Source organism: Dermacentor andersoni, chromosome 1, assembly GCF_023375885.2.
Source record: "Dermacentor andersoni chromosome 1, qqDerAnde1_hic_scaffold, whole genome shotgun sequence".
In the NCBI taxonomy this organism is placed as follows: domain Eukaryota; kingdom Metazoa; phylum Arthropoda; class Arachnida; order Ixodida; family Ixodidae; genus Dermacentor; species Dermacentor andersoni.
Window position 1 is genome coordinate 283,594,615 of NC_092814.1, and position 60,948 is coordinate 283,655,562.

General features: G+C 47.3%; 1 protein-coding gene across 5 annotated transcripts; it reads left to right on the plus strand.

Moving 5' to 3' along the window:
- Window positions 1-1,817: 1,817 nt before the first annotated feature.
- Window positions 1,818-60,460, plus strand: LOC126547736 (uncharacterized). 5 transcript variants are annotated; one of them, XM_050195704.2, is made up of 7 exons: window positions 1,818-1,961; window positions 4,013-4,208; window positions 37,660-37,746; window positions 40,386-41,087; window positions 51,364-51,591; window positions 60,132-60,223; window positions 60,332-60,460. In XM_050195704.2, the coding sequence occupies exons 1-7, from the start codon at window positions 1,954-1,956 to the stop codon at window positions 60,366-60,368; spliced, it is 1,350 nt and encodes a 449-aa protein (XP_050051661.1). In that variant the 5' UTR covers window positions 1,818-1,953; the 3' UTR covers window positions 60,369-60,460. The 5 variants fall into 5 exon arrangements, with proteins under 5 accessions (XP_050051661.1, XP_050051658.1, XP_054919189.1 ...); XM_050195701.3 differs by lacking the exon at window positions 1,818-1,961 and adding an exon at window positions 37,128-37,336 and having other exon boundaries at window positions 4,059-4,208; XM_055063214.2 differs by lacking the exons at window positions 1,818-1,961; window positions 4,013-4,208 and adding exons at window positions 31,442-31,745; window positions 37,128-37,336.
- Window positions 60,461-60,948: the final 488 nt, after the last annotated feature.

Genomic DNA, 60,948 nt, shown 5'->3' on the forward strand with positions numbered 1-60,948 from the left:
CTTTTCTGTTTCTGGCTGGGGTCGTCGCCACGTGCACTGGAGGAAGCGCGCTCCACATAATAACACACGCGTTGCGCCTGTGTATGCGCACGGTCGCGCTGCGCGATCGAAGACGGCTTAGCGGCAGCCACTGTAGTCTTAGCAGCCCGAAACCTTCCTGATGCCTTCGAACGACCCCCTTGTCCGGCTTCCTCCGAGTCGCTATAAGGGCTCGCATATAGAGTCGCCGCAGAACGCACGCACCTGTCGATGTCGCCGGCGGTGGTCTTTCCTGCGTTGACCCAGACGTGCGGTCGGGCGCCGCGCAGAATGGTCGGTGCAGTTTCCGCTCATACTATTCGGTAACCCGATTACGTGCGCAAACTTTGTGACCAATTATCCATCCATTTTCCAGGTCAGTTGTACTCTTATACGGTTGTATATTCCGATTCATAATATCGTTCTTAATTATTCCTATCACGCTGCCGATTGTCACGTAAAATTGACATATCGCACTGAATTTCTTCACTTCCGTTTGGTTGAACGATGCAGACTGTAGTTGTTTCTACCACTCTATAAAGAAGTAAGCGTAGAACTATAGTGAGAATAAATTGGCCATGGCAAATCCAACAGCCAAACTCTAGTAAATTGTGCACCGTTCACGAAAGATAATTATTGTACAGTCGCTGGGAATTATTGGAAACTGTACTACCTCACGGTAATACTATTCAACCCGTGAAGTTTGCTCTAGAATACAATGTCTAGCCCAGCAGCTTAAGCTGCACGTTTTTGCATACAGTTTCTCCTTCGATCTTGCCACTGTATTTAATACTTCCCGGATAAACACTGAAACAACAAAGATAAACTTGAGCTGCCGACGTTTATATCTTCATTTTAATAAACCTGAAATAATAGCGTTTAGCAGTAACCTTGGGCGTCTAGGTTGCTACTCACTTAAAGAACCGAAGGAAACACGCGCAGTCACGTTCTTTACTCTGAAAATGTGTGCAGCATGGACCTGTTCCACACACTCAAGTGGATCATGTTGGTGATGATGTCGACGCTCTATTTTCTTTGGATTCTGCAATTCCTGAGCCCTTCTTTTTACGAGCGCTACAAGAAATTCTACTGATATTCGTAAGTACGTAGTGCTCTCCCTGTTGTTGTAGTTGCTATCATTTTGCTCTCGAACCAAAACTTTCATCACCAGGAAATGACTTCATATCATACCGTCTCTCTCTCGTTCTGTCTTTTGTTATCAGTAACCTCATTGAAAGAATAGCAATCTTACTAAAGGTCCGTGTTGTTGTGCACGTTGATTCTGTCCTCGCATGGCACATTCTCTTAAAACAACAGACGTTTATACACGCTGTCACTGTATCAGCTAACTCAGGCGAAGACGCTAATGTGAACATGGGGCCAAGGCTGCGTACCGCATTCTGGCGCCCCTGCATACACACTGCGCAGTGTGCGTGCCCCACCGACGTACCCTCGAGTTTGGCTAGTGGGTGGCAGCATGCTTGCACTCTGGCCACCCCGCGCCTACAGCCAGACGCGAAAAATCCGCGCTACTCCTCGCCAGTGATCGGCTCTCCATTGTGGACCGATTCTTTGAACGACTTGCTCGCTATAGGGAGTCGCTCCAGAGCTTTGCTCACTTCGCGGACCTTTATTAAAGGAACACGGATTGGGCAAAGCTCGTAAATTGCTCGCCGCCGGGGAACGCCTGCCGGCTGCTCCCTCCCGCATTATCGCCACCGTTGCGCGAGGTTCACCGAAAACACGCTATCTTATCGTCCGCCGCGAAGAATTCCCCCTGCCGGCAAGGTAGTTCTCTATACAGCGCCGCAGCGTTGCAGCGACGACGACTGCCCGGGCCGTGCGCGCGATCGCTGCGCCGGGACTTGGCAGGTCGGCGGTGCACGGCTATCACAGCGGCGCAGCCAGCGGTGCGGCGGCGGCGGACGCGCGCCGATGCTCGGGTATGTCATTGTCTCTTCTGCCGTCGCTTGCAGGCAGCATTGTTCACCCGCGGCCGGCATTTGCGCGGGGTCTCCTCGTGCCTGCCTCGTCCGAGCTTCTTCGCACGCCTAGCAGTACCGTTGGGAGCGGGGCACACTCATTCCACTCGCCTATTGGCCCCTGTCCGTCGTGAATTTTATTCGCACTTTGACATGTCGCGACATCAATATGAAGCTACGAGATCCGTATCTTCATGCCGACCAAAAAAAAAAATATTTTTCTTTTTGCGAGAACGAATATCTAAATGTCGGCAGCGCGCAGTGCAGCGCTATGCCGTTCGATAGGATAATTCCTCATTCCTGTGCCCAAGCTTAACTGGCGAGCGTGTGTGTCATGCAGGCTTGCTGACCTCAGAAGTCAGGCCTTGCGTAACTGTCACAGTTTGAGGCCATTCAGCAGCTGGTTCATGATTCCCCGCGGTTCGTGCTTCGCGCCGTAGACCTCGTGTTGCGCGTGCGTGCCTAGAGCCGCGGGCAGAAGTACTGACAAGAGCAAAGCCTGCGCGAGGGACTGAATAAATTTACCATTTGTTTGCCATCACTTCGCCAGGGCGTGCTTCCTCAGCAAATGAGAGCAAAAAAGGAAGCTTCTGGGCTTAGCGTGTAAACTATGCATACGTGTACAAAGGTTACGAGGGAAAAGAAACGAAAAACGCCTCCGTGTACCAGCTGCTCGTGGATTTCCTATATCGGTTGCTATTGCTTCGTTGTTTCTCCACCCATAACATTCTTTGAAATGGCAAAGTTTTTGCGTTCACTTGGTATTAATATGTACTCGAGCTTTCACACCAACACAGATTTGTCGTCGCTTTATTGAACAATTATGTGCAGAAGTAGCGGGAAACGATAAAATTGCTGCCAGAAGTGTGCGCGTGCATTTTACGGATTTGTACGATCGTGATTTGATGAGCGCTCCCGCGTCATAAATGATATGATGACAGGCGCTACCGATTTTTTGCAAGTTGTTGTAATCGGGGCGCTATCAGTGAGCGGGGACAATATTATAGTCTGACATCTGACAGGCTAGCACAAAACACTATCAGTTGTTTCTAGCGCACAGACTGTTATGCGATCGTAAGGGTCATCCTGCCCGACTTCCTTTCATGCTGTGTGTTTGTTTTTAACGGCCTACTCTTTGTGATCATGTTCTGCGCTATTGGCGATTGTTGCAGCAGGCAGCTAGTGGCGAAAAAAATGTATAAGTTGATTTTTTCTTTGTTTTTTTTACCATTTATCTCGTTCATGTGATTGGCTTTCCCTGTTTTAACTTCACTACGGGATCGAAGTGTCTTGTTTTTGTCAATAAACTGCCGTTTTTCTAAAAACATTGTCTAAAATTTGTGCAGTTCGTGTAATGTATGGTCGTAGAGATAAGTCCGAAAGTTAATCTGAGCTTATCTCGCGTGTTTAATTGCATGACATCGTCGAATCGTGTTCGCAGCGATCTGCATGAGGTGATCTACGAGGAGCTTGAAATTATCACTGCTTATTTATCGTGGTGATTCATCAGCGACCATTGCTCAAGTATACGCCTGGATGTTCAAATCTCTCTCGCCAAATCGCAAATGCCGTAGAACACATTCACGCCAAGAGCAGCAGCCCGTGTGACTTCCCCCGAAACAAATGCCGAATTTAAAGTTCTCTGTATAAAGGCGACCTTTTGGTGGAGTGTCTTGGCGTCCGCATTTTCCAATGCAACTCCAGGAAACCCTCGCCAAGAGCCCAGGTGCTTTTCACTCGCGGCTTTGAGAGACCCTGCAAGGTCCCCTTGATGACTGTATGTTCTCAGGCTGGCCTGTGATGATGTAGTAAAGGACATGTCTAGGGCATTAAACTCAACAGCACCGCTGCCAGCGGGTACACATATTGCGCGTTAGCCTCACCAGGATCACGGTCTAAATACGCGTATATCACTTAGCCCGAGGTGTCTTGGCCGAGGAGAGGCGAAAGTGCCGCGCTCGAGGTAATGTTCCCTCTGCCGGCATCGCCTTCCTTTCTTTCTTGCATGTCAGCTTCGATGCGATTTCACTCGCGGCGCAAGAGGTGGCGGAGGAGGCAGTCGGGCAGCAGCGCGAGCCCGGGGCGAGCGTGATATCGGTGGTCCGGAAGGAAATCCGACTAGCCGTCTTCGGTCACCAACAGCGACAATGGCCGACGTGCGTCATCCGCAGCCGGTCACTCTGCCCGATCAAGTCGCCAACGACAAGTGTAAGTTTCCCCCTCGTGTGGCTTGACTCACTGTTATTTTTTCTCCCTTTTGACATATTGCACGGCACAATTTTTTTTAAAAGAAACGATGGTATTCGGGAGCGGGGGGCTCGTGTCAAGCGCATTATATAATGCTCGTACGACACTGGTCGCTACCCGTTTTTCTCGCCCAAGCCCGACATGTTTGACGCAGTATGCAGGTTGCAGTTTTCTGCTGTCCCACATTTTCTTGGGCAACAATATGCACCTGCCTTAGGGAAGATGCTTTGTACACGCGCTGTACGTCTTCGAAGACCGTACTGAGTAGCGTACTGTTGTCCATTTGCGCGTGCTCAGCACGGCGTGCGAACCACGAGCAGACGACGGACGCCATCACCTGCGCATGCACGACCCAGGCAAACTGGTGATACTGCGGACGTTCGATTGTCGGGCTTGAGCTTGCTGTATGTGCTTCCAGTTTTTGCTGCTCTGCCTCAGTTTCCTTGTGGCAGTGCGAAACTCGTCTTCCTCATTTCGGTCTGCGCGCCTTATTCTCGCGAATGTTACGATGGGCAAGGCAACTTGCTCCTTCCTTCCTGTTTTCTTTCTTTGCACATTATCTACAACTAAGGCTGTCGCGGGCTCTTACCATTGGACACGGCTGCCCTAAGGAGTTAAGCAACATCACCCAAAATATTTACGTTTATATTTATGCATTCAAAAATGAGGTTCGAACGATTCGGTGCAAAATAAAGAAAAGGACGTACAAAAAGCAGATTTAAGTTAACTAACGTTTAGAGCGACGCCCGGTATTCGTCTCTCTCTCACGCACGCACGCACACACGCACACACGCACACACAGGCACGCGCGAGAAAATGCGGAAATGTCGGAGTGTGTCTCCAGCTAAAGTTGGCCAATTTTGCGTACAAAAGACCTGATTAAGCAGAGAATAACTAAACAAGTCTTGGAACAAGAAGAGAGCCCAGGGGCTCGATTTTTGTTGATCACAATCATATGTAGCCATTAGATAATGAAGCACGGAAAACATAGAATTCATTTGTAGTTCTTAATTGAAGCGTAGAAATGTTAAGCTAGAGGGAAATTAAAGTGGGCGAAAAAACAACTCGCCACTAGTGGGACCCGAACCCACAACCTCATCATTACGGTTGGATTGCACTATACAAGTTGTGCTAGCGGATTCGAACAATTAAATTAAATTAATAAGAATGTTTAAAAAGAAAAAAAACTCGAGGGCACCCAATCACTTCTTATGAGCTGTGAATGCGAAAGCATTGATGTCCATTTGAACGCCGCTGAGCGACCCTTCGAGTCATGAACTCCTCGCGGTCAAGCGAGCGCGTTGAGACGGTTGGCCAACGGCTCCTAGATGGCATAAGGCCGGTGAGCTTCGATCCGTGACGTCATGTTACCTGGCCCGACCGCCATAGAATCTAATGGGGACCTTCCCGAGTAAGCCGCGGTGATTTTGACGGCGCCGCTTTCGCCACGCCGAGCTTGGCAAAGGAAATTTCGGTCAAGCAGCATGCTGGCATAGAGTTCGTGCACAGGCCTGCTACCTAGGAGGCGCTGGTTCAGCCCAGTGGGTGAGACACTCGGCTTCTGAGCGTGGGGTCATGGGTTCGAAACCCACTACCGCCAGCGTTTTTCATTTCAAAGTTATTGTTTTTTTATGGATTAATTTCATTATAGCGATTACCGAGGCGAAATTAGAACCCAGGCGAGAGCTTGGGCGGCCAAGGAACGTGCGGATATCAAAGGCTTCCGCCAGCGAGGGTGATTTGGCGCAACGCCTCCTAGAGTGGCGACGCGGCGATGCCTTCTCCCCTCATGCAAAACTTGGCACGCCATCGGGGCAGCATGTGTTCCCTTTCGCCCGTTTTGCTCCGTCGAGGCGCGCACGTGACGCGGCGTTGCAGCCAGTGGGAATTAAGGTGCCGTTTCGCTCAATGGGCCATCTGATGCTGTGGCATCAACAAGTTGTTAATATTAGAATTAATGGCGTGACGTTCTTCAGCGAAGCTGTATATGTGTAGCCGATTCGCCCGTCCGTCCGTCTGTCGGTCGCCTGACGCCGAAAACTCCTAGGTGCCATCCTATGCGTAGGCGCGAAAAAGAGAGTGAGAGAAAAAGAGGCGCATGATTAGTCGACACCACCTAGATAGCGCGAGGCCTGTTTACTCCGATCCATGACGTCACCCTACCTGGCCCGAAATTTCCATTGACAAGGCTAACGTGATGAAAGCGGTGACGTAAAAATCACTGCTGCTCTCAGGAGTATTCCCCATAGATCCTATGGTAGTCGGGCCAGGTAGCATAGATTCAGGTAGTGATGGATTGTAGTGAAAAGGCCTTGTACTATCTAGGTGGTGTTGGATTAGCTGCTCCACTACTGAGGTCGTTACTCCTCGTCGCAGCCTAGCGCGCGTGCAGCAGTTTCTCTCCGGCTCCGCAATGGGTAGGCCACACGTCATAGGCACTTCTCAGGAACAGGCAGCTCTCGATCAGCAACGCCACGACCAGAACCGGAAACGAGCTCGTCCACGCCGTGCCGATCCTGCAGCCTACCAAGCCGTCGTTTATTGAACCGTCGGAATTAACCCAGTGATAAACACCGGGGCCGCACGTTTCAGCTTCGCTGGTTAACCATCTGTACGGAGTGTTTGGGCGGTGATCTTTTTAATATTCGAATTAATGACCTGACGGTTCAAAGGCTCTTATTGCATGCTAACACATATCATTCCGTCATTTTCAGCGCGCTATGTACAGCGTAATTTTTTTTCGGCATCTTACGCGTAGAGTTTTCGAAATACGAATAATTCCGCGTAATATATTACTAACTAGCCCACGTGCCGTGACGCAGCGGTTCCTAAGTTATTTGAAAGAACTCGATCCGCCCATTGTCTGAATCAGAAACCACTAAAAACATACTTACCTAACCTACCAAAGAGTTCTCGACACACAATTACTAGAGGGAACCCTGGCGCTGTGGTCGTCCTGCTACCATTAGAAAGATGGTTAGTACTTGGATTTGTCCAATCTTCCAGTTTGTGGATTCAAACTTTCTTGTCGCGTCATTTATTACGCTTTATATTTCAGTTTCCAAGCACTTATAGTTTTCTAAGCAAAGCAAGGTAATTAGTCTCTGCGCACATGCGTGATTATTGCCAATTGTTGCATTTATAACTGAATACTTTGTTGAAATCAGTCAATTCGCATAATCACAGGAGGCGTTTGAAGCCAGAAGTTTAGGCAAATCCGTGTACTGCCCATAATTTCTATAGCTTGCTGAAAACCAGAGGTGTGCACGGGCACGGGCCGGCCCGAAGACCCGTGTCCGGCCTCGGCAGGTCGGTGAACACTTAGTACAGGGCCCGGGCCGGGCTCAGGCCGATAGGCACATCTCATCGGTCGGGCAGGGCCGCAGGCGCGTAGCCTGGATCTTTCATAGAGGGGGGGGGCTAAGGCTTCATTATTTTCTGTTAAGTTTCCAGTGCTTGGTGCATAATACTATTACTTTGAGCAGGCCGTTGGTCTGCCTGAAGGCGTGTGCCATCATGTGGTTGTCTGGGGCGGGCGTTTTAAGGATGTGCGCCTTTGTTCACAGGCGACGTATCAGGCATACAAAGGAGCAGGATATCTGCCGGAAAAATTTCGGGGAAGGGGGGTTAAGCCTGGTCCAGCACCTGCTCAGTGCCGCGCAATGCGGGTTGGTCGAGTTGCAGTACAGAAATGGAAGAGACAGCTGACGAAGCAGGAATGCCGATGGTGTCGCGAAGGCGCCAGCAAGTGACATGACATGTAAGCCGACGCCGTATGTGATTTGGGCACGCTGCTTGCTATCAGGTGCGAGGTGAGCAGCAAATGTACGGTAAGAAGCACGCCCGCACCACATATGGCGTAGTCTGCTATATCACATCGCTTACCTTCGGCGGCCCGATACATGCCTGTTTTGTAGAACAAAACTTTACGTCCAATAGTTGTCAGAGCCACTGTACTTCCGTCCTAAGTCTACGGTGTCGACGATTACGATGGTGAAAATGTATTAAATATTTCACCGACGATTACGATATTCTCTAATGCGAAATTTGAACGCAGCTCTATACGTGTTTTCATTTAGCGATAAATTGGCTGTCACGAACAATCTATCCCGTGCGGCACGTTGCAAACGGAGCGAAGCGTTGCAAAAAAAGTAACACTAAAGCACAGCGATATAGCGGCGAGCAGAGTCGGCGATCGTCGAAAATCTGATCTGCGGGTCAAGTGCATCGGCTTTTATAATGACTCGTTGAAGGTTCGAGTGTAATCGCTGGGACTCGCGTGGCGTTGCGTTGCGTTGCGCATTCGCGTTGCGCATACAATCAGATTACAAATACCATGATGCCATCGCGTAGTCTCCCGCGGCACTCTGCTTTCCTCCTCACTCTTTCGCTGTACTCTCCTCCTCCGCTTTCCGCCTCATGCTTTCACTTTAGCATCCTCCTCCGTTTTCCTCCTCGTGCTCTCTTCTTTCATCTCCCGCTGCGCTTCGCGTTCGCTTTCATCTTTAACTGTGCTCGTTCGGTCGGTTACGATGGGAGTCTTGCGCTGGAGTTTGAGGTATAGTAGCGGCGCCTGGTGGCGGCGCGGGAAACGACAACTGGGTCGTACCAGCTTGGGTCGTATTGAGCCCTGGCTGTGGCGAAGCACGTTTCTAGGCCCAGTTTTGCGTCGATTCGCACTTTTTTCTGCCCTGTTGCGAGTGCGAAAAGGCTCGTCACTTCTCACAGACCATGCCGACCACGCTGCGAGCTCGCCGCAGCCTATAGTTTAACGAAAACGGACTCTCCGTGTGCCGTGGGACGTAATGCTGGGAGCAGAAGGAATCGGTCCGGAGAGACCTAGCCCAGCCACGAAAAGGCGTCACCGTCATTACTTCTGCGTTGTGGGCTGCCATGAACAAGAAGGCCTGAATCCCAACATCAAATTCTACCGTTTTCCTTCAAGGCCTCGCGAAGTGGAGTTTACGGGCGCGCTGCATAGCTGCAGTTCGTCGCGCTGAGTAAGCGAAACTTCGCGCCATGCTGACTGTTTCGCCTGTCTTGAAGCTTGCTTGATTATCTGCGTTCTAAATTTCGGTCTTTTGCACCTACAGTCCCGACAGCAGACCGACATAGCAGCAGGCATGGCTGGTAATTCACGATTCTAGACCCGGCCACAGCGACAATTAACGATTCGACCGATGCGAAGTGGTGAAGTGACCAGGTGTGTGCAAATGACCACAAATGGCCGGGCTGATTCGGTGACAATTCACTACCCCACTACGAGCAGCACAGGTTAGACAGTTAAATGTGCTCATACTTGACCTCAAGCCAGCATGTTGAGGCAGCGCAGCAATGTAGTATTGATTACAGCAGATCGATGTTCGAGCGCTGTCATTAAAAGTTACATCAAGCGAGCAGCGCACGAGCTCGCGCTGCAGCGCGATTCGCACGTATACGTGCGAGCTTATATGCATTGCATCAGTTATTTATCAATTGCTAAAGGGACAGATGGCCGCTACCACAGTGCAGGTATAACTACTTGTCTGGCGGCATGCAGTCAACAAAGATTGCGGAAGGCCTGCCGTTTCGCGGCATGTCGAAAGACCGCTGCCGTCGCGGCGCGTACGATCGTGCGCTCGAGCAGTTCGTACATCGCGGCGCGTACCGTCGTGTGCTCGAGCAGTTCCGTACACATGATGTCTGCTTATCGCTGCTGTGGATTCATTTATAGCAAGCATTTCCTCGCGTTTGTGCGCCTGAATCGGGCAGCGTGCAAACCTTACGTGAAGTTCCACTTCGTACGCGACTCGCTTCACTTGCGATTGACACCGCGCTAAAACTTCGCCGCTTAATTCTAAAACGGCGTACACGTATTCGGCACTGCATAATTTCTTGCCTTTACGCAGCGTGCCACCCCTGAAAAAAATATTCGGCGCCCGATATTCGCTGCAGGCCGTGATAAAACACAACCGAAAGTGGCGGGTCCATATTGTAAACGTGCTTTCCGAAGCAGACGACAGAGCTTGGTACGACCCATTTTTGGACGGAGGGCGCTTTTTAGCACCTTTTTCGCAGCGCCCTCTGGGCAATGCAAGAGCCCCATGGGCAACGCCGACGCTCACCGCAGGAACTGGCGCCAAAGAGCTGCGCTCTAATACGTTTTCATTCTCTGTTACCGTGTTGATCTGCCGTTGATCAAGCCGAGCCCGGGTAGCCTGTCCTCGGTCCATCTTCTGCATGGGCTGACCCGCCTTTTCCGAGTTTCGGACGCTCGTGCCGCCAAACTCCGGTCCATGCAGATCTCAAGGCTGAAGTGCTTTGCTTGCAGCTCTTATAGACACTAGCGCCCAAGTTTCTTCTGGTGATTTGCGCAGGAAACTATCTATGACTGGGAAGTGGCAAGCTGTCGGCATTGGTGTTGAGCTTCCGCTGATCGCGAGCTGCGTGTTCCGCGTGATGTCGCAGCCTATACGCAACGAGCACTTGTTCGCCGCTACTGTGAACTCAACAGCACAGGAAAAGTGTTGATTCAGCCTTGCTCGTTCTTATATGGCGAAAGACGTCCCAGCGTACATATGAATTAGTGAGCTGACCCTAATATACGCTCTAATTCGGTTGGTGTAATACTAATAATAATAATAAACACGCTAGGTGGTATGGGTTTTTGCTGCACGGGAACTTTCCTAGACTCGGTTCACAAACCGTGGCATGAATTATTACCGCGACCGTTTTCTCTAGTTCGAATTGCGATCCTCTGGTACCTTAGCTTTAGTGTAACGAATCCACAAAGCAAAAAGGAGTATAGCTGGTGTCGCCGGAGGAACCAAAGCCTCATTCTATACATTCAGTTAGAATGAGAGGACTCTTCACAAGCTCTCCAAGCTCAACCGTAAGCGCAAAAAAGAAATAATAAAATATATGCAGATCTCACGCACTGCGAGAATCGATGTAAGCGAAGCTTTCGGTGCTGCCTGCCTTCGTTGACGGTATTTAGCTGTGACGTTGACGGCATACGCAGTCGTGATGTGATGTTAAATGTTACCATGCCTACACCACTTGTGTTTGTCCACGTAGCACACAGAACACAGAGAGACGTGTCGTTCATTCATTCACTCATTTCTTTACTGAAGTGAGCCCAAATGAGCAGTGCTTTCTGACGACGCATGTTTTTCTCCCGTGTCATGTTAGGTGAACTGCCACGAGCGCAGAGGGCACGTAAGGTTAATCACCCGTTTCCTGACTGCGTCGGAACAGTATCCGTTTGTACGCATTGCTTACCTCCTCTCTCTATACTTCCTACGTAACATTCTCCCTACCTCGTCCCTGGACTATCGTTATTGTTGCGCGTGAGCACAGAGGCCAGCGCGGCAGCTCCTGTAATGCTTTTGCAGGGGCGCGCGTCTAATTACGGCGTCCCGAGGGCATTGGGAAGCTCCCCCATTTAACCTCTGAAGGCATTGTGGCGTCCCCTAGGGCGCGTCAGAGGGAATTGTGGCCCCGTTCTACCGAAACGTCGTTGACGTCTCCTATCTCGTCTCCCGCACCCATGCCGTGAGCTCTCAGCCAACCCCCGACGCGGTGTGCGAGGCAACAGCAGTGTCAGTGTAAAAGTCGGAAGAAGAGGCAAAGAAAAGCTTCGCTTTAATATGTCACATAAAGATTGATGGATATAGGAGAGATAGGTAGGTCGACCAGGTTGCTACAAGTTCGCTGCCCGGCATTAGGAGAGGTCGAAGGGGAACAAAACGCAATATGGAAGTGGCAAGAGGTGACAAGCGTACTTACACGACAGCAGAGACGTGTAGTAGGAAAGTAGCGTTCGTGCGATAGATGCTGGAGTGCAGGGTAAGTAAGTATGCTTTATTTTCCACAAAACAAAATGCAGTACTGCGGAGGGAAAATGGGGAAAAAATTCGGCTGATGCACTTAAGACTGTTTACGTATGTGAATGCGAAAGCATTATAGTCGTTTTGGTGAAATGTTTTCTTTTTCTTTCCTGCGCGTTCCTTCTATCGCCTGCGTTTTAACTGCGCCTCGGTAAGGCCAAATGAAAACGCTCGAAGCGTCTCGGTGCGCTCGCTTGCCTGCGAGGAATTCATAATTCGATGGTCCGCTCGGCGTAGTTGAATTGGACATTCGTGCTTTTTATTTCATTCACTCCTTTTATACACTCATGATGTGGCGCCACCTCCCCCCCTCCCCCCTTTGTACGTCTGCACTGTCACGTGCCCAACGACGCAAGCGCAATGCCATACGTTGTCAGCCAGACGCTACGTGACGTGCGTAATGACGCCCGCACTAGGAAGATTAGGCGCGCATTTAGTCAATCAGAACCGTGGAGCCGCCATGGCGTCGGGCAAGACGAGCAAGCGAGCAAGGCCCGGGTTTGGTTCCCGCCCAGACCGTAATTTAGTCAACATTCTTTTCGAAGACATTAGTTTACTCTGTTTACAGGAGCCTCCCTGAGAAATTCGATGTCAATCCGAGTATTTTTTGACGTTTTCTTACTCTTTGGCGTCGCCCATTTTTGGTGCCATCATTCGGTCACGCCGCCGACTACAACGCTGGATTTTCGCCCAATGGAGCATATAATACTTTCACATTAAAAAAGCTGCTCGTGGCAGCTCGACCAGCCCCTAATACACGTAAAACAAACGGAGCAGTAGCGCGGAAATAGTTTTTTTTTTCGAGCACTATAATATACCATACATAAACATCACAGAGGAGAAAAATAATACAAATTGGGATGCATAAAAACACAGCACAACATCTCAATGCACTTTCTAACATTAGGTTATAGCGTACGAGTCGCATTCGAGAGAAAAAGAAAACAAGAATATCAGGAGGAGAACAAGACAATATCAATTTCATTAACAGTAAGATCGTTTAGTAACCGATGTAGCCTAGTGCGAGATTTTGGTTCGTGCCAATACTCTGGCTTTCTTGCATTGTAGGGAGCTTTGTGTTGCTTCAAGTTAGCCATATAAGTAATGCAGCTTACACTTCCTTCTGCTCATTTTTATACGCTAGTACTAAACGACGCTTTAGCAGCGTCTTTATTTTCGGTGTCTTGAGTTTATGCAACAATGATGCTGAAGGGAAATCATATGGTTTATATCCTATAAAATATGATATATTTATATTAATTATATAAATATTATAATGAAATACTATGATTATATATAAATAATATTAAATATTAATTATATTATATTGCCACGACCTTGATACAACTGACAACAGCCACTCGGTGCAATTCGGTGCAACATGCTAGGCATGTTGGTTGCCCCCCTAAGGAAGACGACGACAAAGGTGCCAGGACAGCTTCATAAAAAGATCTATAGCGTCGGCCGAAGTCTTTTGTGGTTTTGTCTGTGATAATATCATATCGTTTAATCATATAGAAGTCGTACCGCAGACAAGACAACAATAATTTAAATGTCTCAGAAGAAAGTGAATTATGTACTGAGCATTTAATAGAACGAGGAAGGTAGTTTAAAGAATAAAGGATTCCAATTATTTGTGAAAGCTTGCTAGCAAAAAAATCTATGTGGCTATACCAGGTCACGATATGATTAAAAAATACCCCTAAAAATTTTACCGAATTTTCAAGTTCAACTTTAGCGTTCTTCATTATTAAATCTTCCTCGAATATAATTTGCATGTTCTTAGCGTGAAATATTACCACTTTGGTCTTTTCCGAATTAATAGTAAAACCGTTATCAAGTGACCATATGTGCAGTTTATTCAATAACTGCATTAGCTATCGCAATCAATTCCGTAGAGCGGCTAGGTGAAAAGAATAACGTAGTTTCATTGGCATAGACTGCAGAGCGCGTATCAACATCAATGTTTACGACATCGTTAACAAAAATAATAAAAAAGGGGCCTAAAATACTAGGGGTACACCTACATTTACCGACCGAACTTGAGAATTTGTATGAACTGCTGTCTATGACCGAAATATATGACCTAATCAAGTCAAGTGCAATGCCACATATACCATAGCAGTTTAACTTACTAAGGAAGATATAATGATTCATAAAATGAAATGCTTTTGAGAAGTTGAGAAATACTCCCAATGTTAGCGAACGCTGGTCAAAATTTTTCAGAATAAGTTCTTTTTTGTTCAAGGAAAGCAAGCTGTGTTGGCATATTTGTGCGAGAAGCGTACTGATGTTTAGTTATCGAATTGTGCTTGTCCAGAAAGTCAGATATTCTGCAAATTATAATTTTTTCAGCACATTTTGTAAATTTAGGGAGTATAGATACGGGTTTAATAATTAGATAGTGCAGTTTTGTGTCTTTCTTTAAACAGTACAACCACTTTTGCCATGTGCATTCTATACGGTAACATACCTGTAGAAAAGGAGATATTTAAATTTAAATTATGGGGTTTTACGTGCCAAAACCACTTTCTGATTATGAGGCACGCCGTAGTGGAGGACTCCGGAAATTTCGACCACTTGGGGTTCTTTAACGTGCACCTCAATTTAAGTACACGGGTGTTTTCGCATTTCGCCCCCACCGAAATGCGGCCGCCGTGGCCGGGATTCGATCCCGCGACCTCGTGCTCAGCAGCCCAACACCATAGCCACTGCGCAACCACGGCGGGTAGAAAGGGGGATATTGTAGATATGGGTTTCACATGCTTGATTTCAATGTTATCAAAATCACAGGCATTGCTGCTACTTAGTGCGGAAAACATTAAAGTTCTGGATTGGTTGTGGGTCGCCAAAGAAGTGAATGCGCACAGTTCGCTGTAATGGAGCGGCATGCGTCGCCATTCACATTGTGTTTAGGTAGATTAGCAAAATAATTAGTAAAACAGTCGGCCAACTTCTCGTCAGGTATGTCTACTCCATCAGAAATTATACGCAACCCAACCCTGCCGATGGATTGGGCACTCTGTTCAGTACAGAATTAAGCCAGTGCGGTATCTTATTACTATCATGGCTGCAAAATGCGAATGTTTTTATTTATGACATGCAGTTTTCGCAGCACTTAATTATTTAATTAAACCATTTGAAAATGATTTTAACACTCGTCAGTCATCAGGGTTCCGGGATAAGATGAATTTGTTTAATAACCTTCCCTTTTACATTTTAAACAATTCAATCGTTACCCAGGGTTTACGTATTCTTGATGGAGGAGATAGTTAGGATAAGAAGGAAAAATGTATCATAATAAGGAATGAACGTTTCCAGAAAGGCGTCGTGAGCGCGATCAGAACTTGTAGGAGCAATAACACTATCCCAGGCCACGTGACGTAAGTCATCGCGAAAACTTACAAGCCGGTCTTCTGTAATAATTTGTGAGAAGCAAATTCCTTGTGGTGCCCTTTTAACTTTACGTTTAACAGTGAAGAATACAGGCATGTGATCACTCAAGATGTATGAAATAGTACCACATTTAAAACTATTATATCCGTGGTTAATAATAAACATGTGAAGTCACATGGACGTATCGCAGGTAATGCTGGTAGGAGCATTGATAGCGTTGAAACACCCATAAGATTTCAACAGTAATTCAATATAACGTGTTACATTGCAGCCAACAAGCTTATATATATTTAAATCGCCACCACAAATTAATTTGCACTAAGATTCGACAATATATTTTAAAAATTTCTCGAAATACAGACAGAACTCGTGCAGATTACCTCGCGGTGGTATGTAGACAATAGAATAAACAGTGCGAGCATGTGAAACAGACAATACCTCTTAGTCATTGTTAACACAAGAAGAGTCTTGAACACAGTATGCATTAAATGAATCACACACAAGTAAGCTAACCCCGCCACCGCGCGAATTCATTCTTGACTCTGTATAACGCTCATACTTTGGCAGACGCCATGGGATCGTACAATCATTGTACCACGTTTCAGAACGCATTATGGAATGAAAATGGAAGTTTAGGCTGCTGTTATGATCGACCTGTCAAGTGAGAGAAACGTTCAGGCGTCCGTTCCCATGACGAGATAATTGCCCTGTTCCCAGAAAAAGCGTCCCCCCTTTACACCCTGAGCACACACAGAGGGAAGGACGAAGAGGATAAGACACGAAGGGGAAGAGCTCGTCGACTTCTCAACCTGCCAAAGGCACTGGTACTTTCACAAGTTGCCCAAGTTTTCCAAGAAGACCTCGACGACCACAAGATCGTAAGGGGTTATATAATGCCGCCCCCGTGTTAATCAGAACCGCTCGAGACTCGGATAGAGTCACAACCATGTACCATAGAAGTGAACACATCCTTTTCTATGTTTTTTATCATCACAATGCCCGCCTCTGTTGTCATTTCCTTATTGTTGCGGTGAAGACCCATCTCACCCGGTCGAGATCGTATCAGCTGGTTTGGCAGCAATGGGATATTCCACCCTTCGTCCTGGCTTCAGCGGAATGGTGAGCGCTTGACTTTCTTTGAGAGTTTGCCAGGTTTTAGCGCGTGTGTTTTCTAAAACGACAAATTAGTTTCTGCGCGTGCAGGCTCCTGTTGAAAGCTTACTCACGTCACAGCAGAGTAAGAAAGTCCTTGTTCGGAATTGACCATGGATTTAAGCAAACGGAGAAAGCCAGAGTTGTTATTACTATGTGAAGAGCTGGGAATTGAGGTCGGGAGATGTCGGAGAAAGCCGCAGCTTGTTGAGGCGATTGAGAAGTGCGGGGCTCTTGAGGACGAAATTTCAGAAGCATGGGAAGAGATAGAGAAACGAGCTGAGAAAGCTGAACAAAACTCTGCAGAGGAAAGGCAAAGAGCTGAGAAACAAAAGCAGAAAGCTGAACAAAACACGCTAGAAGAAAGACAGAGGCAGAGATCTTACCAAAAGGAAGCTGCAGAAATAAGGGAATGACAGGAACAGAGAGCTGACGAACTAAAGCTAAAAGAAGCATACGTGCAGCAGAATCTGGCCAGGCAATCGGCAAATAACATCTCAATAAATGAAAGACGTTCAGGTGAAGCAGGAGTAAAAGTAATGGGTCTCATGCCGTCGCACAAGGAAACGATGACATAGGGTTGCTTCTCGTTACTTTTGAACGGACCTGCAAGGAAAAATGGGTTGGCACTAGAGAGTTGGCAACAGCAGATTCTGACCGTTCTTCCTGGCGAAGCAACTGAAATAATTGCAAGGCTAACGAGAGACGACGCAGATGACTATCAGAAAGTAAAAGCTGCGTTGCGAAGGAAATATCGGCTCTCAGCGGACGCTTTCCGTCGTCGTTTTCGGAAGGCAGCTAGAACGCCGGGCGAGTCTTTTCAAGATTTCACTTATACGCTGAAAGCCAATTTAATTGAATGGATAAAAGGGGAAGATGCGTTCGGTTGTCACGACACGGTTGTTTAGTTAATCTGCATGGAGCAATTCTATGGATCCTTGAGCGAAGAGATGCGCCTGTGGATTCAAGGTAGGTCGGGCGAAAAGGGCTTGGAACGTGCTGCAGTGCTAGCAGATGAATTCGCTGCACGTCGCGAATCCGAGAAAACCTGCTTCAGGCGATTCACTAAATTCAGCAAAGAGGAAAACAGGCGCCACATTCACCACGAAAAAACTGGAGGTGGGACAAAAGACGTGCAGCCCGATAATTCAGGAGAGGACAGGAGAGGATTTGAGGCTAGAAAACCGGTAATCTGTTTCCGTGGCCAGTAGCCTAGACACCTTGCCATCGGCTGTCGGAAGCCTAGAATTGTTTTTTCTTTCGTGAATGACGACGATGCCAACTTGGCCCTTTTAGAACCCTACCTTCGCGAACTAGTAGTGAATGGTATGTCATGTAAGGTACTTAGAGACTCAGCTGGCGGCAATGGACATTGTCCACCCTGCGTTTGTGAAACCTGAGGCTTTCACAGGGGAATATGCGTGAATCCAGCAGGTTGTCGAGGAGAATAGTGTTTGCTTGCCCATAGCTAGCGTGAACATTGAAGGGCCGTTTGGATTATTGCTGACTGAAGCAGCAGTATCGCCAAATCTATCGAAACATTATCCCTATTTATTTTCAAATAAATCGGAAATGCTGTTGAACAAGGGCCCGAGTTTTGGCGACCATACGGTCCAAGCTCTCACGCGTTCCAAGGCTCGAGAGATCACGGCGGAGATAAATCACGGCAAGAAAGCCAAAAATATGCCTGGCGACATAGACACTCAGGAAGCACAGCACATTGCTGGTGAAATCAGTGGGAAAGGCGCTAGCAAGGAGGCATCCTGGTCAGTGAGAATACCGCAGCAAGGGCTAGCAGAGGAATTAGAGAATAATTTGGCACTGACACATTCGGAAAGCTCTTTAGACCTACTGAAGGTTGTTAAAGAAGGAATCGCGACAGAAGAAGAGAGCAATTATGTCGCGAAAGTAGAAACAAGGACTATCCCGGAGGAAGTTCCTTGCCGAGATGAGGCTTGTTTAAGCAGCCCTAAAAAGGTCAAGGGGGCAATGAAAAACTCCCTCATACCTCCGCACTTGAGCGGCGTTCCGGAAGCGACGAAAGGAGAGAATACCATGGCGGCCAAACTGGGCAGGAACCCGACGCTCAAGGATTTCAAAGGCACATTCGGTCACCGCCTGGCATGGCAAAAATTTTTCCGACGGGCCAAGTTAAAACGAGCGAAGTGTTCGGCGCAGCGAGAAATTGAGAAAGACTCCACACCGCAGCCCGTAAGACAAGGGAACTGGCCATCGCGTAGAACTTCGAAAGGTTCGTTGTGGCGTTTGAGAAAACGGAGGCGTTGCCTAACAACAAAACAGGACGCGTCTCTGCGAGTAGCGGTGCGGCTGAAAGGTGCAACCGGGATGAGATATGCGTTTGCGAACAGGGCAAGTCACACAGTCACTGCAGTGGAATGCGCCGCGAGAGGGAGGGAAAAAGGAGGCTCGAGAATCTTGCCGCGTTTACGGCCTCCCCTTCAGGGACAAGACAGCAAGCCGCGGGCACACAAAGTGACAGGCGACAACAGAGGGCATGTATGCTTGACGCCCTTTGTTGCACTCGGCGAGGCCCGAAGGCCGTCAGACAGCGATCCAATCGAGTGCGCATTAAGATGTATTAATTGTCGAGTTAATTGGGCGCATCCATATATTTCTTATTTGTAAATAGAGCGCGATGCAAATTTTTTCGTTTGTTAGTTATTAAGAGCTTATTAGTTTTAATTTCAAAGGTTTCGGGTTACGCTCAGAATTTCTTTGTATTGCTTGTTGTACGAGCCAGTTAAAAAATACGCAGCCGGTGTTGCGACTATGGTGGCTCGTGGTCGCCCTGATTTTTGCAGGTAAGCATTGACATTGGAGGTTTGTAGAACGAAACCATTTTGGGTAATTCTATGCTTACAGAGCACAGTAGGTGTGTTTATCGGTCACCATTGCAGAAATTTGATTTGTTGAAGCGCGTTTGGAGAAGCAAACATTTTGTGTTGTTTTTGTACGTAGATAGTGCTTTTCTTTACGTTTTAAATGCCACTTAATGAATCAGTTTAATTCAGGGTTGAAGCGGTCAGCACAGCCCCAGCACGCTTTGCATTAGAGCCGCTGGTACTGGAAGGTAGCATTGACCGAACGAGTAACTCGCTACGCGGCTTTTATCCGCTTGATCATTTTCAATGCGTTCTCAGTCTCTCGATAACCGTGGCTTTCTCGGGAAAAAGAACCAAGAAAAACGGTAGGCATTAGGTTGGTTGAACCACGCACTGAAGTTTGGTTTTCTCCCTTGTTAGATTTCAGGAATCTCGAACGAGGGTTGCAGATGCGATTCTGATCAGGTTTTATGTGACGGACGTGTGGACCTGGCAGTTCTCGTGGTTAGTTGGGTGCTCTCTGTTTGTTGTGCCTTGGGCTTGGCGTGGTTTATTTCCCGAAGGTGTCGCCTGGCATGCCTTGGAACGATCGGCGAAACGAAGCAGAGGCATGGGGTCTACCAGTCTCTTCGAGGTGCCTGGATACTGCAACCCCTTCGAGACCTCCTGTGGCGGCGGACGGGCTGTTATGATCGACCTGTCAAGTGTGAGAGACGTTCAGGCGTGCGTTCCCATGACGAGATAATTGCCTCCTTCCCAGAAAAAGCGTCATTCCTTTACACCCTGAGCAGATACAAAGAGAAGGACGAAGAGGAGAAGACACGGAGGGAAAGAGTTTGTCGACTTTTCAACCTGACCAAGGCACTGATACTTTCACAAGTTGTCCAAGTTTACCAAGAAGACCTCGACGACCACAAGGCCGCGAGGGGTAGTATAATGCCGTCCTCGCCCCCGTGTTGAGCAGAACGGCTCGAGACTCGGATAGAGTAACAACCATATACCAATGAAAAAATTATATCCTTTTCTATTGTTTTTTTCATCATCATGATGCCCGCCTCCATCGTCGTTTCCTTGTTCTTGCGGTGAATGCCCACCTCACCCGGTCGAGATCGTATCACTGCTGAAAAAATTTCAGGTTCATCCTTTTTATTTTTCACAGACTAGCAGTTGATGTGCACGCAACTAATCGAACCACTATTCTGTCAGCGTACATTATCGCGTACATCAGACGAAAACGTTGAATTCGAGTATAGCAATGTTGTCATTTTAACTACAAAGTTACTCTTGCTCATCTAGTCAAGAAGCGACCTTAGCCAGATCAGCAGCATACTTTATCAAGTGTGTGCGATCGCCCTCACCCTTTTTTACAAACACTTTTCCAGTGCGGTGCCATGCCATGTGAAGCTGCTTATACGCGGGTCCACTCTTTTGCAGCCCCTAGGAACATTCGATTATGCGCTGTCAAGTTTTCAGTAATGAACAGTCCCTGCTGAGCGACTGACAAATGTGTAATTTCATCAGTCATTAGTCCCTTGTTGACTGGTTCGAAAAACCCATGATAATACCGGGTGGCCTGCCCCTTCTCGTCTGAAGCCGGTGAATCGAGGTCACAGTTTGTTCAGTCAAAGGGACAAGTTGCAGTTTGGACGCAATGGCGTTCATTTTGCCCACGAGACACTCGTTGTTGCCTTGTTTAATAGCACGAACCTCAATGTTTAGTTTCCTACTGTGGTATTCAAGTTAATTTACCGAGGAGCGCACTGCAAGCAATTCTGCGCTCATGTTAGCCTCCTCTAGTTTGCCAACTCTGTTTTCGAGCACCTTTAGTTCATTGTCATGCTTCGCAACGGTCTCAAGAATTTTGTCATACTTGGCTAATAACAGATTTACCGATTCCTCAATATTATTTACTGTTTGCTTGAGGGGTCGTAATTCGTCAAGGTTCCTGTTTATTTCTACCAGCATCATGGCTATTGCACCATCAGTTTCCTTGGGCACAGTCGAGCTCTGCCCTCCTTTGCCCTCACGACATGCTGAGCACTGTCAATACTTCTTGTAGTCTTCTTTTTTAGATCGGTAAGTGCTCTCAGAAACTCCGGAGCATGCAGTTCCAATATGATAATAGGCTGAACAATCAGAGCACTCCTTAAACGGGCCATCGTCCTTAAAGGTACATCATCTCCCACACACTGACTCACGGGATGGACCCATGACGACCGATAACAATCCGTAAATACAGAAACGCCAGTAGGTATTGCATAAGGTTTAAGGACACAATTGTTCAATGGCAGCTGCAAGAATACAACCAAAGTGTGCACATTTAAGAGAAAGAGACGATCTGTAAGAAGCACGAACATGTAAAGGGTTGCAGCGCGACGTTAGATGGCCGTCTGCACTCCGCTGCCGCAGCTGCCAAATGACCAGGAAACCACAGCGAAACCCGTATTACTAGCATCAAAAGGGACCCGTGTGACGTGTCTGCAGGATACACGTGGTCCACGGTGAAGGATAAGCCAGGCGTTGGATATATTTGTGCACTTTGTTAGGCACAGGGAGTAGCAGTTTATCGCACGCATGCGCTTTCCATTCAGGTGGTCAGGCAGTCCTATCTTCAGCGCGAGACGACGGCCTCACGCCGGTAAACACAGCAGAGGAAACCGTGCAAAAGTTTGCAGAGCGACACTAGATGGCCGTTTGTACTCCACTGCCGCTGCTACCAAATGGCCAATGTGTGGGTTGATGACAGATGGCAGATACGTTAGATGGTTTCGTCGCAATCGCGAAAGTTGCGCAGCATCCTCCGCAGAAGCTCAGTAGCTATGGCGCGGCTAGCGCTGCTGTGCTCGAGTTCGCGGATTTGATCCTGGCTGCGGCTGCCGCATTTCAATAGGAGCAAAATGCAAAAGTTCTTGTGCGCTTAGTTTAGGTGCACGTTACAGAGCCCTAGGCGTTGAAAATTAATTCGGAGTCGCCCACTACGGCATGCTTCACAATCGTATCGTGGTTTCGGCACGTAAAACCCCAGAATTTAATTTTTACAGCGTAAGCTGTTATGGGCTCAATCCAATAGCAGTTTTGGTTGGCGATGAGAAGACGACGAAGTGCGTTGTGTGGAACGCTGCTTTTCTGTCTGTGCTAATTTCAAGCTACTTTGTGTGATACGCTGCTCCCTTCAATACGGCGATGGACGTGGAGTCACCTGGAGGGGTGCCGGGTCCTTCCACTTCAACAGCGGCCCCTCCGAGAAAGCGGTCTAGTCGCCCGAGTGATACCGACAGCGAGGACACTGTGATCTATTCAACGACCAGTGATGAAAGCTCGGATGACAGTGACTTCGTGCCCGTAGCAAAGCGCAAAGCAAAGAGAAGACTCGTCGGGACATCTCCTTCCACAAGTAAGACAACTGTGGTCCCGAGGCGAAAGTCATCGGACCACACAATTTTATTCGTGCCTGTGGCTCCTAGCGACAATCTAAACCGGCTTAATCGCCAAGCTACATCTCTATCGCTCGAGGCGCTTGTTCCGGGTCAGATCAAAGATATAAGGATCAACGCCCGAAAGAACATTCTCGCTATAGATGTCACAAACCGCAGCGCACTAGACGTTCTGAGTAACGTTAAGGTGCTGGATGGGGTCAACGTACGCTGCTACAAACAAGACGATCGTGATTCTACGGCCGGTGTGGTGCATGACGTCGACAATTCCATTAGCGATGCTGACCTGCATATACTCATTAAGCCAGCGACAGAGGGAATTGCCATATTGCAAGCCCGTCGCCTGGGGAGTTCGCACTGTGTGAAGCTAACATTTAAAGGAGACAGCCTACCGTCACATGTCAAGGTCGGGCACTTCAGACACGTAGTACGGCCTTTTGTTCCAAGGCCGCTTCAGTGCTGGAAGTGTCAAAAGATAGGGCACGTTAGTGCTGTTTGCACAAATGGTGCCGTGTGCTCACGATGCTCTGGGTCGCACAGCTCTGATGCATGTCGTGCAGAAAACCAAAAGTGCGCCAATTGTCAAGGCTCTCATGATGCATCTTCAAAGATTTACCCACGTGTGAGAAATGAGCTTAAAGTCTTGAGGCAAATGGTCAGAGATGGTTCGTCACACAGGGAGGCTGCCGCTAAAGTGCGACGTCGGCGTTCACATCGCCGGAGATCTAGGAAACCCGCTGCTATTGCTAAGGATGCACCGCGTCCACTGACAGTCCACAAACTTCCACAGAAAACTAGCAATACTAGCAACGAGGTTCCTAAACAGAAAGTCCCGAATAACATTGCCTCATACGAGGAGTGGCCGCCGTTGCCAAGGCTAGACGAACCAGCGGAGCAGCAAGATGTAGCATGCTCGCCGAATTATCCTTCAGCTTCTGGCAGCAGCGTAGAAGACGACAAACAAGTCGTCACCATGATACGGGTCCTTATGAACACGCTACGAGTACTATACTGACTGCCATACACACTCCGGCGGCTCGAGGTGCACTTGAAATACTGAATGCTCTGAATCCGGTACTGTCCGGTCTTGAGAAGCACCATGGCTGCTCCTCAGCACTACTTCCTTAAAGAAGTCAAGAAAACGTTCCTCTTCCAGTGGAATGCCAGAGGCCTTAAATCCCGCATTTCGGACTTTCGTCCGTTTGTTTTCAAGCACAAATTTCCAATCATTGTAATTTGTGAGCCAAACATTGAGAGCGCCTTCCGCCTATCAGGATATGAAGCTTTCATGTCTGCCGCCTATGCCGACCGCAGCAAAGTCATCGTCTACGTCAGATGCGATTTCACTTATCTTTTACACCCAGTGGCACCTGATGACGACAATCAGTACGTATATATGTTTGACTATAAAATGCAAGAACGTTTCACTCACGCTGGTAGGTGCCTACATTTCACCTTCGAGTCGATTTGACAACGCAAGACTAAGTACAATTATAGCAGCGACACCTGGACCATGGATTCTTACCGGCGATGTCAATGCGCATCACCCGCTATGGGGAAGCTTGAAGATGGATTGTCGAGGAAGACGTGTACTATCCTTCGCGTCGGACCATGAACTCTGCTGCCTAAATGATGGCAGTCCCACTTTTCTGCGGGGATTGACATACAGTAGCTGCCTGGACTTAACTTTTGTTTCAAGATGCCTCAGTGCCAGTGTGAAATGGTTTCCGGACAACGAAACACATGGTAGTGACCACGTTCCAACGTACGTTAAAATCGATGGCATACGCAAGTCACACTCTACCACAGTTCTTCAACGCATCGACTGGCCTAAATACAAGTTACTCATGGAGAAGAATTGCCAAAATATCCAACAATGTCCGCCTGGCAACATCGAGGAGCTCATTAACGACGCTGCTCGAGAAGCCACAAGAGTTTTTAGGCCTAATCCAAAATTTTCTGAATTCGAAGCAGAATTGGAGCGGCTTCGAGCAATTCGCCGTCGCGCAGAACGGAGGTACAGGCGCACCAAGTCCATCTACGACCTAAGGGAGGCGAGACGCATACAGAAGAAGATTCAACGTCGGATCAACTCCCTGCAGTCTTTAAGATGGAAGACTTTTTGTGATTCCCTTGATCCACATAAACCCCTATCACATATATGGAGAACGGTGCGCGGTCTTCGAACATCACCACAACAACGCAACCCTTTCAAATGCCTGGCTCTCAGTCAAGGTCGCCGAGAGATCGACGTAGCGGAGGATTTCTGTTTAAGGGTAGCGGGTCTACCATCCTCGTTTCCCGTACATGACCCCCTTGACGTTTCGATCTCGCGGGATTCTCGTATGGACAATCTGTTTTCCATCGAAGAGTTACAAGCGGCGTTGGCAGCGTGTAGACGTTCCTCATCACCTGGGCCTGACGGGGTGACTTACGCAGCTCTTGGCAACCTCGGTCAAACAGCCCGGCATGCTCTTGTAGAGGTATACAACAATTCATGGCGGGAAGGGGTGGTTCCAGCTGCATGGAAGTCCAGCCGCCTTGTGCCTCTGCTCAAACCAGGCAAATCACCCCTAGATGTGGCGTCTTACCGTCCCATTGCTCTGGCCAGTTGTCTAGGAAAAGTGATGGAGAGGATGGTTCTGACACGTCTAGAGTGGTATCTAGAACACTACAAGATATACCCTGACGCTATGGCAGGCTTCCGACGCGGACGCTCTTCAGTAGACAACGTCATAGATCTTGTCTCGTCTGTTCAACACGAAAAAAGCCTAAGGAGACTGTCAGCGGCGATGTTCCTGGAAGTTAAAGGCGCTTATGACAACGTAACACATCGAGCCATCCTGGACGCCTTGGGCGATGTCGGCCTAGGGGGACTTGTGTTTCGATGGATATTCAGCTACTTGACAGACAGGTCATTCTTTGTGCAAACAGAGGATGGTGCATCATCACAACACAACACCTACCGCGGAGTACCACAAGGCGGAGTCTTGAGTCCCACTCTATTTAACCTCGTGCTCATCGACCTGGTTCACACCGTTCCACAATCCGTCCATGTGTCGATCTATGCAGACGATATATGCATTTGGTCATCAGGAGTGACGCGTCCGCAGGTGCGCGCCAGACTGCAAAAAGCGGCCACACTAACATCCAGCTATCTTCGAGCACGAGGTTTGGAGGTGTCCTCCCAGAAGTGCTCTATGGTCGCTTTCACGCGCAAAGCAATGAGACAATACGTTGTTAGAATTAATGGACAGCCAATTGCCTACGAGAAGACGCACCGTTTTCTAGGAGTAATAATAGATCGAAACCTCTCCTGGAGTCCTCACGTCTCTTACCTAAAAAGGAAACTAGTGATGATAACAGACGTGCTCGGATTTCTTGGAGGAAAGTCATGGGGTGCGTCTGTGAGTGCAATGCTCCATCTCTATAACGCACTGTTCTTGGGTCTCCTACGCTACAGCTTACCTGTACTAGGTGGGACCGGTAAGACCAACCTCCGAGCCCTCCAATCTGTACAAGCTCAAGCTCTGAGAATTTGTCTTGGCCTTCCGAGGTGTGCATCAACGGCAGCAACAATAGCCATCGCGCATGACCACCCTATCAATACGTATATTCATATCGACTCCTTACGGGTGCACATCAGGCACTTTGCCCGACTTCCATCGCATTATCTCGCCTCCCTTCCTGCCGCTCGACCTCGTTCAGCGTTTAGCAGAATCATTGCCGCCAACCACGGAAGTTTACCGTCAAACTTCACACATGCAGCACGGCCATCTCTACCGCTGTGGTGCCTGCATCCACTCCAGGCCCTTCTTGTTATTCCCGGCATTAAAAAGAAAACGGAAATGTAATCTATCGCCCTCAAACAAACCGTCCTTTCATTCTTACATGAAAAACACAACGAACGCACTCACGTTTACACGGACGGTTTTGTCTCCTGTAATAGTTCAGCTGGAGCAGTGGTACTTCCCGCTCAATCTGTCACTATCAAATTCAAGACGTCTCACGTTACATCATCGACGGCTGCAGAACTCGCAGCTATCCGTGCTGCTCTGGAGTTTATAGGTCCCAATTCACCACATTCATGGTCCATCTTTGTGATTCAAAGGCAGCTCTCCAGTGTCTGCTGTCCCCTTTCAACCACAGACCAAATGTACAATTAGTCGCAGACATCCGACTACTCCACCATTACGCAATCGACAAGGGACACAACATCATCTACCAGTGGATACCGGGTCACTGCGGAATTTCGGGAAATGACAGTGCGGATGACGCTGCCCGGTCGGCCCATGATGGTGCCCAGATTGTACCCATACCGCTGTCAAGAACAGATGCAGCCACAAGTCTTCGCTCCCTCGCACGCGAGCTTACGCTAACTCTGTGGAACACCAGCGAATTCACGAACACACGTCTTCACAGATTGGATCCAAGTTTGCAACTCCGTCTTCCACCAGGGTTGCCACGAGCGGAAGCAACACTTCTGTGCCTCCTATGGCTCGGCGTGGCATTCACGAACTCATATTCCTTCCGTATTGGAATGGCCGACAGCCCTGCTTGCGACACCTGCGGCTGCGAAGAGACGATCGCGCACCTCCTCTGTGACTGTCCACGTTACAATGTGCAAAGAAAAGTGCTCGTGACCGTGCTCGAAAAAGTGGACAATCGCCCCTTCACAGAAGAGAAAGTTCTAGGACACTGGTCCAGACGGGTTTCGGCACTCAAGGCCTTAAGGGCCTTGCTCAAGTTCTTAAGGACATGTGAATTGTGCGAACGCCTTTGACTATTGTTGCGCGTGGCATCGCGTTACTGTGTGCATTTTTCTTGTTTTTTTCTTCTTCTCTCTTCCTTCTCCTTTTATTCCCTTTACCCTTTCCCCAGCACAGGGTAGCCAGCCGGTATTTACACTGGCTAAACTCCCTGTCTTTCCTTCCCTTTTCTCTCTCTCTCTCTCTCTTGGTTGGCGATGCTGTTCGCCACCACCGCCGGTGTCCGTCGCAGTTATCACCCAGCGTGCGTGAAGTCACGTGATGTCACATGCGTGCCGCGTAGTGTCGATACACGTACACTTTGCATCGCATTACATATTCTGGTGCGCATAAAGCCGTGCGTATCCAAGCGATCCGTGTTTTAATGTTTCGTGCATGTACACGCTCAACTTTCCCATTGGGACGATGCATCCTTAGAAAGGGAGGAAAATGCCGCCCCTGTAGTGCGTCAAGGACAATGACGAAAAGAAGACATATCTCCATTTAGCAGAAACATAGGCGAACAAGAAGAAGTGACTAGCACGTGGCATTAAACAGTCCGTTCTTGTTATTGTTCCTGCTGACTGAGTGCTTTGGACCCTCGAGTTTCCGACGCCGTGACAGTATCATTGCACCAGGTGTCACGACATGTACCACTTGCATCGTCTCGTGCCACGCATCAAGGGATGTGACATGTACGCCGCGTAGTCTCGCTACCTGTGTCACCTCTGCAACGCGTTATGTCGCCTCCTCGCAAGGTACGAACCGCTGCTGAAGAAGCGAAAATAGAAAGGCGCGCCCAAAGGCGGCATCGTTGCGCATTGTACTCGGGGGGGGGGGGGGGGGGGCGGGGGGGCGGTACGCATCGAGTAGGTACCCATTGAACAACGCTCGGTGACCCCAACGTTCGACCGTAAGGTTGATATTATATGTCGCCGCCCAGTTTCTCGTATTGCAGGCTAGTGAAATAACGATTCATAAGTCTCGGGCGTTGTTTAGGATTACAACAAACTTCTCCCCCAGAAACTTGTGTATGTGGCACTGAGTCGAGTCACTTCTCTTAATGGCCTTTGCACAACGTTGAAGACGACTTCACGTTTTACCAGGCTGTCGAAAACCCAGATCGAGCACTGCGCGACAAACTTGTTAGACACAAACAACATCGCCTTGACACAATCATGCAACGTTGCTTTGCACTGCTCGATCAGCACCACCGATTAGCCGTTTGCTCTCTCAACGTACGTTGTCTGGCTGCACACAGGCTTGACGTCATTCACGACATCTTAATGCGAGTGCCCCTACTCTGTTTCTCCGAGACTTGGGGTAGTCCACATGACATCGCCGTCTACAGGTGTGTCGTGTCAGCAAATAGGAGTGCGCACCGGGCCTCGGGTGTGGCAATATACGAAGACTGTGTGCCATTCAAACTCGTCGGAGCACCGCGCGCACTTTGCCGACGTGTGCGCAGTGCTCACCTCCGAGGGTTTTGGGGTGGTCTCAGTGTATGTGTGGCCAGGTGCGGCACATGGGAAGATTGCCGACTTCTTGGCACATACCTTCGTTCCCGAACACGAGGTGGCCCTAACTGTTACGGGTGATTTCAACGTAAACACGAAGGATCCCCACAACGCCTGGTTCATACAGTGTGTGCAAGAAGATTTCCGCATGGAATTTGTGTCCAATACACAATGCAACTCACGCACAATATGCACAATACAACTCTTGCACAATACAACTTTTGTATTGAATATCTTTCGCCAGAGTTAATATTTTAAAAGTTAATTAAGCAATCTTTCTTAATTACCCAGCTTGACGGATTGAAAAAAAAATGACGTGCTCCATATCGCTCAATAAATATACTGCGGCAATTCGACACGAGTAGCCCCTATGTTTCGTTTTTTAACACTTGGCCCAAATTAGCTGCAACACCCTGTACATGATGCCATGGATTTTCGCGTGAATGCAACGAAAGCACATTTTTCGGCTGAGACTTTTAACCCTTGGCACCCGAGGCACTGGCAGGGATAAAAGGTCTACGGGATGTGGGTTCCGCGAGGAAGTCTAGTATCAGCCCGGTTTTAGCTTGCTGCCATTAAATCAGTGCCGCACATGATGACCGTGTACACTATAGTGCACGCGTAGTACATTTGAAATTCAGACTTTATGCGTGCACATACTTGGCAAAGCTTTTTTTTTTCTCAGATCCCGTTTGCCCACTTTTGAGCCTGCCGTATATACGCACACGTCAGCGATGCCTCCTTCTGAAGGCTTGCATGCTGTTGGAGGAGTGCCGTGCCTGACTCCCAGATGGAGAGTCGGTATAAATTGATATGTTAACCATCTGCCTTGAAAAGAGTAGGGCTCAAAGACGCATAGTATGAGATGCCGCTGCAAGCACAATGCTTCGTGGTGGGGCCATATAGAGAACGGCTAGAGATATTGAAAGGTACTGACGAACCCACCGAAAAGCGCCACCACCAAGTAGCGCATCAAGAATGCTTTCATGGGCGGCACTATTATAAGCACATTAATAAAGAGAAAATGAGACATCCACCCACTCGTAGCAATTGCTACAAAGGAAACCCATTCGGTTTCTACGAAAGAAAAGCCTCGCAGTTGAAGGAAACCCGTATGGGTTCCCTTTGTAGCAAATGCTACGAGTGGGTGGATATCTCATTTTCCCTTCATTAATTAACTCTCTCCACCTTGCGGCTTTCCGCAGAACTATTACGCCAAACTCTTGCCTTTGTTTCCGAGTTGTTGATGTATTCGACTTCGCCCTGCCACCTGCTAGCCGCCTGGTTAGCTTAGATGTTAGAGCGGCTGCCTCGGAAAGGCGGTGGTCCCGGGTTCGAGTCACGGACCAGGACGAATTTTTCTTCAACTGCGAAGCTTTTCTTTCGAGCAACCCGTATGGATTTCCTTTGTGGCACTTAGCTACGTTTGGGTGTATGTCTCATTTTCCCTTTATTAATTACTTCTCTCCACCTTGCGGGTTTCCGCAGAACTATTACGCCAAACTATAAGTACATTTTACAGCATGAAAATCCCTTCAGGGATTTATTCTGCTGAACAGAAGGACACCAGATAGGTGACATTGTATATTGCTGGTATATCGCTGACGTCTGCATAGGGCAGGATCTGCACCACAGTCACAATTAAGTTTCGTCACAAATTGCAACAAACAAAAAGCCCCAAATTGCACCACTTTCACAAGTAAAGCAACGGGTTTGTACGTGTCGCAATCCTCCCATTATTTCTGCCTGATACATGCACCTGCAGTTCACCTGGAGAAATACACCCTATGTGAAACAATGTGCTCATATTTGCTTACATTTTCTTCCCTCGGAAATACCCTCTGACCTGTTCGTTCTGCAGCATCTAACGTCTTCTTATCTGTCACATTGTTCTCTGTATCCGACCCTTATCAACGCTGACGACTCTGTCTCGGTATTGTCACGCGTTGGGGCTAACCCCACGTGTTCCTGCGGGCGCGCTTCAACAAAGCCGTGCAGTCCCTTGTTATCGAGCCTACGTAGCAGGAACTTGCCACACAGCGTATAATATTGAACCGCGAGCTCGGTTCCAAAATGCCAGGCAAACTATAAGAGGGACGGCTGTACATAAATTAGAAACGTTCACGATGCCTTCGTGCCGAGCACTGCTTCCGGCATCTGTTACGGAATGAAACCGCGTGGCTTTGTGTAAAAACGACGTTCGTACGAAGCAACTGTTGAGCATAAACCACGTGCGGGAGCGAAACCACCTGAACATCCGCGGTGCGCATTTCTGGCGCATGCACATCGCTGATTTGACGTGCGGTGGTGCGTGCGTGCGTGCGTGTGTGCGTGCGCGCGCGCTCCTCTGACCGTCCTTCGTATCCAACATGACGTGCATGCGGTCTGTCGCGCACTGAATTCAGCAGCGTGCGGGCGGTGGCCACGTCAGGCGTGTCGCGCAGCTGTGCAGTTATAACAGCCGGTACGAAGTCCCATGAGTCGACTCGGCCTTCGCGCCCCTGCAGGCCACTTTTTGAAGGACGACAGCATGCGAATATGTAAGCAGCTCCTGTCTTATGCGGGCGTGCTCTTTTTTTTTTTTTTTTTTTGAGAGAGCCTGTTCTGTTTCAGAAGGCTTCCGAGCTCCGATAGCCAGCGAACCAATAGCTAGCGAATATTGTGCGAGAAGAGGTTTTAACGATAAATCACGGAACCCACTTGCGTGAGCCTCGTATGTGTATCGTATACACTATATCCGTTCCAACACCTGTCCGACAAAGCGACAGGCGTTCCAGTTAGTTGTCTCACTGCGTAAGGGGGCTTTGTAGAAAACTTTTTGCTGTAACGTATAATAGCCTTCGTGGCGAATTTGGCGATGTATATATATATCTCGTAACTAATGGCGGTAATCTCAGAAATTGTGATTGAATTCTGGGGTTTCACGTGACCAGACCGACCACGATCTGATTATGAGGTGCGTCGGGTAGTAGGGACTGCGGATTGAATTTGACCACCTTGCGTTCTTTAACGGGCACCTAAGTCCGAGTGCAAAAGCGTTTTAGCATGCCGCTGCCATCGAATGTCGCCTCTGCGGCCAGGGCCGCTATTTTGTAGCGATGCCTTATGCCTTATTCTATGCTATTCTTATCATCCACCACACACGGCCGCCTGATCGCGTTGATAATGTGGGAAGACCGTCGCTCTGACCAGTGGCCAAGCGCGAAAAGCCTGAAAAAGCATAGCTTCGGAAAAGGCATCGCTACAATATACCGGCCCAGGTCGAACCCACGACCTCGAACTCGGCACTGCGGCGGAAATTTTGGTTTATGGCAAGTGAATACTTTTCTTTGTTACTCGGCTTCGATTCCACGTTCGCAATATATGCCTTAAAGTTAATGAGCTAACAGTTCATTCGTGCAACTTTGTTATGGTGAGCTAACTGAACTTTTCGTTTTGTTGTGCCGAGTAACGTCGGATTTTTTCCGGCATGCCACCGGAAAAGGCCGGAATGGGCTGTTTGTCATAGGCAGCTTTTGTTTTCATATTCTGTTCGAAAAATGAGGACAAAGCGGAGAAAAAACAAAGAAGAAATTGCTTGTGCTACCAACAGCGAAGAATAAGCAGTTACCGCTCGCTGCTGGTCACATGACCATTTTACGTCGCTACTATCTGGCACCAAAAGCTGCTCTTTGGCGCCTAGAGGTCGTGTGACACTGATCACGCGTTCGTATTTTTGCACACAGTCAGCTTCACCAAAGGCGTCACTGATCACTTACGCATTCAGTGAAGTTGTCAGTGCCTAACCATATGCAAATAAATGCAGAGATGGAGAGAAAGCAACCGTTGTCATCAAACGAGAACTTGTCGAAGCTTCTGTATCATTTTCTGGAGGTTGTCATTTTTCTTAGAGAGTTACGTAGGTATAACGCGAACATCATGGTGCCACTGTATAACCGCAAGCTCGCTATTCAATTTGGCAGCGCAACACAACATTGAAGTTTTGTCTAATTTTGCTTATACTAAACGAACAAATGAAATCTGAAACGCTTACGGACCAAATGAAAAATCACAACAGCTTTATAATATTGAAAATTATATCAGGTAAACGCTTTTTTTAATGTAACACTGCTTAGTAAAAAAATGTCCGCACTGTACATGTAACATTACTAATGCTCAAAGCATGGCTCGATAAACAAAAATACACGGCTTATAACTACGTCGAAATTGCGTCAATACACTTACATTTCAGGCGCCATTCCATACGGTTGCTCAATAGCATATTTCGGCATGCTTATCGCTCGCCAAATTATGATGCTGAATCTGCATAGTATATGGCGGCTCACCGCAACGTCTCGTAACGTCAAAATAACGTTGACGAACGAGAGGACTTGACCGTAATCTACATGGCAATATTTCTTCAGGCAATCGGCACGCCGAAATGGCAACTATCCACAGTCTCGCTATTTTCGCAACATTGCAAATCCACCGTATGGGCTCGGGCATGGCGCCTGTCGCTTTCCTCCTTCCGCGAAAAATATGCAATGCAGCCATCAAAAACAGGAAAAAGAAAGAAATAGCAGCGCCATTTAATATAACGTTTCGCAATCGTGAACAGCCAAAATGCTTTCCTAAATGTTTGCGTTTAGTAGCACCAATAATAGAAATAATCATACTATAAAAAACGTGACCTCCTAGGTGTCAATCAGATTGACAACACGGCAGATAATGACAACCGTCATGCTTGTCCTGAAGAGCACCTCTGCTCATCGTTCGAGGAGAATAGCGAAGGGGGAAATCGCTAAGAGCTCATCTATAGCCGTATAGTATATATAGCACAAGCCCCAAGAACAGATCAACACAGCGTCACCGCTCCAGCATCACGGTTGCTGAGCCAACCTGCCGCAACTTGCGCATGTCCAGTGCCAAAAGAACTATAGCGCCCGCGACTTGCGCAGGGCTGAGTCGTATGACTTCGATGGAGCGATAACGCTGCATGTTAAAACGCTCTATATGAAAGCAGCGTTTCAACATAACTGCAAACCTGTTCAGGATAAATGTCCAAGTGAAAAAAGAGCACAATTTTTGCCGCTCACGTGTGACTACTGATGTATATACATCGAGCACTATTTCACAAACTGCTCGAGAATGTTTCCTTATTTCAGTCGGAGCCCTTCATATGTGAGTTTACTAAGAAAAAAACAAACAAGCTCATGGTTTCATAACCGAAAAAGTGTCACTCAGATCAACTATATCTTCTATAGAGTAATGTTTGCAATTAACAAAGAGCGTATTTTCACGTGCACGCGCACCAAATTCCATCACGCGGTAGAGACGAGACATGCAAATGAGCCAATAACTAAGCCATATATATCACAAAGCGCCACAGCTGGAGGACCTTTAGTCCTATAACCTACAGACCTATAAACCTATAGTCCGCGAAAACACGTAATCCCCCAACACTGTGTATTGTCTCCTCTATCTTCGTCCATTCCTAATTCCTCGCTATATACGACGAATGGAGCTTTTCAGAAACATGCAGCGCCGCGCTTTCCCCTGGTGGCGTCTTTTGGCGCGAGTGTGCACCGGGCATCTGCTGTCAATGCTAATGTGAAGACGTCGTGGGAATTTTTTTTTTTTTTGAGTTTTGACTTATCTTTCGTGGTTGTCTGTTGCAAGCTGCTAGAGTGCATACTGCACAGCCTTCGGCAAGCATTTTACAATTATTTCACTGCCTTAACCATGCCGCAGAAAAAGAAAAAAAAAGGTGGCAGGCGAAGGTGCTGTGTACCCCGAAATGTTCGATAGGCAACAACAAGACCTTAAGAAAGAACACGTCGCCGTAAGGGGCTTATGTAGTTTCGCCGCTTCTACATTTTGCAATGTAGTCAAGTGTACACGGTGTATTGTTGGGAGAAGTAAGAATCGCGGACAGCCGATCTTGTACGCGAACACCCCCCGGCACGCTCTGGCAGCCGCAATCCAAGGACCACACCTGAGATTCTGCGCCATCCACTTTATCGTAATCTGAGGTCCTGAGGCTTCCATTGGGCGGTATTATTTTGATCTTCGCGTGCTAAGTGATCTCACTAACAATACATATCTGTATTGCGGCGAGGCTTAGATCAGCCATTATGGAACACATACACTCGTAAAGAAAGAATTTTGCGCTTGCCGCAGCTCCGAATTTGTGACTATTTTGCAGAAATGTCCCATTTTTATAAAAGCATGGATCGTTCATTGTAACACATGGTGTTGTTACTTGCCTAGTTTGTTAAGAAAAAAAAAAAGGATCAGCTGAATATTCGTCTGTGCCTCTCAGATGCACCGCCGAGCAATTATTGAACGAGTACCTCGAAGACCATGCTCTGCCTTACTGCAGATTGAGGATGTGACATTGTCGGTGTATTTTAGACATTATTTAGGCATACAAATCTTTCTGCAATTACTAGTCAAGCTTGTCAAGAAAAGGAACTGCTTATATGTGTTCGTCTGCGCTCCTGGCAGTTGCCTATTTGAAATATACCTGTAATGTCACTTTCGCCGTCTGCTACACGACAGAAAGAAGCCTTCGACATTTGATTTCAACAATTGCTCGGGGCTGCATCTGATAGGTGCAGATGAACACAAATTTGCAGTTCTTAACAATCTAGGCAAGCAACAACGCCAAGTGTTGCTTTGAATGATCCAGGGGGAAAAATGCGATGCTTCTGCAAAATTTGAGCAAGAACGGAGCTGTAATAAGGGCAAAATATCTTTTCTGCAATTTTAAGGCGGAAACGCACGTCCCTGTATAAGACTCTTGCCGACGGTTGCTCTCAGTAACAGGCAAGGTGAAAAGTGCTGGCCTACATGATTTTTCGAGCTTTGAAGCGCGATGAGCGAATATTTGTACGTATGAGAGCGAATACATGGCGGAGACAGACGATAGCGGAGCCGGCGCGCTTTCATCCTGGATCCTCATCGGTCTGCCGCTGGAGGCGCGCATGACTTTCCGAAAAGGTCCGTTGCGCCAAAAGACTGCAGCATGTTAATTCCAAGATAGTGTAAAAAGAAGGAAAGGAACAATATCACGTTTTTTTAGTCGGAGTGAAAATGAAAGAAAAGCGGCAGAAAAGGACAACATTGCGGAGCACGAAACCAGAGCAGAACCGGAAGCCTCGACGACGATTGCTTCAGAGCACGTGTTCGCTGAGGGAATGCGTGCCGTCGTATCACCGCGAGGGGTTGGGCCATCACGGCACGCGCACTCCAGCTGTATACGAGTGTCAGCCGTAAGCACTATATAGCTGATTATCGCAAAAGGCGGTGGTATGTGCGATTCCGGTGAAAGGCGTTTGTGATAAAAATAAGACAGTGCTCTCTTTTTTAAGAATAACGGAGATCTTTGATAAATAACTGGTTGTTGATAGCAAAATAGCATGGCCAGGCTTGATTTCTACTACAGAAATGTGAGCTATAAACGCAGTAATTAAATTTTGATCAGTGGTTTCTTTGTAATTATCTAATTGATTGTAATCTGTCATGCAAGTTACGTCCGCCTGACCATAAGAACTCGCTGCGAAAGCAGAATCGCGCTACCTAGTGCACGTTAGTTTTAAGAAATCATCTTCAGTTAAACAAAGAAAGAACGCCCTGTATTCGATGGGGATACTAGAAACACGCCTATTAATTTTAGTTATTGCAAGCAGGGATAATTGTGCCTCAGTTATACCACGTCTCCATCACAAGGCGCCTTGTGATCATCTAACTTGCGTCTCCTTTTGTCCTGCGTGTTCTCTGGCACCCTTTGCAAGCAATAAGAGACCAGCTATACAGATACGGTCTGGTTTGGTATTGTTGCTTACTCTTGGACACCGTCGCGACGGCCAGTGCATAGCGCCACATGAAAGTGTTCGCGCTGCGATGTTAACGGACGGGCATGATGTCTACGGCCTGCGCAGCCAAGGTGTTCACGGTGGCGCTGCGCAAGGCTTCGGGCGGCGGCCTGGGCCTCGGCATACTGAAGGATTGTGGCGGTTCCGCTGAGACTGGCTCTGTGCGGGTCCACGAACTTTACCCAGGACAGCCGGCGCAGCTCTGCGGTCGCCTCCGAACGGGCGACGTCATCCTCAAAGTCAATGGTGTCCGCCTGCTCGGCAAGAGCACTGCGGTTGGTATATAGACCTTATTACGTATACACATGCGCCAGAGCTTAGCTCGATGCCAGTGGATCAGTAGCGATCCGGTCGTCCCTGTGGCATAAGCACGTCGCTCATTATCCAAGGCTCGGATGACTGCCTCTTTCTCGGGGCCCTTCCAATCGCGCGCGTGTGTGCGAGTGCGTGTGTGCGTAACGGGTTTTTCGACAACCAATTTGAAGGCTTGCGATTAGCTTGACTTTGATCGTGCGCCGTCTTACATCAAGCGCAATTAGAAAGGATGTCATTTGTTGTGAGTGTGGAAGATTTTCTTTAATTAAAATCTTTTTTGCAGCAAGCTTTAGAGATACTGAGGGCTGCTTCCGGCTTGGTGACTCTTACCGTCTACAGACAGCAGTCCGAGCAAAATAGTGACTTGTCGGTGAGTAGTACATTTGGCTAAAGCAAATGAGAGCAGCAATAAGCAAACGGAAGTGTATGCGAGCTTTCTCGCAAAATATTCTGTAGGAATTTATTGAGGAAATAAGGGTCGGTCACACGAAAGCTTATGCTTTTTAACAACGCAGGAAGAAAAAAAATCTAGTTGGTTGCATTTAACTTCGGTGAGTTGTGATGAGAAAAAATGTGTGCAAAATAGTGTCACGATACACGAAGCCAACACAATACACGACGAGCGTGCTAGTCGTTTACTGTGTTTCCTTCGCGTTTTGCGATAGTTGTTTTCCAAGTGCCACTCACCAAAATATATGTTCTGCTTTCCAATAGGGACACTATTATTGCTTAAGGGTGCTCCACGCTTTCAACTTGTAGTGTCAGCTTCACGGTACGTCAACTATACCCGTTCTAAATAATAGCGAAGCCAGTGCAGCCACATTGTCGCTCCCTAACGGCACCGACGCCTCATATGGCTTTTATGAAATAAGCCACATGATGCTGCAGTCCATCTTGGAGACAGTTATTCCTTGAAGCTACGCAGAAAAAGGCGCTTAGGCTGCAGCACATGGGTTGAGGAATAACGACTGACTGTGTTGTGTGGAAATGAAAAAGTGCTCGCTGTGACAACCTCGTAGGTCTCCTGCGTGCCTGATCGGCCGCTGCAACCTGATTCAGATTCTGATTTAAATGTCAACTATAATGCTCCAATGAATGCAACTGCAGCCACATCCATCTTGTAGTATGCAGAATTATGCTATAATATAGTATATTATAGTACAGTATAGTAGCGCCGCTGTGCTACGCTTTATACGAATTATAATTCCATAGCGTACTATACTACACTGCACTGCACCACACTATAACATACTAAATTGTTATTATAAAACAATGTCATCATTTTTAAACGTGGCAAAGTAAAAACTTGGGTTCTTAGTGTTATCAGTATGGCCAATAAGATTCGTGCCAAAATTACGATATATATAAAATATGCTCTCGCCTGCTGTAACACAAGCAGGCGTCAGACAGCATTTACTGCAATAATTTGGAGAAGTCGTTTGTAGATTTCTTCGTGTGATCTTTGATATCAGAGTAACAGAGCAGAGGAAACGAGGCCGTGAAAAACGGTCACGTTGCAAGGCATATTTTATATAGGGCCTTGACGTGTTGGCCGTCGAAGACTACGAAACTCCTGCAGCATTTAAAGCAAATTATGTCAGAGCACCCGTGCTTATTTCATCTCTACTATTTAGTTTAACAGACGGGTGTCGAAGTATTCTACTAGAGAATACGAAGCAGGTTTGGTTTTAATCAAGTTAGCAGCAGCTGCTGCTGCTGCAAATAAATAAATAAATAAATAAATAAATAAATAAATAAATAAATAGGAAACGTGTGTGCAACATCGCTGTTAGCGTAGGGTGCAGACCCGTTTCCGCTGTCTTGGCTTTTGTTGCGCAGCTTCATGAACTATAGAGAAGCTTCTCTGTCGAGAAAAACAAACTACTTACGGTGGACCTTAAACGACGTTTTGCAGGCGCTAGAAGCCTGCAGCTACGGTACGTGTACAGGAAATTGCATTGCAAGAGGCTCTGGAGATTTCATCACGGCTGAGCGGAAACGTCGCGTTTAAACCATTTCGTGCCGCACAATAGCTAGCACGTATTTCAGTGGAGGCTAGATGTGAGAGAATAACATAGACCGTGTGCGCTGTGATTTCTGTGTGTTTAGAATACCGGCTGTAAGCTAGTTTAATTTTGATTAGCTCTTCATGCAGTAGGGTGTATTTCTCCTACACAGCAGTGACTTGGTAATGTACAGTTAAGCTAATTAGTTTTCTTTCTGCTTATTTTTTCCCGGTTTGGCCGGAATAGTCTAACTAGTTGGTGATTGTCGCTTCGAAGTCTTGTTCCTCTACGTTAAGATTTGGCATTGTTCGGCATGTGTGTGCATTTCGTGACTAGCAAAGTAGGTCAGAAAAGCGCCGCACAATAATGAGACATTTCTTTGTTTTCTTTTTCTTTTTTTAGCTTGCCTTTGCATCGGGTCGTTGTGGCTTGAGACATAACCTTTGTCGCCCCCGTTAAGGTAACGCCAACACACACCACGACCTCTTTCATAAGCTCCCGCAGGGCTGTAGTTTGACTCGGACATTGTGAGCGGCGCCTCCTTAACGCTCAATGGCAACTCCAGCAACGTAAACAATTGCAGAAAACGCAGTCTCCAGCTCCCCCTAGCCTGCTCTACCCCTCCCCAATCGTTTCACCGACCCTTCATTAATTGTCAGGACATCTTCAGGACAATGTCAGTGCATTTTGCACAGCTTAGGGCATTTCTCTGCGGCTTCACCGCTGAACGGGGAAGCCGCAGCAAACCTGACAGCAAAATTTTGACCAACCGCTCTTGTGTATATTGACGAGCGATGCTCGCGCCTATAGGTACTAGTATAGTATTTCCTTAGCCAACGTCTGGCGACTCGTGTAGCCGCGGGTTCGACGTCGTCGTGTAGTGCGTAGGAGTACGCCCGTTCCGCTGTCTTGGCTTTCGCTCTTTCGTTGCGCGGTTTCATGATTGCCTCACTTGAATTTCCGCTCGTCTTTGCCGTGTTGACACCGTGGGCGTTCGTTTCAGGCAAGCCGGGACCAGTTTAACCACTGCAGCCGGGCGGTCGACTCCGACATCGCGCCGAAAAATGGAGGCTACGATCCTCCGTGCACGACTAGGATTCCGCGACCTTCCTCGTCCTCGCACGACTCGAGCGAACTGAGCGACTCGACCCCACTGCCGCGGAAATCGTCGCCTCTCGACGCGAAGCAGCAGCCCCTCTGTCCGCTGCCCAGGCCTAGACTGCGTAATAAGGGCCAGACCGAGCCCCAAGACGTCACTGCGGCGCGTGACCTGGCGGGACACTGTGACTTCGACGTGGTGACCGACGGAAGTGTGTTTGGTGACTTGTACAACGGCACCCGTCGCGAGGAAAAGCCGTCGCGCGACGATGCCGACGAGCCTGCGGTGGGTGCTGCTCACTGTCGACGCCACAAGTCCGTGGGCGCGCTCGCGCTGGCCGCCAGGTCTTCGGACAACCGCAGCTCGACGCTGGACGATGACCTGCTGAACGGACTCGCGAGGCACGGCTCGACAGCCGCGGTGCGCTCGTGCTTCAACAGCGTCATGCTCGCGGGCGGCTTTGGAGACGACGACGACATCGGCCTCACACGCTGGAGAGACTCGGTGCTCACGGAGGAGTCGGACGACTCCGGGGTGCCCCACTGCAGCCGAGCGCTGGCCACCGAGGCGGGCGAGGCCAAGCTTATCGACGCGTCGTCGTTAGAGGTACGTATATGTCTTGGCTATATGAGAAGGCCGTCGCGCGGTCCGTATTCGGCCGGTTCTGCTGAGGTGTATTTTTTGTCGTTGTTGTAGTGGTTGTTGTTCTAGTAGTAGTAGTAGTAGTTGGTTGTAGTAGTAGCAGTAGTAGTAGTAATATCATTTTGGCTTACACATATGTTTGTTCGCACTTTCTTAGTATAAATTATAGTGTAATCACTACACTATCTAATGCCCAAATTGGTCTTTAGGATAAAATAAATGAAAGAAAGTAGTAGTAGTTGTAGTTATTGTTGATGATGTGATTAGCATCCGTTGCCTATGCTTTGGACACTTTGAGTCTGTTTATCTGCCCTTTACGTCATGGTGATGCCATCGGGGTCGTCTCTTTAAATGATATATCCGGATATACATGACATCTATGTCACGCCACCGTGATTCCGTCGTAGCCGTTTCCACAACTGGATATGTATCAGGATATGCATGACATGACATGAATGGCATGAATGTTGTTGCAGTTTTGTGCCCGTGTGTAGTACCGAAAGGAGCAATTATATTAGTGCAGGTGACATTTTGCTAAACATTCGTCGATTTAAAAATTTCGCCCAATAATTACTTTGGTGCACCAAGCATGGTAACACCTTGCTAATGAGATCAAAGTGTTTTAGTTCAAAAGTGTCACAAATAAAAGGGTGAGGCGGGCGGAAGTGAGACGACCCCGCTCGCCTCGCCCTTTGTACATATACGGGGTGGTTCTAGAAATTAATTCCAAGTGCATAGGCCATGCAAACTCACTGGCCAAAATTCCTAAATTGAAATGTGCTGTGAAGTAGTTAATGAAAAAGTTGATTTAATATACTTAATTTGGTAAATATCTGTTTTGGTTTTTCGTTCAAGTAAGGTGTGCCTCTCTGAATAATCCAGCTCAAGAAATATGTTCTCCGCAACAAGCGATTTTTCAAAATTCCATAGAAGTAAACAATGATTATATATATATATATATATAATATCGTAGCACAATTCGCAGTGCAACGCACGCGTAAGCGGAGGTTGTGGGTGCGGCACCCACTGGCGGCAAGTTATCTTTTCGTCCACTTCCATTTCCCTTCCCCCCCCCCCCCGCCTTTTATTATTTTCTACATTTCAATTTCAGCACAGCTAATTTACCCCTTGCTTTCCCTGGCTTCATTGCCTGTTTTCTTTATATGGTCATGATATATATCGGGTGTTCAAAATTAAGCACTATATATGGTTTTCTTAAAATTAGGCTCTGGGAGGCACGCGAAGAGCACCTGTGCAAAAAGTTATGTGGCCAGGGAGGTACAAAGTGAGATGATAATTATCGCTGTCAGCAGCCCAATTAAATAACATTGGATAATTAACTTTTTATTGATTGCAGTAAGTGGTATGTTTGTATTGAAAAGTTAGAGGCAGTCGTGTATCTACACTGTATTAGATGGAAGAATTCTTCTAGCGTGAGAATCGGCGCAAAGTGACGCGGCTGTTGCGTGCGGCGTTTAGCCTGACCACGGGGCGGAGGCATAGGCAAAGATGATAACTGTTCCCCTTTCCCTCTCGGCTGGCGAAATCAAGATATGACAGCGCGGTGTGCCATGCAGTTCTTGCTCTTGATTTCGATAAAACTTGCAGCACTTGGAAATCAACAGTCGCTTTGTTTGCGTAGCCCAGGCAAGGACCATGCCCGCTCGTCTAGTCACCATTACGCACGCGCACTGCCCTCCGGCTTCTCCGCTCGCGCCATTGCTGCTGCCATCGTTAAGGCTGCGCGGTCGCGTGTTACGACAGCGGTTCCGGGTTCGATTTTTAAGGAGAAAGCCTTTCTAGGCTCATGGAGAAGTTTTTGTCAGTAGACCTGACCGCCGGAGTGTCCGCCGAAGCGTCATCACGCCATATGAAGGCAGATTAAGGAGAGATGAAAGAATGAAAAATGATTGATAGTGACAGTTAGTGAATGATAACTTTACAAAAGAGATTGGTAGAGGTTAATAATGACTAGTAGTGACTACTAATGACGTGTAATCACTACTAATGACTCCGAAATGACCAATATGTCTAACGATGGCTTGTAACAACCACAGTTCATTACAAATGACTAAAAATGCTTACTAGTGAGCAGTAATGGGTAATAATGACTAAAATATCTTCTAATGACTAGTCTAACGACAAATGGTAACGACTACAATTGATTAGAAATGACTAAAAATGCTTAGTAATGACCAGCAATGAGTAATAATGACTGAAATGACTTGTAATGACTACGAAATGACCAATATGTCTACCGACAACGTGTAACGACTACAATTCATTAGAAATGACTAAAAATGCTTAGTAATGAACAGTAATTATTAATAATGACTGAAATGACTTGTCATAATGACTACTAATCACTACGAAATGACTGATATGTCTAACGACGACTTGTAACGACTACAAATGCGTACAAATGACTAAGAATACTTAGTAATGAGTAGTAATGACGAATGACTTCTAATGATCCGTAATGAATCGTATATGACTTGTGATTACCGAAATGATTTGAGGTGAAGAGAAGAAAAGAAAATATAGGTGAAGAGAAGAAGGAAAGAAAAAGGGGACAAAGAAGAGCAAGAGGAAAAGAAAGAAGACATAGAGAAGAGGCAAAGAGAAAGAGGCGAATGATAAGAGGAGGAATTAAGAGTATGCTTTCGCCGTTCACCTCTTAAGAGAGATCTTAAGAGACCCTGTATTTTTTTTTTATTTCGCCAGCCGAGAGGAGAAGGGGGATAGTTATCATCTTTGCCAATGCCTCCGTCCCGTTGTCAGACTAAACGCCGCACGCAACAGCCGCGTCCAATCAGGGAGGAGCTTCGCGCCGATTCTGACTCGCTTACATGCGTAATCATGCGAACGACAATTAAAATTTGGAGTCGGATATTTCGGAGCACATACACGCTAGAAGAATCCTTCCAACTGATACTGTGTAGAAACACGACTGCCTCTAACCTTTCAATACAAACATACCCACTTACTGCAGTCAACAATAAGTTAATTACTCAATGTTAGTTAATTCGGCTGCTGACAGCAATAATTATCATCTGACTTTGTGTCCCCCTGCCCACATAACTTCTTTGCACAGGTGGCCTTCGCGTGCCTTCCAGTGGCTAATTTTAAGAGAACCATAAAGCTTAATTTTGAACACCCTGTATGTTTATATGCATAGACAGCACTTTGCAATGTTATAACGCGGTTTAATTCATGGATCCGAGACCTTAAAGAGCTGCGACGTAATGTTAACGCGCTTCTCTCGTATTTACCGATAAGTCGCCATTAATTTTTTTTATCTACATCAGCGATTGGTGCGTCGAAGTCAAAGCGGAAAGTTGGCACCCTCTTAGCTGTTTTGACGAGCATAGCAAGTCGTAGAACTAAAAAGGGCGGGGAGGAGGATGTCGTTAGCTTGAGACACGCACAGCCTTGCAAGGACACGTCGTGGGTGCTTAGTGGCTTTGGTGTTTCGCTGCTAAGCACGAGGTGCGGGATCAAATCCCGGCCACGGCGACCGAATTTTGATGGGGGAGAAATGCAAACACACCCGTTTACTTAGATTTAGGTGCACATTAGCGAACCGCAGCTGATCAAAATTAATGCCCGATCAAAATTAATGCGGAGTCCCCGACTACGGCGTGCCTTATAATCAGATCATGGTTTTGGCATGTAAAACCTCATAATTTAAGCCTTGCAAGAGCACGCCAGGGATTCTTCCACCTAATTGTCTCCATTTTGTATGCGCTTGCCACCGAACGACCACCCAGGTTAAAACAAGGTTAAAAATGACGCAAGTTGGGAGTGCTCCTCTGACTAAAGGGCGGCCCTTGTGGACACTTTAGAGCACCACGCGATGCGTAACGCTGCCGATAGAAACGATGTGAGCTATGAAAGTTTGGTTATAATTTTCAAACTTGGACCGCTGTAAACAGAACACATTTACCGTCGGTGACGGGTGGTCAAAGCCTGCCGCTATTCGCCGCTGCTTCTTAAATACGTACTTCTAGTCCTCATCTGGCAGGCATGCCGTGACGCGTGCAGCACAAATATCCATGGCCCCAGCGGTACGCAATGCTTAGGGCCGATGCATTTTACAGGGTGAGCGAGTTGCCTTAGCATGGGCTAGCACGCGGTGCAAAGAAGGTGGAGTAAAAGAGCAAAGAAACGCGTAAACTCTTTGAAAAGTGTTTCTCTTAAAGCTGTTAGACGCTGAAAGTGGCACAATTTTTAAGAACGTGTCGCTCATAGCACCATGTCTAGCTCTGAAAATGACTTTTCTTATTGGAGTTCCTGTCCCCGCGAGAGTGGATCGGTCCCCTGCAGGTCTCTCTGGCCCATTGTGACATTTCTGATTGTTCGGTCACGCCCATAACCAAGAGCGTTACACTCATGCCTTGATATAACCTTTCCGGAGAGGCAGGATGATGTCTCCAGCGTTTGGAACTATTCGCCTGCCACCATTTACGAGTGCGCTATCGTCCAGTCATTAGAAAACGTCGTGATGTTTCACGTGTTGTGCAGCCTTCCGATCGATGCTGTGGATCAAAGTGATCACATTCGGGAGTGTTGCAAGCTACACTTGTGACGATTCATTGTTGCCTTAAAGGTCACTCCAAGCATGAGAGCGCTAGCTGTCCACTCAGCTAGCGCTCTCTTTTTATCCCCTTAACTCCCCCCACCTCCTCCTCCATAAACAGGACGCGCGTCTGGCTCACCTCCTTGCCTTCCCTTCTCTCTTTTCTTCGCTTCACAATGAGCAGTTCCGGAGGCAGAATTCATGGTCAGGCACTCATCTATTGAATCAGTTAGAAGCAAACGCAAGGCGTACGGTCGCTGAACAGAGCAAGCTTTGTCATCTGGCGGCAGTGGCGATCGAACCCTGACCACACTGTACCATGGCCTAGCAGGCAGGCGCTAACTATTTTTTATCTATTTTATTTATATGATCCTCACGGCCATATGGCATAGAAGAAGGGAGTGGTTACAAAGCAGCAGTATACAAACTCAATGAGTTTTGCTAATAGCAGCCCATACACAGGCAGTCACTCGCGACTGCGCTGGCCCGTCTTGACGACCGGCCGCTTTCGGAGCAGACAGTCCTGGAACGCCAGCCTATGCAGTCATCACACCACAAGTCCGTCAAGGCACCCTTGAAGCTTTTGCGTTCGAGTGGCCTATTATAGAGACTATATGGTTCTCACGGATGTTCCCCACCTCATCTATTTATTTTCTTCCGTGCAATTTGCTTTATCTATTCGCTATTCTTTCCGTCTTTCATTTGGCCTTACCCTTCCCCCAGTGCAGGGTAGCAAACCAGATTCTCTTCCGGTTAACCTCACTGTCTTTCCCACCCCGTTTCTCTATACAACAATTTCGCATGATTATACAAGGCTAGCTAGCGTTCGCGAGAAACTTTGTTATTGGTGATGTTATTTGTTATTGGAAAGGCGGCTCCAATCCTGAGAAGTACGGTGTATCAATAATGGAAGAAGACGAAAAACAGGCTTGCATGAATAAGTTCGTATACGTTCTGACGGTGATCGGTGTGGTTTGGAATGTACTGCGTTTGGTGGATGCGGTCGTCGTGAAGTGGGATATATGATAGGAGTTTTTATGAAATTGTACAGGACGAACAACTTTGCGACGGAAACGAAGTGGGACAAGGGCTAGGTTAGCTTTTACTGAAGTTATACTCACAGTCCTATTATAGTTTGAAATGATGAAATAAACAGTATCCCTTTGTATTTATTCAATTGAAGTTATTAGAGTTTATCGTGGCTGGAAACCCATGTAGCGAACGCATCCCCTGACATGCTCCTCCTCCTTCCCTCAGCGCCGTATGTACAGTTCCAACTTCTCTGGACTAGAAAGACGCCGCATGGGAATGGTTTCACCAAGAGACGTCATAAAGCCGAATTCGTACGATTACCTTTCATTTTTTCACTGTAACACATAGTCGGCTATCCACGAACATAACGAATTTATCGCGCTTCTCGGTGACTTACCGTTTCAATTTCACAATGTAATGATTACGGAAACATGGTATCGGTCAGACGAGGAAGTGTTTCGAATTCCTGGTTTCCAAATCTTCTATTTTAACCGTTCTGATAGGTGTGGCGGGGCTGTATTACAGCTTGTATCTGAGCAAATTGAATGTAGCATGCTTCCAGCTTACTCTGCATTGACAACAGATTGCGAAGTGTTAAGTGTAGAATCACACAACTGTGTTTTCACTGTTGTGTATCGTCCCCTTAGCGGCGACATTGAGAGTTTTTCGCGCTTCTTGAAAGATTGTTGCGCCTTATCAGCACCAATCACTTGCAACTTGTCATTGGCGGCTTATTAACCTTTTAGTAAATACACTGAATTGGCGAAGTTTGCATATTGTTCTTGATTCTTTCTGCTGCAGAAACGTAATTGCGGCACCCACACGAATCTGTACCAACTCCGAAAGCATGCTTGATTGTTTATCACAAATAGCTCGGACGACTATGTGCAGTCTGGTGTAATTGAAGGAAACATAGGAGATCACTCGCCCGTGTACATGATTTATAAGGTGAATCGCGAATTTTGGAAGTCTCATCGTTCTGAGCCATTTCAGACTCAAGCAATTAACCAGAAAACTCTAGCAAATTTTTGCACGGAAATAAGAAGAATAGATTTCAGCTCTGTACTTGACTGCACAGACGCAGATGAAGCGTATAATATATTTATGCATGTACTTTTAAACGTTTACGAAGGTTGTTTCCTGCACAAAAAAAATGAAAAAAAAAAAATCGAAAATAAGGAAACCATGGCTTACTGATAAATGCCTCAGAATAATCCGCGAAAAAAATTATTTGTATGCAAAGTTTCTCAAGACTCGGGATCCTGCGGACTTCATTTGAAATGTACAGAAACTGTTTAAATAAATTCCTGAGAAATGCCAAGAACAGATATTTCGAAAATATGCTTCCCATACCGAACTAAACGATATTACGAGAAAGGCACTGAAATCAAATTTAATTAATAAAAGTCAATTTTTCTAAATTAGAAGGTCTGAAAATTTTTGCCAAGTTCCAAGTCTCACTTTTTCCTCGTTCCGCATATCTTTTTATGCTTTGCAGGACATTGCCGTTACATTCTGAGTAATATTGTTGGTATTATTTCAGCGTATATTTTTACAGATGTTGCTTATCATTTGTGCATGATCTTTTTTTTTTCTTTTTTTTTTGGATATGGATGTATGTCTACATGCATAGATGTAAATATGTATATATGTTAGGTAGGTGTGGATAAGTATTTGCACAGTTGTAAATGTATATGGATGTTATGTATGTTCTGATGTGAATATGGATGTATGTATAATGTCAGTTCGTTTTGTACATTCTACCCACATTCTCTTTGTGAATATGCTGCAACTGGTTGTTAAAGAAAGGGGACAGGAACCTCGTCAAGCTGCGGTTGTGCAGCTTTTTGTTCCTGCCTTCGCATTTTCTTCTGCTGTAGAAAAGAAGGAAAATGCGAAATAAAGTTGGAAATTGAAAGAAAGTTGAAAGTTTAAAGAGACTAGCACTAGATTCGAGTTGTCCACCGCTACCCTCGCGATAGACATAGCCTCTGGAAGGCGAAATATAGTGAGAAAGAAAGAAAGAAAGAAAGAAAGATAGAAAGAAAGAAAGAAAGAAAGAAAGAAAACATGTGCTCTGCTGTCTTCGCTTGTCGAGGCTGCCCGCTTTTTTCCTGAACAGCTCTTCTTTCCTCTTCAGCGTCCAAAGTCATCGCGGCGTTCCTGTACCTCGTGTCGCCCGTTTTTAGACAATGGCTGTAGCCGGTTCTCGTGCGGCTCCGCTTCTCAGCTTGCAGAACATTCTTCGCAAGGACACCGTATTCTAGCGGAATGCCTCCGGCCTGCGTACCTGTCGTTCGTGTTTCCGACGCCTCCCGCATAATTATGCTGCTTCTCGGTGATCGTGCCGGGGTCACGAACGTCGTTCAGACGACGGCGTCTGTGAAACCAGGATAGCCCAGTGCGCCCAAAGTGGATAATGTGCGCCCAAAGCACAGTATTCGCGTGGTCACGTTTAAGCTTTACAGAATTTTTTAAAATCACTTATGGCAGATAGCATAATTTCATCCCTTGAGCTGGAATATTAAGAAACGCGGACATTACTTGCACGAAAAAATCAAAACATAATATCAACTAATTGACGGAAATTCGCTAATTAATTTCTTACTTTACGCACATATTGCAATTTACCAATTGTAGCCGATGAGTTTGCGAGTCTTATTCACTGGGAACAAATTTTAAGGGTGGCATGGGTTTCAAGATGCACTGTTGTTCCGCTTACTTTTCAACGAAACTCTCTTTCATTCATTGCAGCACAAAAGTAGCATGAACGCCCATGTATTTCGTTGCACACTTTGGCAATGAGTATCTCGAAACTGTTGTCATCCTGAAAATTCATTCTAAGTGGATACGCCTTGCAAACTCACCGGCTACAATTTGTAAATTGCAATGTGTGCCGTAAAATAATAAATAAATTAATTATTGAAGGTTGTTAATCAGATGAATGTGTTTCCATTTGTCGTGCAAGTAATGTACGCCTCTTTAAATATTCCCGCTCAAGGAATGAAATTATCATATCTACCAGAAGTGATTTTTTTAAAATTCTGCACAACTTAAAGATGATCTGGTATACACGAGTGTTTTTTGCATTCCACCTCCATCGGAAGGCGGCCGCCGTGACGGGAAATCGAACCCGCGACCTCATGCTGAGCATCGCCAACACAGCGAGTCAGCGTAGTTTTTAGCAAGCTGAATGAAAAAAGTAAAAGAAAAACAACCCTCACTAATAAAAAATTAACGACAACCCGGCGTTTCAGAGACAGTCAAGCTTTTTCTTATTTTTTTCGCCTTTCTTCATTTCTTTCTTTCTTTCTTTCCCAGGAGCAAGATTTCGAGACGCAGAGGTACTTGATAATTTCATGATCGCTCATAGTGACCAGGCCGTGACCGTTACGCCGGGAAGAGTTGCCGAAGTGCGGATGACCTTCTCGATCGTTTGCAACAAGGCACATCTCTGTCGAATGTTTTCCCGTGGCTTTCAGCAAAGTGGTCCTCAATATAGTAGCTCGGAGCGACATCGGAGCCTTCGGAGCGCTTATTTTAGCGAGGAGGTCGCAAAAAAGAAACGCAATTTGGGGATTGGCTAATGTCTCTGAACAGTCAAGCCGAACCAACGCCATTTTGATCAGGGAATCGAGGGAGTGTAGTACTCTTCGACGAAGAGAAAGCACGGTTTTTCTATCGCTTTCTGCGGGTTGAAATTCGCAAATAACGGTGTGATTCCTGTTCTGAACGTGCTCTTGAGTCGGAGCTTTCTTCAAGGGATAAGTGCACGCGGGGCCAAATTTTATGAACGATCTGGATGCTAATGCGCAACCACATGGAGGGCTTTATCGGCAAGTAGCTCATTTTGTCTTCCCACATAGTTAACTTCCTTTTCTGGATGAACGAAAGAACCTTTGCTGTGCCCAGACTCCGGAAGTGCTGCTTTATTTTCCCCATAAATATGTGTTTGCCCTCGGCTTAAATCATTCTCGAAGATTCTCGAAGCGGCGCAATACCAAGGTGTGAACCTTTATCTTTAGGTATTTATACATGAAAAGCGTGCGTTTCTTATATTGTTAATCTGAATAGTTTAGAATGCTGCATAAAGTCCAAACCGAAAGTCTTATCGTAGCTACTATTGTGAACGCTCTCTTGTAGCCAAGCGCACTATGCCAGAGTATCGTATTCAAGTGCTACTGAAGCATCTGGCAATGCGAGGATAACCGCAAAAGCTTTCGCAATCATCGCTGCACGCAGAAGACCGGCACCAACGTCTCGTATCTCCGCCGCATTGACAATACGGTACACGCGAGCGCAGATGGAGTGCGCTCCGACAAGCACTCTAAAAAGCACACCTTTCCCCAGAAAAAAAGGGGTGCGAAAAAAAAAAAAAACATGACTCCTCTATTTTTCCGCCTATATTAAGAACTTGCTGTCGTCTCGTGACGCCGGTGACGACACGTGGTATATCAGCTGTTTACACTAGAGAGACGTGATTTCCAGCTTTCGTGTTTGCAACGGAAGACTCGAGCCGAGGGAGGCACGACGAAAGATCGCGGTGGCCGCGCGTGCCCGGACTTAACGAGTCTGCACGCGCAGTAAGCCGAGCGTCGTAGCGGCGGGCGCGTCCTTCACCTCCAACAGATTACCAGGGCGCACGTGCAGGATCGAGGTGTCCGTATCGCGAATGCGCAGATCGAGTGCGTCGCCGTGAAGCTCCATCGCGGCTGGCACACCAAGCTGGGCTTCAGCCTGCGCGACTGCGATCCTGACGCCCGCGACACGCCGAATGCACCTGTCGTCAAGGCCGTCTACGCGGGGAGCCTGGCCTCGAGAGATGGGCGCATCCGGCCCGGCGACTTCCTCGTCCAGGTATGCGTGTGCATACACGTGTCGCGAGTCAGAAAAAGCGAAGTTGTTTGTCGACGTCGTCTTCATGACGCTCTGTTCTAAGATAAGAGAAGGCGAGAAAACAAGAAAAACAAGGAAAGCGTCTCATTGTACGAAAAAGTCGACAATGAAGGTCGCTTTATACAAAGCCGTGTGCGTGGTGAGAAAATTTGTCACCGTTCCGTGCATTTTAGTTGGGTGAGTGTGATAAATGCTTGTCCTTTCAGCATTCTCTCGTTGTTAAAATGAACTTTAGACGAGGTTAAAGCGAATGCGAACACGCGATAGATTGGGTTGACGCGTGCATTGCGTACTTCCCCTCAAGTAACGCTACAGCATCTTGGAGCTCATTTGCCGCAAAAGCAGTGGCAATGTTGGAGATACCTCGGAGCTGGTGATTGCCTCGGGATCCTTGGTTAATGAAAATGTGCGCTGGCTGGCTTCGGTTTAGCAATAATAACGCGCCCACTGAGGTTACTAATTAAATAGCGAATTTATTCAATTCATTAATTTATCGTGATTCCTTCGCATGTTATGTAGATGGGACGAGTAACCTATTGCTGGACAAAAGAAGAAAAAAAATCAAAAACACAATCACATTGTGCTGTCGTGAGGAATTAGTTCGCTAAGCACTCGTTTGTAGTACGCAAAATGCGTGAAAAACTCCGAAGGCAAAGAATCGCCTTCAGACCAAGATAATTCTTTTTGAAACGAAGCTGGCAGGTGGGAACTCAGCCAACACGACATCGCTTAGGGTAGGCAGCCTTTAAACCTGGGCTGACTTGATACTGGGTTGTCAGTTTTTTAGCACTTTATTTGTTTTCGCGATATCTGAATACTGGTTCAATATGAGCTTCATCATCATCATCATTATTATTATTATTATTATTATTATTATTATTATTATTATTAGACATGGAAACATAAAAGCACACGCAAAAAAAAAAAAAGACAGGGAGCGAGCAAGCTGACAACTGCCACCGAGATGGGTACGCCTGCCTACTCTTTCGGGAGGAGGGAATGAAAAGAGAAGCGCATGTAAAGTAAAACAGTGCAGGCAAGCCAAAATATATGGCCCCTTTAAAATTGATTGGAACAATGCCATAGCACTTAATTATTATCATGACATTAAAACCACTGAATATATCGAGTGTTTCATCGAAAGTGGACAGAAGCTTATAGTGACAGTGTAGTGGATACAAAAGGTGATATCTGCGGCAGTACATGATTCGTTTTAAAATGTGTCAGGTACTCCTTGACAATCGCAAATAATATAATTAACTAAACTTAGCTTATTAGTATTTTAAGTATTAGTTAGTATGTTGAGTAGTAATTAACAATAGTTTTTCATTTCTAGAGAATTGAGCCGGGTCATTGCTCAGGTGGCGTTCAGTTACGAAATGCACTCTGCAAATTGTGCGTCTAGTGAGTGCGGCGAGGCGCATGACGACATAATGCATCTGCCGTTGGACTGCTTCGCTTCGTGACCCGCCGAGGTATCGAATAGTGGCTATGACTTGGCGCTGTTGAGGTCGCCGCATACCGATGGGGTCAAAATGCAAGAACGTTCGTGTACATAGATATAGGTGCACGTAAAACAACCTCGTGTGGTCAAAATGAATCCGGAGTGCACTCACTACGGTGTGCCTCATAATCAGATCGTGGTGTTGGCACGTAAAACCCTTGAATTTATTTAGTTATTTCTCTTGCTCGTTTCCTGCTCAGGAAGGAAAGAAGCTACGCCACATGTTGAGAGCATTGGACAACTACTTTTTGCCTCTTCGCACTACACTTGGTCAACGGCCTGATTTAGGACGTGAATCGAGTGTATTGATTACGCTAAAAAAACTTGATGATCGAACGGATACATAAGTAATGTATTAATGCAAATTATGTGTTTCTTTACCTGTGAACTTTTTCTAGCTTTCAATATGTTATTTCTGAAGTGTGGTGCCATATTTCTCCCACTGAAATTTTATGTCGGAGAGTTCGGAAAGCGAGATTCTCAAATCGAATATTCTAGAGAAACTACCTTGGAATATCTAATCGAATATCGATTTTCTATCATTTCTAACCAAAGCGAAATATAACAGTGGAGTCCGTTTGGTAAGAAAAAAAAAATCTGAGGACACCTAAGCACTTATGAGTTGTGAATGTGAAAGCATAACTTTCCAGTTGGAGGCCGTTGAGCGGTCCTTCGAATTTCGCGCTGCGAGTAATGTACCATAGCGGTACGTGCTGCTCAAGCCCGCAAGCAGCAGCAGCCTGCGGTGCCAACGCCGCATGCCACCGACGGTCTGCGCAACGAGAGACCGAGGAAGCAGCAGCGGTCTCCAAGGAAGGCGGGCGTACGCAGCAGCTAAGCCCAGTGGGAGCGAGAGAGATAGATACGGACCGCGCGCCGGCTTCCGAGAGTGAGAGCGAGTGTGACGTTGCGTCGCGGCGATGGCCTCTCCCCTCACGCAACAACTGGCATGTTACTGCGGCAGCATGTGTTCCCTTTCGCCCGTTCTGCTCCGTTGAGGCGCGCTCGTGACGTCACGTCGCAGCCAATGGCAATGCGAATTTAGCTACCGTATCACTGCTAGAGACGGCAGATGCCGGGTTTTTCGCTCAATGGGCCATTTGACGCGTTCGCGTCATAAAGGAAGGAGGCTTATTTACATAAATGGGTACACGTGATGCAGTTCACAACTAGAGTTACGGTCAACTGAGGACTCTGGGGAGCTCGTGAATGAGAAACAACTGAAAGGTGATCGCGACAGTGACAGTAAGCAATGAAACACGCTGATATTGTACAAATAAGTAACGGTCTTGCCTAAATCGTGCAAAAAAAATCGTAAGCCGCCTAAAGGCAGCTTATCCTAATTGCATGGAAGGGAATTATTGAACAGAAGCTATCTGCTCCATGCGTTCGCTCAGGAACTGGCACCTCTGCGCAGCAACCGTGGCTCTCTGCAGAGGGACTGTTCGAAACAGCCAGACTTTGTTACCTAAATTTCGCCCTGTAGACTCCAATAAGTGTCGTTACCCCTTAAATTCGGACATAAACCAATATTCCACAACTTCGAATTGTAAAATATCGAATTGAATGCGAATCAAATAGCAAAGACTAGTCGATATGTATTAGAAATTTCGGATATTAGAGAGTTTTAGTGTATATACAATACACAGCAAACGCCAGAATTTAGTGTTTGCGTTAGTGGGATGCACATGCGCATTACGTAAGGGATGCTGCGACTCTTGCGCGCACGTGCGTTATTCTCAGTATTTAAATTGCCTCCACAGCACTCTACTAGACGCGATGTATCCCTTGACCAATGCAAGAGACTGGCAATTCTGCGATACGCCAAACACCCTCTGGCACACGGTCTAGGAACGCAACAAGAGTCGACGGACAACGCCCATCCAATTACCAACAAAAGACCAGTGGGAGGCCCAGCGCACGAGCGCAAGCGCCGAGGACCAGCTATGACTGGTGAACAGGACTGTAGGCTATAAGCACAGGGCCACGACTACCTGGAATAGCATGGCCGCCCACCTCCGAGCTTGAATAGCTTGGTATCTGAAATAAAGTTTAAGCGATGCGAATATGGCCGCGCCCGTCGGAGTGAGTGCCGTCTGTTTCTGATCTAGCAATAGTCGTCGTCCTACTCTGTTTGGCTCATTTGTTCCCAAGTGATGCTTGTGTTTGCTTTAGTTTTGCTTCATGATAGTTCGAGCGCAAAGCACTCGTAACAATTCGGTGGTGTTTCCAACATTCCTTCTCAATTTTTGGGAGCTTTAGGCTTAACGAGAGAGGCTGTATACTATATCTAGCTGTACGCCTCCGAGATTTGGTGGCGCGTGCCGTAAACTAGGCACGATGACAGATCTCATAGGTCATAGGCCACAAATGTGCGCCTGTACTTTATATTTCGTACATATGGCGCAAAAGTCTACATTTTATGATGATTACCGACATTTGTGACCATATTGAGCATGCCATATTGAATCGCCTCTCCCGCCATCTGGAAGAGCACGAAATCTACCCGCATGCGACGATCGGATTTAGGCCGGGCTTATCTACACAAGACGCCATGATGCTCCTAAAGCACCGCATAATTGATTGCAAGACGAGAGGCACGAGGGCCATCGTGGGCCTGGACATGGAAAAGGCCTTCGACAACATCCTCGACTTTTTCATGCTGAAAACGATATTGGGTCTCAATCTGGGAAAGCACTTCTACGGCTACGTCAAATCTTTCCTGACTGGCAGAACGGCCACACTTAAGGCCGGTAGTCTGACGGCCGAAACGACGAAGCTCAGCATCATGGACATACCGCAGGGAGCGGGCATCTCGCCGACCCTCTTCAACCTCTCGATGATCGGGCTGTCCAAGAGGCTCGCCGAGATTGACGGCGTCGAGCACACGATATACACGGACGATGTCACGTTCTTGTGCACAGGCTGCAGCGATGGTGAAATAGAGCAGGGACTGCAGGAGGCAATCGACGTCACGGAGGAGTATCTTGTATCCATGGGGCTCAGGTGCTCACCAAAGAAATCGGAACTCTTACTGTACAGACCAAAGAGAAGGGAAACCAAACCCAAGCGCTGGAAACCCCTGGAGGAAACCGACATCACGCTACGTAAGAGCGACGGCAAAACCGTGGCGAGGGTGGATTCTATCCGGGTCCTCGGGATGATCATCGAGTCTAACGGCTCCAGCAACCAAACGATCGTGCGTCTAAGGCGGACAACGCCATTAGACTCAAGAGAGTCGCCAACTGACGGCAAGGCCTGCGCGAAGACAACGTCGTCCGTTTGGTGCACGCCTTCATTCTGCCACTTTGCTTACGTCGCTGCAATGCACGAGTGGCAGAGGGCGGAGAGGGACAAACTCAACGCGCTCCTGAGAAAGGTCATTAAGAGAGCCCTGGGATTACCCATATATATACGAAGACCGAGATGCTCATGCAGTTGGGCATGCACAACGCTCTAGAAGAGATTGCGGGGGCGCAGGAGAGAGTTCAATGCATCACTTTCCACCACGCAGTCCAGAAGACAAATCTTGAAGAGGATAGGCATCTCGCCCGCCACGGTTGAAGATGAGCACTGTGAGATGCAGAGGAAGCTGAGGGACTGCATCACGGTCATGCCCATTCCGAGGAACGTACAACCAGTACACAACGTGGGCAGAATGCGAGCTAGAGCCAAAGCCCTGCTCGATAAAGCCAAGGAAGAAGTAGAAGAAAGCACTTTCGTCGATGCGGCGTGCCAACCCAGCAGGCGAGCGTTCACCGCGGTCGGTCTGGATGGTAGAAGAATCGTCACGAATTCCGCGTCTCTCTATACAACGGATCCAGAAACGGCCGAACAGGTAGTCATCGCCCTGGCACTCCTGGATGGCAAGAAAATCAGAATACACAGTGACTCGAGGGCGGTAGCGAGAGCCTTTGCAAAGGGCACCATTTCCATACAGGCCCTGGCGATCCTCCGCGGCAAGGACGTTAATCCGCACACGATCATTTGGTTTCCCGCAAACATGGGAGAAATTGACGCAGCTCCGACTAATCTCAACGAGTCGGCTCACGACGCTGCGCGAGGGCTTACAGACCGCGTGGCGCTAGGGCAGCCAGGCTTGGAGGGTACGTACTGCAGGGACCATCTTCTCTCATACAACGAACTCACGAAACACTTTTACTTGGCTCGCAGCTGATATCCGCCTCCGCACATAAAGCTAAACAGTCCCAAAGCTCTCACCCTGAGGCTCTTGCAGACGGGGACCTATCCCAATCCCCTATTAATAAGCAATATATTTCCCGAAGCCTTGGCTTCATACAATTGCCTGCGATGCAGTAGCGTAGCAGACTTGGAACATATGCTCTGGCGGTGCTCTGCGTTACGGAGCGACAAGGACAACACCAAAGAGCGTTGACACGTGGCTCTCCGTAGCCCCGAACTAGTAGAACAGACATGGGCAGTCCATCGGCCCCGCGATGCGGCCCAGAGGCTAGGCCTTTCGGTCCCGACGTGGGAGCGGCCCACTTGAGGCTACAGGAATCAAGCGCGACCCGAAGGACCTGAATAAAGTTTTTCATACCATAGCATACCGATATTTGCGGGAAAAGCAAAGTGTGGTCGGTGCTGAGCGGATAGTACGATACACCAAATTAGGTTGGCATGCGGTGTGAATTTGGTTTGTTTGTAATTCGTGAACTTTTTACGTCTAGGTGGCGCCGCAACGATTTACTTCTGCGGGAGTGTTCCACTCGGTATACCACTATTCTAGTTTGCACCGCGCTCTGCAGCGTGCGATAGCATTAGCGTTCCGTCACAAGCTAACGCTTATGTAAGCATTATACGCCATATACAGGGTGTTTCACGTAACTTGAACCAAGGATTTAAAAAAAAAAGTGGTTAACCGCAACTGAATGAAACCAACGACATATGGTTTGCCGACATGTGGCGCATTCGCCGCCATATGTTCTTGGTTTCACCCAGTTACGGTTAACCACTGTTTTACTGCAATATCAATTATATGGACACTCCAGGCGCATTTCTGCCGTCGCCGTGATGTTCCGTATATAATCCAAGGGAGATAACACCGTTGTCGCCGACGCTATATGCGCGAGTGAAAGCGTGCGAAGGGAGCCGACGATCGCGGCTCAATCTCGCCCGTGCGAAAGGGAGGAGAGCGGGGAGGAAGCACGCCAAAACGTTGCGAAGCACCAATGTTACGAAGCACTAGGGGGAGGGGGGGGCTGAAACTGCGTATGTGGCAGCGGCGCACGGTCGCGCGGCCGTATCTTCAGAGCGTTGGGGGCAGAGTCTATACTGGCGGACAACTTTCTGTGGCTATGAAGGAAAAGCTACCGAGGCAAAGCGCGCACAATTGAGAGCACTTCTGAAAACAGTCCCACATTTTAATCCATGTTAGTTTAAGCTGGGGAAGAGAAAACAAACACCTTGTTAGCAACAAGACAGAACATACCACTGAGTGTAAAAGTTCACTTATTTTGCTCCTTTTCCTTTCCGTGTCAGAGGAAACGCGAAACCGTCGCACGTGCAAGCTGCGTCGATTCAGCGTCTGTTCCGAGCAACCAAAAGTACTGTCAAATGCTGCCGGACTACTCGGCGCCGTAGCACATGTGCAATAGCCACGCGCCCAGCTTTCCATTCATAGCCACAGAAAGTTGTCCGCTAGTATAGGTGCGTCGACGGTTCGTACCTTTGTGTGTGCTGCGTGTTCTCGGCGCTCAACTTGCGTCGAAGGAATTTACAGTGCGAATGTCACTTCGCTCGCTGCTGCTGCCGTGCTTGCTCACGCCAGCAGCGTTTCGACAACGAGTGTCGATCTGCGGTCATCGAGTGTGATGTGTCCATATTTACTGTGCGCTGACATCATTTTTGTTAATTTAGTTAGCAAACGAATGTTTACAAATTGATACGACCGATAAAAGTGCTATAGTTACTTCGTATGGCTGTCTGCAAATTTGCTCTCGCAATCTATATGATACCGCCTCGCCTTTCTGGCGAAACTGCGACTTTAAAAAAAAAATTACTTAGACTAAGTTACGTGAAACACCCTGGGTGTCACACCTAACGTTAGCCAAGTTCAACGAAAAAGTAAAAAATAAAAAAAAGGCATGCTGCAAGTCACGATTTTAATATATATAGTGTTTCGTTGTCAGACCTCAGAGGACCGGACACCGTAAAACTTATAATTGTATATTGCACCGTGTTTTCTAAATATTTTTTTTTTCGTTGACCAGTTTGGCTAACGTTAGCTAGGACACATAGTATACTAAAGCTTTGTTCGCACACCGCTACTAAATAGTGATAAGATTAAGCGCAAGCGTGTCGTTTTCAACTTCTCCATCCGGCACCAACCATTAAACCTGCACGTTCCTAGCAATCATTAGTCTTACGCCTGTTTCGAGATATCAGTCCAAAAAGTGTGTGGAAATATAGGTTTCTGTTCCACGTATTCCAGGAATGCACGAATAAAAGCTTTTCGGAAGTATGCTGCGTTTAACACCGATGTACAGTGCTAAGAATTGAAACGCGAACACTTTATAATCCAGTACAGTGGGTTGTTTTGTTTCCAGTTTTGCCTGCATTTGTAACTTCGACTTAGTTCCAACTTCAGAACGTATAAACTTGGGGCTACTTCGTGGTTAGGAATCAGCTACAGAGCGATTGCGCGTCGCTCTTCAATGTGATTGCGCGTAACAGACGTTCGTTGCTGTTCGCGTTTCAATTTTTTGGGCACTGTGCTTCGCCTTCGACGCCTTCGAGAGGGCCGTCTCGAAACATGGTTCTTCTTCGAATTCCCCCCAAGTGCCGTCAGGGCACTTAAAACGCTCCCTGGGGCAGTGGATTCAATGTTAGAATTGTTGCTGTATAAGCGAATGGCTGCAACAAAGTTGCAGACAGCCGCGAGGTCTCTTTGTCTGCAACATTGTTTTTGGGTTGCGATTCTGCAAGGTTTGCACAACTCTGCCGGGTGCTTTTCTTTTTTATTGATACTTCGCAGGTGAACGGTTGCGACTTCATCGGATGCTGCGCCAAAGACACCGTGGACTATATAAGGAAGTGCAGTGGCACGCTTCAGCTACTCTTTGTCAGGTACAGTACACGACGCGGTCTCTCGGGTCCGTTATCCGTGGCCGATTCCTGGTCACGTCTTTCCTTTGTCACTGTGCGATACGTTTCTGAGCTTGGCATTGCTTCCAGGGTGCACAAATCGGACTTCGCACCTGACCAGCATTGAAAAAGGCGCAAGAAGAACGCACCAGGCCCCTTCGCCCTCTCCTATACACCCATTTCCTTGTTACCCACATATTTATAAACATGTTACTGAAATACCTTTGTTGTGTGGATCACTTCACTCTTTGCCTCGTCGTCCGTTTTTTGTGAAAAAGAATGGGGGATATTAAAAAATGTCGAACGGCATCTATCTACTTGCAGTGAAGCGCCCTCCGCCATCTTGTCGAAAGCACGGCAATACTAATTAGTTAGTAGATTTCGTGGAAGTGAGCGTGTGAAATAATTATTTATAACAGTGCGATTGAATCCTACACGCGAATGAATAAACAAACATCATGCTCTATATGACACGAGAAGGCAACAAGGAGCGTCGAGTGCGTCAAGCAAAAAGGGTGCCGTGTCATGTCCCGCTAGTTTTCGCACGTATCACGAATATTACTGTGAGCTGGCCGCACTCGCCATTGGGACGCGAGACACACTCGGCACATTCCCGATAGTTGCAGACTCAACACGCACACACTAATAGACAGCGCGCAATAAAGACACCTGAAGTTAAGAATGCGGCATCAGCCCGTATCAACTTG

Bases quoted from the DNA above. Each gene is read 5' to 3' on its own strand.
- LOC126547736 (XM_055063214.2), top strand. From the start codon at position 31,682: ATGAGTCGACTCGGCCTTCGCGCCCCTGCAGGCCACTTTTTGAAGGAC. The intron at 37,337-37,659 runs GTTGGTATATAG...TCTTTTTTGCAG, and splicing joins TGCTCGGCAAGAGCACTGCG to CAAGCTTTAGAGATACTGAG. The intron at 41,088-51,363 runs GTACGTATATGT...CACCTCCAACAG, and splicing joins TCGACGCGTCGTCGTTAGAG to ATTACCAGGGCGCACGTGCA.